The 57,076-nt window shown below is 39.4% G+C and overlaps 1 protein-coding gene across 2 annotated transcripts; it reads right to left on the reverse strand.

The window, feature by feature from the left end:
• Positions 1-9,123: 9,123 nt before the first annotated feature.
• Positions 9,124-48,568, reverse strand: LOC139081407 (uncharacterized). 2 transcript variants are annotated; one of them, XR_011536501.1, is made up of 5 exons: positions 48,026-48,568; positions 17,586-17,688; positions 15,984-16,131; positions 11,091-11,270; positions 9,124-9,798 (listed from the first exon to the last, which is right to left on the reverse strand). XR_011536501.1 is itself a non-coding variant. In XM_070606974.1 (4 exons), exons 1-3 carry the CDS (start codon positions 48,432-48,434, stop codon positions 16,008-16,010), a joined length of 636 nt encoding a protein of 211 aa, XP_070463075.1. In that variant the 5' UTR covers positions 48,435-48,568; the 3' UTR covers positions 9,124-11,270; positions 15,984-16,007. The 2 variants fall into 2 exon arrangements, 1 of the variants encoding a protein (XP_070463075.1); XM_070606974.1 differs by having other exon boundaries at positions 9,124-11,270.
• Positions 48,569-57,076: the final 8,508 nt, after the last annotated feature.

Consider the following 57,076-nt stretch of genomic DNA (forward strand, 5'->3'; position numbering starts at 1 on the left):
CAGTAGAAGTTTGTGCAGCCAAACCCTTGGCTTTTCCTCTACATCACATCTTGAGAAGCAACCTCTTAATGTTATCTATCTTCCTTCCTTTCTCTGTCTTGCTTTCTCAAAGAGAAGGAATGGACTCAATTTGACTCTTCCCAGAGGACTCTCCACAGGGATGTGACGCTGGAGAATTATGGAAACCTAATCTCACTTGGTATGTGAAATGTACCCTCTTTCCTGTGTTCTATTTTAATATTTTGGGATAGTCTTCCTTTTTCCGGGCTTTATCTCTTGCGCCGTATCTATCTTTTAGTATTAAATCACCCACTCAACATACATTGAGTGCCTACTGTATGCAAGGCACTGTGCTAGGTTTTGGAGATATGAATCACCTTACCTGAAATAGCATTCCCATAATTTTCTACCGTCTTGCCAGATCTACTTTTTCTTCACAGGGTACTGCTGGCTTACATTTCTTTGTTCCTTTGTTACTGTCTGTCTCCCATATTAAAATAAGTCCCATGAAGGCAGAGACTCTGTCTTTTGTGCTAACCAGTGCATCCTAGATACGTAGAATAAGCCCTGGCACACAGCAGATGCTCAAAAAAAATTGGTTGAATGAGTTCTGAGATACAAGGCATTACCCTTGCCATTGATGTCCTTTCCTCAAAAAGCTCACAGCTTTGTAAGGGAGACAACAGCGCTGAAATACTTGCACTTTCCTGAGTACACCAGGCTCTCGTAGCAGCTGTCTTGCTGCTTGCTACACATCCTTCAAGGTTCAGCATTTTATGTCTGCCTCCTTTCCATATATTCAACTAACATTTCCTGATGGCCCACACCATTCCGGGGACTGTCACATTTGCCAGGGAACTGGAGAGTGCTGACAAGAATAAAAGCATTCTAATCTGTGCCCCACGGGAGCTTAGTCTAGAGAGGCATACAGGCAAGGACGGTATTATGTGATAGATGCTGTGGTAGACGGAAGCACTGGGCCCGATGGAAGCCCAGAGGAGGGGCTTGAAACTTGTCCTAGGGAAGATCAGGGGAGACTTTCCGGAAAATGAAGTGTTTGAGCTAAATTCTAAGGGATGGACTCATGAATTCCACTTCATCCATCAAATATTTAGTGAGCGCTTACTCTGTACCAAGCCCTATTCTAAGGGCTGGCAATGCAGTCTTAACAAAACGGATACAAATAGCACCCTCGTAAAGCCTATTTTCTGGTGGAGGATGAAGTGGAATTAGCCAGATCAGGGAGGAAAATCAGTTCCAGCTGAAGGAGCCATGTGACTAAAGACCTGGGAGCTAACAAAAGCCAAGTTTGTTGGAGAAGCTCCAAGCATCAAGTAGTTCAGTATGGCTGGAGGGGAGAGGACAGAGCGGGAGTGGTGAGACTTAATGCTTTAGAGGGCACCAGGGACAGATCGTGCATGGCCACGTATGCTGTTCTCAAGAGGCTGTATCCCAAGGGCAGGGGAGGGCCAGCAGGTATTTTCAGTAGGAAATGACATTTTCATCTGGGAAGGCTTTCCTGACCATCTCGTCCCCTCCTGTCTACCATCTGAGTTAGATCTTCTCTTCTGTTCCCAGTACCTCCCTGTGATCACCTCATCGTAGCACCATAAGAGCTATGCGTAACTTTTCATTGGGAAATATAATGCATGGACAGAAAAATATATAAAAGATGATGTGTAGGATATAATGGATAATGATGAAATGAATGTCAAAATAACCACCACCTACTCAAGGACAGATTTTTTTCCATCTATATTAAAATTTGTCTATGTTTTTAAAATTGTGATAACTTTGCTTTTACTGTTAGGGAAATACTGCCCTCATATTATGAGTTAAGATGTGTTTCACACTCTCCTATATCATGGAAGAGTTTGTGAATAATTGCTTCTTTCTTCTTTATGTGTTTAGTATACTTGTCCAGTGAAGCCATCTGGACAGGGACTTCCCTTTGTGGGAAATTTTTTTTATTACTAAATTGATACATTTACTCGTTATAAGTGTATTTAAATTTTCTGTTTCTTCTTGAGTCAGTTTTGGTAGTTTGTGTCTTTCTAGCAATTTGTTCACTTCATTTAAGTTATGTAATTTGTTGGCGTATTATTTCCTTATAATTCTGTTTATTTCTGTAAGGTCAGGAGTAATATCTCCTCGTTTAATCTGATTTTAGTAATCTGTATCATCTTTCTCTTATTATTCGTCAGTCTGACTAAAGTTTGTCTGTTTTGTCTATCTTTGCAATGAAACTTATTTTGGTTTTATTTGTATTCTCCATTGTTTTTCTGTTCTCTATTTCATTAAGTTCCTCCATAACCCTTATTATGTCCTTTGTCTGCTTGCTTTAGGTTTGGTTTCCTCTTCTTCTTTTCATTATTTTAAGGTGGAAAGTTAGGTTTTTTATTTGACATCTTTCTTTCAATATAAGCTTTTAAAGCTATAAACTTCCCACTAAGCACTTATTTAACTGCATCCCATAACTTTTGGTATATAGTGTCTTCATTTTCACTCATCTCAAAGTATTTTCTATTTTCTGTTCTGAATTTTTCTTTGACTCATAAGCTACTTGTTAGGGGGTTGTTTAATTTCCATATATTTGCAGATTTCCAAAATTTCCTGCTGTTATTAATTTCCATTTTTCCTCCACCGTGATCAGATAACATACCTTGCATGATTTCAATCTTTTTAAAATTTACCAAAGCTCTAACTTATGGTGTATTCTGGAATTTTTCTATGTATGCTCAAGAAGTATGTGTATTCTAACGTTTTTGGTTAGAGTGATAGATATCTGTTAGATCTAATTTGCGTATAGTTTTGTTCAAACCTTCTATTTCCTCATTGATCTTATGCATGGCTGTTGCATCATTATTGCATGTATACTACTGAAGTCTCCAGTTTTTATTGTTGACTCTTCTATTTCTTCCCTCAATTCTGTACGCCTTTGCTTCACATATTCTGGAGCTTTGTTTTTAGGTGGATAAATGTTATAACTTCCTTATGATTGAACTTTTTTCATTATAAAACATTACCCTTTATTTCTAGTAATATTTTTAGCTTTTGAAAGCCTAACTTTCTGCCATTAGTATAGCCACCAGAGCTTTTTATGACTGCTGCTTGCATGATGCATGTTTTTCCATCCTTTTTCTTTTAAGCTATTTGTATCTTTGAATCAAAAGTATGTCTCTTGTAGATAGCACATGTTTGGATCACTTTTCTCCATGGAAATTATTATTTTTTCAGTTTTATTGAGATATAATTGACATACATCACTGTCTGAGTTTCAGGTGTAAAGCTTAAAGGTTTAACTTACATATATTGTGAGCTGGTTACCAAAATAAGTTTAGTTATTATCCATCATCTCTTAGAGATACAGTAAAAAGAAATGGAAAACTTTTTTTTTCTCTTGTAATGAGAACACTTAGGATTTACTCTCTTAACAACTTTCATATCTATCATACGCCAGTGGTAACTATAGTCATCATGTTGTACATAATACCTCTAGTACTTATTTATCTTACAACTGGAAGTTTGTACCTTTTGACCACCTTCCTCCAATTCCCACTCCCGCACCCTCTGCCTCTGCTCACCACACGCCTGATCTCTTTGTCTATGAGTTTTTGTTTCTTTAAGATTTCACATACAAGTGAGACATATAGTATTTTTCTTTCTCTATCTGACTTATTTCACTTAACATAATACCTTCAGGGTCCCTCCATGTTGTCACAAGTGGTAGAATTTCCTCATTTTTTTAATTGCTGAATAATATTCCATTGTGAGTGTGAATATATACATACATACATATATATATATATATATATAGGTTTTACAACTTCTTTATCCATTCGTTCATTGACGGACACCTAAGCTGTCTCCATGTCTTTCCTATCGTACATAATGCTGCTACGACCATGGGGGTGCAGTATCTTTTCGAGTTAGTGTTTTCGTTTCCTTTGGATATAGTCCCGGAAGTGGAATCATTGGATCACATGGTAGTTCTATTTTTAATTTTTTGAGGATCCTCCGAATTGTTTTCAATAGTGGCTGTGCCAATTTACATTCCCACCAAGAGTGCGCAAGGGTTCCCTTTTCTCACATCCAGACCAGCATTTGTTATCTCTTGTCTTTTGGATGATGGCCATTCTAGTAGGGGTGAGGTGATATCTCATTGTGGCCTCAATTTGCATTTCCCTAATGACTAGCGATGTTGAGCTTCCTTCATATACCTGTTGGCCTTTCATATATCTTCTTTGGAGAAATGTCTATTCAGGTCCTTTGCCATTTTGTAATTGGATTATTTGTTTTTTGCTGTTGAGTTGAATGAATTCTTAATCTATTTTGGATATTCACCCCTTACCAGACATATGGTTTACAAATAATTTTTCCCTTTCTGTAGGTTTTCTTTTCACTTTGTTTATGGTGTGTTTTGTCGTTCAGATGCTGTTTAGTTTGATGTAGTCCAATTTATTTTTGATTTTGTTGCTTGTGTTTTAGGTGACATATCCAAAAACTCAGTACCAAGCCCCATGTCAAGGAGCTTTATCCTTATATTTTCTTCTAGGAGTTTAATGTCTTTCATTTAAATCTTTAATCCATTTCGAGTTAATTTTTGCGAGTGGTTGAAGGTATGGGTCCAGTTTCACTCTTTCACATGTGGATATCCAATTATCCTAGCACTGTTTATTGAAGAGACTGTCTTTTCTCCACTGAGTATTTTGGCTCCACTGTCAAATATTCATTGAGTGTAATATACTTGGGTTTATTTCTGGGCTCTTGATTCCATTTCATTGGTGTATGTGTCCATTTTTATGCCCCTGCCATACTGCTTTGATGACTATAACTTTATAGTACAGATTGAAATTAGGAAGTGTGTGGCTTCCACTTTGTTCCTCTTTCTCAGGTTTTCTGTGCCTACTGGAGGTCTTTTGTGGTTCCATATAAATTTTAGGAATGTTTTTCCTACTTCCATAAAATATGCCTTTGGAATCTTGATAGGAAGTGACTGAACCTATAGATGGTTTTTGGTAGTATTGATGTTTTAACAATGTTAATTCTTCCAATGCAGGAACACAAGGTACTCTTTCATTTACTGTGTCCTCTTTGATTTTTTCATCAATGTCTTCTAGTTTTCAGAGTAGAGACCTTTTACCTCCTTAGTTAAATTTATTGCTAACTATTTTATTGCTTTTGATGCTATTGTAAATGGGATCAATTTCTTATTTCTTTTTCAGAAAATTCATTGTTAGTGTATAGAAACACGACAGAGTTTTTTTTTGAAGATTCACCCTGAGCTAACATCTGTTGCCAATCTTCCTCTTTTTTTTTCCCCTCCCCAAAGCCCCAGGACATGGTTGTATATCCTAGTTGTAAGTCTTTCCAGGTCTTCTATGTGAGCCACCACCACAACATGGCCACTAACAGATGAGTGGTGTGGTTCTATGACTGGGAAGTGAACCCAGGGCACCAAAACAGTGAGCGCCGAACCTTAACACACACCTAGGCCATCAGGCCTGGCTCACCCTTGTCTTATTTCTGATCTTAGGGGAAAAGCTTTCAACCTTTCATCATTGAGTATGACGTTAGGTGTAGGATTTGGTTCTTTTTGCCCCTCTTTTTCTGCCTTCTCTGGTTTTAATTGAGCTTTTCATATGACTCCATTATTCCCTCGCTTAGCATATCACTTTTAATTCTTTTTAAATTGTTCTTAGTGGTTGCCATGGAGTTTACAATATACACTTTTACTAATCTAAGGCCACCTTCAAATAACACTGTACGGCTTTGTGTGTAGTACGGGTACCTTATAAAAGAGCATTCCCAGTTCCTCCCTCCCGTTGCTTGGGACGCTTCTGTCCATCATTTCGCTTATCTACATGCTATAATCACCCACTATGTGGTCACTATTATCTTTTAGAAAACAGTTATGTTTTAGATGACACAAGAATAAGAAACATAGAAGATGTTATTTACATCCATTTAATACTTCGTTGACCCCCTTCCTTTCTTCAGGTAGACCCAAGTTCCTGACCTATATGATTTTCCTTCTGCCTGAAGAACGTCACTTATCATTTCTGGGAAGGCAGGTTTCCTGGAGATTACCTTGCTTAACTTTTACTTGTCTGAGAAAGTCTTTATTCCGTGTTCACTTTTGAATGACAACTTTCTGGAAATAGAATTACAGGTGGGTGGTTTTTCTTTTCAATCAACACTTGAAATATTTCACTCTTCTCTCTTCTTCTTTGCATGGGTCCTGATGAGAAGTCGGCTGTACTCCTTGTCCATATTCCTCAATAGGTAAAGTGTTTTCCTCCTCCAGCTTATTCTTTCAACATTTTTATTAGTTTTTAGTTTTATGCAGTTTGAATATAACATGTCTAGATGTGCATGCGTGTGTGTGTGTGTGTGTGTGTGTGTGTGTGTGTGTGTATTTAGTATATATACTGCTGGTATTTACTATGATTCCTGAATCTGTGATTTGCTATCTATAATTTCTTTTGGGAGTTCTTGACCCATATTCTTTCCAATATTCATTCTTCTCTGTTATTTCTACCTTCTGTCCTTTTTTGGTATTTGGATTAACGCATCAAACTTTTTCCAATTTCACATGGCGGGATGTTAAGTTACATGCTTTTCCTGATTTTATCCTCTTTGCACTTCTGTTAGAAAAGTTTTATTGACCTATGACCTAGCTTCAAGTTCACTGATTCTTTCCTGGGTCATGAAGAATCTACTAATGAGCCCCTCACTTCTGTTACTGTGCTTTTATTTTCTAGCATTTCCTTTTAATCCTTTCTCAGAATTTCCATGTCTCTGCTGTGGGGGATCAGAATTTGGCACCCCAAAATGTGTCTCTTTGGCTTATTTTAAGAACAAAAGACTCTGAAAGAAACTGTCACCTTCTCCCTCACTGCCTAAAAGAATTTAAGATAGAAGGCCTGTTCCAGGAAGGAGCTAATAACGTAAGAGAACTATAGTATACTATAAACTAGGTGTGACAGACAGGGAGGAACCTAACAAGGACCTTTCAATCTAAGTCCTCCCCATCTCTCATTGTCTTTGTGAGGCGTGGGCAACACTTGTTTATCAAACATTTGCTTTTCCGTCTCCATGTACGTTGCCTTCCTCCCCTTTGAAGTCCCAAACCACTACCCACAACGTCCTCCTTTGTCCTTCGTTGAAGATGGTATTGAAGGTAGTGGCTTCCACTATTTTGGGGAGTTACTCACTTTTCCTGGGTTTCTCCCACGTATACGTTATTAAATTTATTCGATTTTCTCCTCTTATTCTGTCTCATGTCAATTTAATTCTTAGACTAGCCAGAAGGACCTAGAGGGTAGAGGAATAGTTCGTCCTTCCCTAGACTGCTTACATTACCCATCTGCTTTTGTGTGCTGTCTATTTTTCCGTTAGAATCCTTAACATCTTAATCACAGTTATTTTAAATTTCCTGATTGACAATTCCAAAATGAGTGTTATATCAGAGATTGGTTCTAATGCTTGCCTTTTCTCTCCATTCTCTCAGTTTTTGGCCTGCTTTGTAATGTTTTTGTTGAAAGCCAGAAAATTTCTTTTGGGTAATTAGGACCTGATGTAACTAGGCATTTAGTGTGAATATTTATGTTAATCTGGCTAGGGGCTAGGCTGTGTTTTATGTTTGCTGCAGTATGACTGCCAGAGGTCTCCAGTGCTCTAGTGGCCTTATTTCGGTCCCCTCTTTTGAATTTGGGCTTCGCAAAGCACTCCTGCTCAGAGAGAATCTGTGTTTTTGAAGCGCTTTCAGTTATAACCCACTGGTATTTCTCTAGAAGCCCATTGATGTGGTGATAAGGCGTGGGGGAGGGGGAGAATTCCACAGCTTCATGACTAAATCTCAGTCTTTTAGAGGGACTGTGTCGCTGGGCTGCAACCTTCACAAGTGTTTCTCCAGGGGTATTACCTTCTCCCCGTGACCTCTATCCTTTCCCTGGCTGCAGTATTCCCACATTATTTCCTGGAAGCCTTGGCCCCTACTCACTTTTCTGTTTCCCTTAGGTGAGACAGGAGGGCTAGAGTGGGCTGGGGCGGGAGCAATAGCTTTCCTCCACCTAGGATAAGGGTCTAGCAAAGCCTTTTCCCTGGAGAGTACTCCTTTGTCATGGAAGACTCTGGCGGTATTTTGACAATGATTACTCTCTTTCTCTCTCCCAGACACAAAAACAAGGGCATCTTTCTCAGATCTCCACCAGGAAAATCTGTTTCCTGGAGTGAAAGTCCATGAAGTTGTGGATGCCCCCTAAGAGTGCAGTATGGGGCGGGGGGTGGGTAGGGGGAGCAGATTCTCACTTTCCTGCTAGTCCACACTCAGCCTCAAGAAATTCATCTTATTTACCATTTAAATGTTCTTACCAGATTATGACTACAGAGGATTCTGATTCAGGGAGGCAGATCTCGGTTTTGACACTCTGGATTCCACTCTTGCGCCAGAGTTTACGTGGTGGTTTGCCCTGCCAGCTCAGTTCTGTGAGGAGTCTAAAATATAGGTGGATTCAGTTTTTCCAGCGTTTTCTTGTTTTAAGGATGGGATTGGTGATCTCTGCCCTCTCTATATGTTGGGGCTGAAACCAGAAGCTTTATTTGTGACCATTTTTGAAATATGCCACAATCAGTATAAGCCTATGAGTTTCAAATATCATGGTAAGTACCAACAGAAGTAGAGAAACGTTGAAAGTAGTTGTCTCAGGGAGCCAGTAGGAGGAGGCTATGTGTGGTGGGATTGGGTGAGGTTTGGGAGGGGCGCAGGATTTAGAATCAGGTGATTTCTGTTTTTGTTCAACACTTGTGTTATTATTTAGCCTTTAAAATGATACACATATATGACTTAAGAAAATTTAATAATAGGTTGTGCATTTTATGTAGAAATAGTCTATAGAAATTTTATATCGGAGAATACATGGTAATTCTAAGCCTGATTTCAAGAAGATTAAATAAACACCCTCAATACATACAATTGCTAAAACAGCTATTCTCTCTCCTTTATTGATGTCAATTGTCACTATTTGTTAACTGATATGTATGTGTAGGTGAGGAAGAACTATTCCTCTACCCTCTAGGTCCTTCTGGTTGGGCTAAGAATTAAATTGACATGAGACAGAATAAGAGGAGAAAATCAAACAAATTTAATAACGTGTATACGTGGGAGAAACCCAGGAAAAATGAGTAACTTGCAAAAATGGTGGAAGCCACTACCTTCAATACCATCTTCAACGAAGGACAAAGGATGATGTTGGGGGTAGTGGTTTGGGACTTCAAAGGGGAGGAAGGCAACTTACATGGAGGTGGAAAAGCAAATGTTTGATAAACAAATGTTGACCACGCCTTGCCAAGACAATGATAGATGGGGAGGACTTTGATTGAAAGGCCCTTGTTAGGTTCCTCCCTGTCTGTCACACCTAGCTTATATTATACTATAGTTATCTCACAGTGTTTGCTCCTTTCTCAAACAGGCCTTCTATCTTTAATTCTTTTAGGCAGCTGAGGGAAGGTGAAACTTTCCTCCAGAGTCTTTTGTTCTCAAAATTAGTCAAGCCAAATAGATACATTTTGTGCTGGTAAATCCCATCCCCCACAGTCCCCACTTTGAAAGTTTAAGAAGTTTCACAGTCCAGAAGCTGAGTTGGTAGATTGTTCCATCTCATTGAACCAGTCTCTTAGTCCTGACGATAGGTCAGTCTAGTTAAATTCATTTTAGAAGGTGGTGATGTGGGTGGGCTCCCAAAGTTAGGCGTATATAGTGTAAGCAAGCAAGCAGGTATTTAATAAGAAGCATTTCTATGGAAACAAACAAAAAAAAAAAACAAAGTTAATGGTTGGAGCAAATTATAAACCAGTTTCTGAGCCCATGGGGCAGCCAGTCAAGATTTCTAGACGTCAGGGTCGAAGCATCTTTTGCAGTTTGAAATGTCTTTGATGATGCCATCGGAAGTTCAGGCATCTCTTGAGTGGCTTACACAGCAACAGGCATGCTATCGTGGTGATCTCTCTTAAGCTTACTATGTTGTCAAGCTTCAGTTTGCAAGGATTCAGGAAGAAGTGCGGTTTCAGTTCTCAAGGATTCCAAATGGAAATGATGAAAAACATTGAAAATGTTAGTTTGCAGATTTGGAGCTAGCTTTTTCAGGAGACTAGAAGAATTCAGGATCCAGTCCAGTTTACAAGATCCAGGTAGAAAACAATAAGCTCAAGGAAAATTAACAGAACTAGAATGTGTAATATAGGTTTCTATTGAAACATAATTTTTTCCCTTTAAAATCACCCTCATTTTTACCAAATATAGCCCAATTAAGACAAACCTGTTTGCAAAATAAGTCTAGTTTCAATAACATTGGTCCAATTATTTACATAAGCACAGCAAGAAAAGCAATTGATCACATAGGCTCTTTTAAACCTGCTTTGCTGGAACTTTTTATAAGGAATCCCAGATTGAATTTTAAAGGCCTCTCAAGGCCAGGAAAGCCAAGCCAAGGGCTTGTCATCAGACCCCGCCTGCAATACCTTAGATTTGGGTGGATTCCTCTCTTCTTGAGGTCCCCCAAATAACCTGAGTTTCTTTGCACCTGCCAGGGAAGTGAGCTTCCATGCTCACCTGGTAAGCTTGCTGGGAATCCTGTAAGCAAGGTACCAGGCCAATATTTCCAAGTGGCTTCATTTGTCTCATAAAGTAAATCCTTGTCCCTCAAAGCTGTTTGGTCACATCCAAGTCTATGCACGTTTCTCTCAAATATGACATTCCAATCAAAGCTTTGGTAATATAAGCAATGTTTCTAATTGTGTCCTGTTATAAGGAGAATGGATTCTTATTGAACTTGTGGAAATAACTACATAACCATGAAAATAAGAATACTCACTCTCTAAGAGTTTCCAAATTCTGGAGGGATCAGGTAGGGAGAAAAAGATCAACGTTTCAATTCTGCTGACAAAACTATAATTTACCAAATTGCTATAAGTCATACTTAGCTTAAGATAAAAGAGAAAACGGTTTTCTTAAATCTGAAAATAACAAGACATTAAAAAATCAGCAATATTTTAAGTGAAAATTCATAAAAAATTATAATCATCCTCACCAGTTCATTCAGTCCCACGTAATCAACTCTTGATCTTGATCTTCTGTTAGCAGTTTCATGAAGTCATCAGTTTCTCCATTGCAGTTCAGTTATTTCTTACCCAGTTCAGTTTTATGATCTGAAAGTTTATCAGAAACCTGCATTCTCTAGTCAGTGTCAGAGTCCTTTCCATGAATTTCTCTGAAGACGAAACATATTTGCAAAAGCAAAGTAAAACAAAGCAGTCTGTAAATGACAAAAAAACTTAAAAATGGCAATTGATAAAGAAACTTGGTTATTTTTATGACATATAACATTTTAAGATAATAACTAGAATTATGACTGATAACCAGGACAGATCAGAATTTTAGGAATATTACATAATTTTTAGGATGCTTATATCAATAACATTTACCCACATGATATCACAGGTCCCTATGAAACAATTCTTAGTTATCCATTTAACTAAAGTGACAAGAGAAGATGTTAAAGGCAAACATACAGAGTTAAACAGTTAAAAAAAAATAATTTAGTTCTCTTAATAGAGAGACATCAGCGTTTTTGAGCATGGGAAATTGTTTTGACAAATCATAGAATTTCTGTCTTTTAGGTAGACTTAATCAAAAAGAAGGGAACCTTTTGTAATTTCCTTACCCAGAGCAGACTAAAGGCTTGAGAAAATTATCCTTTAAACAGAGAGAAAACCAAATTCTAATTTTGCACCAGCTTATTTCTGATATTAAAACTCATTTATGTAATGAAATTCATTTCAGTCTGAGCCAGCTTGACCGTGTATAAAACTCTTTTCTCAGACTTTTTTCCCCCATAAACCTTCTATAACCTATTTAACAGGCAAAAATATCTTTATTTCTTATACCTTCTTTACTGAAAACATACATCTTACTTTCCTTGAATACAAAGATGTTTTCCGTATTAATTTTTAGTAGCTTTAATCACACATTAGAATTTTTTAACCCTTAGAAACCTTAACTTTTAAGTAAAGACTATGACATAAGCAATTATGGACTGTCTTTTACATTAGCATTTTGTGGCTTGGCAAGTTTATAAATACTTTTTATCATTTCTAGAAACATGCTACTTCATAGTAAAACCCTTTAATAAAATACAAGACGTGTTTACTAATTGACCTAAACATCTTTTAGTTTCTCTGTAATAAGAAGCCAAAAGTAGATAAACCCATATTTAGTAATTACTATCTAATATTTTATCTTATTTGTAAGTGATCTAGATATTCAATCAATTTTCTATCATTTAATTTATCTGAGCAAAAGTTCAATTTTAAGTTACCAAAGAGATTTTGGAAGTTGTTTTAAATACACATGTCATAAAATACAATTATCGTTAAAAGTTTATCTATAAGCTCTCATCTCACTTACATCTTAATCATTTGCCCCCAAGAATTATGTTTAGATCACTCACGAAAACTTTATGAGACATTCGACAAAATAACTTATTCTTTTTGCCGACAAATTTTGTAATTGAGAAAACATGAGTTTGTTTGACTAGAAAACGCAGGCTGCATCTCTGTATCTTACCCAATGCTGATAACTCTGAGAACATGTCCATTTTAGTCATCACACAAATCAACTTAAATACGTTTTAACTTATCAGAGGTTATTTTATATCATGTTAACTTGAAAATCATTTGGGTTAGTTTCTATTAAATTTAGAAATAATTTATATAAGTACTTACTTTAAGCCAATTAAATAGAGTTCTTTTAGAAATTATACCATCCGGAGGTAAAATATCACACATTTATAACATGGACACACACACATAGAGATTCCACAGCTATTGTTTTAAAATTACCATCATGAATCAGGTGCAGTAAAATGAGGTTCACTAGTTATGAAAGAACAGTTGTATCCAAAGGTTGTTTTAGAAATTGGTAAGAGTTAAGCTCACCTGCTAAATCTTTTTACTAGTATTTGTAGAGATGACATTTAAGAATTTTTTTTTAATTTTCAAGTATTTCCTCTTCCTTTTTGTAAGACAACGATAGTTGCTTTAAGTTTCTCAAATACTTGGGTTGTAGCCTGAATGATATCAAAAGACAGATCTGCTCATTGAATTATCTTTTCTTGGATTTGTTTCTTTATATCAGGGAGATTTTTAATGTAAGAGGCAAATGAAAAGATTTTTATGTTCTAAAACTTCAGGACAATGTATCGCACCGTTAGAACGTCTGCACAAAACGTTTAACAAAGCCCCTCTTTCTAAGTGCACAATTTAACCCTAGGCCAACTTTCCTTGGAGGGAGGGCTTTTATTATCTTTTTTACTAGCACCTGATATTAGCCTCTAGTTTTTATCTGATACTGTGTGGGCTCAGGGAACCCTATTGACTTCCCTTTAGTGTGTTTAATTAACACTGTCTGAAGGGCAGATTTATGTGCTGTCTTACAATATCAGGCAGGGAAACGTTCCCCAGTGAGACACAACGTCTATCTCTACAGTACAATCTATAATACAATCATGCAAAAGAGATGTAATCACTTCATATAGAGCCCATTTAAATATACCAATTTCCTACAAAATTTTATCTGAAGTCCATCAACTCTGATACCTCTAATCATAGCTTCTATTAGGACATCATCAACCAGTCTCGGTCTTATAATATTGGGTAAGGGAAGCATTCCCACACAAATATCCATTTTCAAAACACACGCAAGCCAAGTTGATAAAACCTCTTCACATAATATTAGCTCAAACATTCTAACCTTTATAATCCTATCAACCCTTACACTTTTACGTTTGTTTTCATTCTAGTTGCAGCCTGAGTCAGGGTCCCAACACTAGGTTTTGGTACCAACGCTTGTGGATTCCTGCATGAGGGAGACTTGGACATTTCCCTTCTCCATTTCCTGGTTATTCTTCCCATTTTACTCAGAAGGCTTTGAGTCCACAGCAAGAGGTCGAGCCAAGGGACCACGGCCCTTTTGTTAATCTTTAATTTGATTAACCATCCTAACTGTTGCACCAAGCGATTGTTGGTCAGGTTTCTCCTTTTGATTTCTGCCTTCTGGCTTTTTAAATAGAGCAGACTTGTTTGGGGCCCTTTAATCTTGGGGAGACTAGTAAGGGGTCCCTTCAGCCCACCCAACGTTAGGCAGTGATGTATTAAACCTTTGTCCTAACCCCATTAATGTCCATTTTATTTATCACATTTTTAAAAAATAACCATCTTAAGATTTCCGTCCTGCTGGGATGAGTCTCAAGACTCTTCCCTTTCTGATTCATCTTTGTCCCCCCCAACCTTTGTTTTGTAATTGGCACCTGAGCTAACATCTGTTGCCAATCTTTGTTTTGTTCTTCTTCTTCTCCCAAAAGCCCCTCAGTAATAGTTGTATATTCTAGTTGTAGGTCCTTCTGGTTGTGCTATGTGGGATGCCACAGCAGCATGGCTCGATGAGCAGTGCCATGTCCGTGCCCAGGATCCGAACCAGTGAAACCCTGGGCTGCCGAAGCACAGCACGCAAACTTAATCACTTGGCCACAGGGCCGGCCCCTGTTTCCCCTTTCGATATTTGCTTTATATACCTTATGTTCTAAAAAGTCCTTAATTTTTTTTTTTTACCCTGTAGAGAACAGTCCCTTGACTTTCCCTGGACTTCTTTTTCTTCTTTTGTTAATTAACTTAATGTTTTCATTAGCATCTGTAAGACCAGGAGAGGAAACTGAGACCCCAAATTTTATTAAGTTCTTGAGACTAGTCATTATTTCTTTGCATTGTCTTTTAAATTTGCTATTTTTATAGGTACCAATAAAGCATCTGTATTCGAGAGCTCTCTAAACATTTTTCCAATTTAGAAGTTTTTCCAATTTAAAAGATCCATTGTCTAGCCTTTGACGAGTAGGATCCTAATAGCAACTCAAACCAATCAGCCTTTTATGGCTTACCCATGGAGGCAAGAGGTGTCCCCAAATGAGAGTGCAAAGGAGGCAGCCCTCACAAGATCCAGAATGTTCACTCCCCAAAAAGTGTAAGAGAGCAAAGGCCTTCATTACACATGCAGAACGCACTAACCGACAATGAAGGTTGAGATGCCAGAGGCCCCTAATGGACTGAGATCCCTGATGACAAACTCCCCTGAGAGCTGATACAGCCAAAGAACATACACCTTGGAACCCTAGTCTCTGTGTGGCTGGCCGCCAAGATGCACACTGGTTTGTGCATCCTCCTGATGGTGAAGACCAGAAAGGTCACAAAGCCAAGCTCTCAAGACATAGAAGAAGACAAAAGAAAACAAACTTCATCTTCTATGCACATTAACAGCTTTAGGTAAGCCTTGAGTCTCTTGGAGCCAAACGAATACCTAGGAGGGAGGTTCTGCAGGGTTGGGGGTTGTATGTGTTTTAGAGTACTTCATTGCATGGAAATTTTCTTGACGTTGGCGGGGGTCCTCTGTCATCTACCCCATTCTGTGTCCAACTTATCCTATCATGGGAGTCTTCTTGAGATGGCAAGTGCCCTGATGGCTCTTAAGTGCCCAACCCATGCCCACCAATGTCATGGCCTCTTTGGCTTCCAAGATCCCCGTTAGCAACAGCTTTCACCTCATGCACATGTCAACTCACAGCAAAGTTTACTGTGGGACAAGCCCAGACAACAGGCTTATAGAGATGCCTGTGTCTTGCCCTATGGCTTCTCCTTTTTTGTGACAGTGACGCAAAGACAAGGAAAAATAGTGACCATCTCTGGGAGGAGAAGGGTCAACAAACCAAGAGTACTCCAACAAAATTTCCCAGAGTTGCTGAGTCCAAGAAGCTAGCTTTGCCAATATTTTACCCTGCTAATCTAAATTTAGAAAAGGAAAAACAAATTCACCACTCTCACTTCCACTGAAAACTGAAGGCAGAGATTCGGGAGACTGACGTGGTAAGAACTCTTACCTGCTCCCAGCTCTCATCAGAAGTCTAGGATCTCTCAGCTGCAGGAGTCCAGGAGTGAGCAGCGTCTAGCCAGTGATGTTTTATCCAATCCTCATCACCAAAGTGTAGGGGAAGAAGAATTATCCCTCTGCCCTCTAGGTCCTTCTGGCTGGTGTCAGAATTAAATTGTCATGAGACAGAATAATGGGAGAAAAATCAATGAAAGTTTAATAACATGTATGCATGGGAGAAGCCCAGGAAAACTGTGTAACTCCCCAAAATGGCGGAAGCCACTACCTTAAATACCATCTTCAGCTAAGGACAATGGAGGACATTGGCGGTACTAGTTTGAGATTTTGGAGGAAGGCAATTTACATGGAGGAAGGCAATTTACATGAAGATGGAAAAGCAAATGTTTGATGAGCAAATGTTGACCTCACCTTGCAAAGCCAATGAGAGATAGGGAGGACTGATTGAAAGGCCTTTGTTCTGTTCTTCCCTGTCTGTCATACCTAGTTTACATTATACTATAGTTATCTTATGGTATTATCTCCTTCCTGGAACAGGCTGTGTATGTTAAACTCTTTTAGGCAGTTGGGGGAAGGTCAGGGTTTCTTTCAGAGTCATTTGTTCTTAAAAATAATCAAGCCAAAGAGACACATTTTGGGGTGGCCAATTCTGATCCCTCACACATGTATTGCTCATGATCACAGCAGGTTTGCACACGAATTGAGTAGGGTAATAGGGTGAAAATTGCTCTCTGCTAAATCTTTGGGAAACAGTTAAAGAGAGAGGGCTATAGTCCCTGTTCACAAATGAAGAAATTAAGGCTAAAAGAGATTCAGTATCATGCTGAAAGTCATACACTGAGTAAGTGGTGGATCTGGGACAGTCTCCCAAGTCTCTCTGATACCAGCATTCATTTTCTTCCCCGTGTACTTCTCTGCCGTCCTAGAATGCACATTTTTGAAGAGTCACAGCTTTTTTAGAAAACGGTGTTATTTTTTTCAACTAGGTCTGGGAACCAAAATCCCTGAGGGAAGTACAAGAAGAGCTGAATACAATCATCTAATTCTTTTCGGAAATCACAAATTCCTAAGCCTTCTTAAATGGATTTAGAAGCTAGAAACAAAGATAGAAATATTCCAAATTTATTTACTGAAGACAGCCTAAACCCTGATTCCAAAACCTGTAAAAGCTAGTACATGCACACAAGCCCACAAGCACACAGACTTACACAAACATGCATGCATGCACTCGCATGCGTGCATGCACACACAGAAATAGGGATCTATCTCACTTAGGAGCATAGGTTTAATGTTTTTATCCACAAAGTTTGAGTATATAAGGTTCAACAGTATGTGGGAAATCTACTGCATCCTGGCAGGTTTTCTAGTCACGAGAGGCTGGTGTGATATTGAGAAATATTTTAGTAATTTAATAATCTATCATATCGATAGTCAAAGGAGAAATACCATGTCATTTGAAATGTTGAAAAAAGACTCAAGAAATTCAGCCCATCCCTGATAAACTCTGTGCAGTCTTCATTAGTTCTTGTCTACTTGATTTGCCTTCAGCTGAGAGAATTATGTTAATTATGTTAATTAGGTAACAATCCCTTACCTGAAACTCTTGGGACCGGATGTTTCAGAATTCATATACCACACTTCACTAAGAGCCATAGCAGGGTCTGGAGTAGCACCGTGAATCCAGTAAAACAATATTTCTGCAGGGAAACATAAACATTCATGCCAAGAAGGATAGATAAAGACAAAAGAGCCTCATGTCTGTTCAGGTCGTGTTTTACGGGCAAATGAGTCAGAGAATCAACTTTAGTTTTTATAGCCTTTGAGGCTTTAGGCTTACAATAAGGCACGTTCAGTCTGAAGTGTGTTTCTGTCAATTCTTCTCACATGGTATACATGTCTTCCCCCTCTATTTTTGTTAGATTTTCTTTAATTGAAGTACAGCACAGAAAGTGAAGAGTGCACAAACCATAAGAGACAACAACTTGATGACTTTTCACAAAGTGAACACATACCTGTAACCACCACCAAGACCAAGATCTGGAACATTACTGGAGCCTCAGAAACCCACGTTATGCCCCTGTCTAGGTGTTTCACGTGAAGGCTAACCACTATTCTGACCTACGTCAGCATAAGGGTTTCTTGTTTTTGTTTTTGTTGTTTTGCCTCTTCTTAAACTTTATATAAATAGAATTATCAGTCACGTATGTTTTTATGCCTGGCTTCTTTTGCTCAGTGTTCTGCTATTGATATCTGCCCATGTTGTTGCACGTAGGGGTATTTTCTTGTTTCATGTCTGTATCGTGTTCTATGATATGAATATATCACACTGTATTCATTCATTCAACTGTTGATAGATGTTCATATTGCTTGCAGTTGGTGACTACCATCAATAATGATGCTGTGAACGTTTTTATTTGTGTGTCTGGAGAACATGTTTGTATTGGTGTTGCGTATATAGTTGGATTGTGTCATCGCCAGAATTCTATGATGATGCCCAATGACCCATGTCCTTTTTTTTAATTGAGGAAACATTGTTTTAATAACATTATATAAATTTCAGATGTACGTTATTCTATTTTGACTTCTGTATAGACTACAACATGTTCACTACCGAAAGTCTAGATGCCATCCATCACCATACACGCGAGCCTTTTTACCCCTTTCCCCCTCTCCCCACCCCTCTTCCCCTCTGGTAACCACCAATCTGTTCTGTATATCTATGTGATTTTTTGATGGTTTGTGAATAAACATCCCGATTAAAAACTAGGAAGAAGATCTGAGTGGACATTTTGCCAAAGGAGATACACAGATGGCCAACAGACACATGAAAAGATGTTCAACATCATTTCAGAGAAGACTCAAATAAATAAAATTAGAAACGAAAGAGGAGACATTACAGCTGATACTACAGAAATACATAGGATCATAAGAGACTACTGTGAACAATTATATGCCAACAAATTAGATAACCTAGAAGAAATGGACAAATTCCTAGAAACACAAAACCTACCAAGACTTAATCCAAAAGAAATAGAAAATCAGAATAGATCGATAATGAGTAAAGAGATTGAATCCATAATCAAAAACCTCCCAACACAGAAAACCCCAGGATAAGACACCTTCACTAGGGAATTCTACCAAACACTTAAAGAAGAATTAACGCCAATCTTTCTCAAGCTCTTCCAAAAAATTGAAGAAGAGGGGACACTTCTAAACTCATTCTACAAAGCCAGCATTACCCTGATATCAAAGCCAGATAAGGACGGTACAAGGAAAGACATCCATCGACAAACATCCCTGATGAACATAGACGCAAAAATTCTCAACAAAATATTAGCAAACCAAAGTCTACAACACATTGAAAGGATTATACACATGGTTAAGTGGGATCTATTGCTTGGATGGAAGGGTAGTTCAACATACACAAATCGATAAATGTACTACACCTAATTAATAGAATGAAAGATAAAAATCACACAATCATCTCAATAAATGCAGAGAAAGCATTTCCCCAAACTCAACATCCTGTCGTGATAAAAAAAAAACCTCAACAGATTTCGTATATAAAGAACGTATCTCTACATAATAAAGGCCTTATATGACAAACCCAGAGCTAACATTATACTCAACGGTGAACAAGACAAAGATGCTCACTCTCACCACTCTTATTCAATATAGTCCTGGAAGTCCTAGCTAGAGCGATTAGGCAAGGTGAAGAACTAAAAGGCATTCAAATCAGAAATGAAGAAGTAAAATTCTCACTGTTTGCAAACGATACGATTTTGTATATAGAAAATCCCAAAGACACAACCAAAAATCTATTGGAACTAATCAGCAAATTAAGTAAACGTTCAGGATATAAAATCAACATACAGAAGTCAGTTGCATGTCTATATGCGAATAATGAAACATCTGAAAAAGAAATAAAGAAAACTATCCCTCTCACAGTATCATCAAAAACAATAAAATATTCAGGAATAAATTTAACCAAGGAAGTGTAAGATCTGTACATTGAAAAATACTAGACTTTGTTGAAAGAAATCAAAGAAGAAACAAACAAATGGGAAGACATCCAATGTCTATGGATAAAAAGCATTAATATCGTCAAAATGTCCATACTACCCAAAGCCATCTGTAGATTCAACACAGTCCCCAGCAAAATTCTAATGGCATTTCACAGATATAGAAAAAACAATCCTAAAATTTGTATGGAACCATGAAAGACCTGAATAGCCAAAGCAATCCTGAGAAAGAAGAACAAAGCTGAAGGCGTCACACTTCCTGATTTTAGACTATACACCAAAGCTATAGTAATTAAAACAGTATGGTCCTGGCATAAAAATAGACACACAGACCAATGGAACAGAACAGAGATACCAGAATTAAACCCCTGCATATACGGCCAACGAATATTCGACATGGGAGCTAAGAACATCCAATGGGGAAAGGATAGTCCCTTCAACAAATGGTGTTGGGAAAACTGGATAAACACATGCAGAAAAAAGGAAATTAGGCCCCTGTCGTATACCACTCACAAAAACTAAATCAGAATGGATCAAAGACTTAAGCATAAGACCTGATACCATAAGATTCCTAGAAGAAAACATAGGGAAGAAGCTCCTAGACCTTGGTCTTGGCAATGATTTCTTGGATAGGACACCCAATGCACAAGCAACAGAAGTGGAAATCAATAAGTGGGACTACATCAAACTAACAGGCTTCTGCACAGCAGAAGAAACAATCAACAAAATGAAAAGGCAACCAAAAGAACAGGAGAAAAATTTTTCAAACCATATATTGGAGAATATATATATATCCAAAATATATAAAGAACTCATACAGCTCAATAACGACAAGGAAAAAACAATCCAACTAACAAATGGGAAGGGGAACTGAATGCACATTTTTCCAAAGAAGACACCCAAATGGCCAACAGGTACATGAAAAGATGCTCAGCATCACTATTCATCAGGGAAATGCAAATCAAGGGATACCAAATAGCAAAAAAAAATCTTGAAAAAGACGAACAAAGTTGGAAGACTCACACACCCCGATTTCAAACATATTACAAAGCTACATTAATCAAAAGAATGTGATACCGGCATGAAGACAAACATACAGACAATGGAACACAATGGAGAACCCAGAAATAAACCCTTGCATTTGTGGTCAAATGAGTTTTGGCAAGGGTGCCAATAATTGTCAATGGGAAAGGACAGTCAATTCGACAAATGGTACTGGGACAACTGGGTATCCATGTGCAAAAGAAGGAAGTTGAACTCTTTACCTCGCAACATACACAAAAATTAAGTCAAAACAAATCAAAGAACTAACCGTAAAAGCAAAAAGTGCAAAACTCTTAGAAGAAAACAGGGGGAAAGCTTCATGACATTGGATTTGGCCATAATTTCTTGGATATGCTTCCACTTCCCTTGTCTCACAGGGTGACATCAAAACAAAATACGCCAGATGCCAGGCATCATCAGTGGTATGGAACTCTGTTGCTTAGGAGCCATTTCCATACTGCAGCTAGGTATTAGGCCATTCTACAGCTTGAAAAGCACAGGCAACAAAAGTGAAAATAAAAGTAAAATGGACTACATCAAAATTAAAAATTCCTGAGCGTTAAGGGACACAATCAACAGAGTGAAAAAAGCAACCTACAGAATGGGAGACAATATTTGCAAATCATATATCTGATAAGGGGTTAATATCCTGAATACATAAAGAACCTGTACAATTCAATAACAAAAAACCTCCAAATAGTCCAATTTAAAAAATGAACAAAGGACTTGAAAAGACAAGTCTTCATAGATGATATATGTATGGGTCGCAAGCATATGAAAAGATGCTCAATATCACTAATCATTAGGGAAATGCAAATCAAAACCACAATGATATCACTTCACACCCATTAGCAGGGCTACTATTAAAAAAACCCCAGAAAATAACAAGTGCTGACAAAGATGTGGACAAACTGTAAATTTTGTGCACCGCTGGTGGGAATGCAAAATGGTGCAACTACTGTGGAAAACCGTAACTTGGTTCATTAGAAAATTAAAAATAGAATTACTATATAATCTTGCAAGTCCACTTCTGGGTAAATATTTGAAAGAATTGGAAGCAGGTGAAGACATATTTGTACACCCATGTTCATAGCAGCATTATTCACAATAGCCAGTAAGTGGAAGCAACCCAAGTGTCCATCGATGAACGAATGTAGAAAGAAATTGTGGTATGTACATACAATGGAATATTATTCAGACTTAAAAACGACAGAAATTCTGACTCATGCTACAACATGGATGAACTTGAAGACGTTATGCTAAGTGAAAGAAGGCAGTCCAAAAGGCAAATGCTATATAATTCCACTTATATGAGATGTCTAGGGTAGTCAAATTCATAAACAGAAAGTAGAATGTTGTTCGACAGCGGCTGCGGGGGAGGGGAAAATGGAGTGGTGGTGTTTAATGGGGATGGCGTTTCCAGTTTGTAAGATGAAAGAGTTCTGGAGTTTTGTTGCACAACAGTGTGAACATGCTTAATACTACTGTCCTGTACACTTAAACATGTTTAAGATGATAAATTTTATGTTGTATGTATTTTACCGGAATTAAATTCTTTTTAAAAAGCAACTCTTTATTGAAAAGCCATCATATGTCAGCCACCATGCTCTGTTCTTTAATGACATATTTTTAAAACAACTTCCATATGTGGGAAGTCCTATATTTATTCCCATTTGATGGACATTGAAATTGAGGTGCTAAGCAATTTTGTGCTTTGCACGATCTCATAACTAGTTGAGCTTGGCTTCAGAGTCAGACATCCTGGGTCTTAATTCTAGTTTTCCCATTGACTTGCTGTGTTGTTCGGGACAACTTAGTGAACCTGGAAACCTATGTTTCCTCATCTCTCAATAGGGCACGATAAGAGTGCATGCCATCTAGATTTTTGTAAGGGTCAAAACAGACAGTGCCCGTTAAGTGCTTCCAACAGTATCTGGCACGCAGTGAGTGCCCAATGAAGATGGATTTTGTATGGTTAGGGTTATTATCATGTACCCAGATGTTTCTGACCCCAATGGCTATACTCTTAACACTCTTTCTCAGGGCTGGATAATCATATCCTCAGATAAAGATCAAATCTGTATGAAGAACACTAGAATTCCAGCTATTCTGTCTGCACTGAGGGCAATTACTATTTCACACAGTTCCTTAGGAATAGCAAAGTGTACCTAAATTACAATTCCTTCCATTTATTGGCAGATGCTGTATACCTGGACTGTGCTAATCCCTAATGCTCAAATGACGTATGGTAGAAGTAGCAGCTAACATTTACCGAAGGCTTGCTGTCAAACGAGCTGACATATTTGGCCAGTAAGTAACAACGATGTGCCCAGGTAGACTCAGTTCATTACCTACATAGACAGGAAAAGTAATATCAACATGGTGTTAGCTCCCACTTCCCTTGTTCCACAGGGTGACATCAAAACAAAATAAGCCAGATGATAGGCTTCATCACTGGTATGGGACTCTGTTGCTCACGAGCCATTTCCAAATTGCAGCTAGACATTAGGCCATTCTATAAGCTTCAGCTGTACCCTAAGGTGAGGGAAGGAAGAAAGATGAAAAGTTCTGGAACCAGAGAGGTGATAAGAAACTGCCTATGGTGGCCTCTCTCAAAATAGGGAGATGGTGAGAAATGGTCTTGCAGCAGCTTCTCAGAACTCAGCCTGTCTTTCCACATTCCTGGAGGATAACAGGGCATTCTACTCAGCTGCAGATCAAACTGCGGTTGAAACTTACTTACATGGCCCATACACGAGCTTGTCAGTGTGCTTGGCACAGAGCAGTTCCCCTACATATACTGTGTGCCAGAAATAACCTGATGCTCATGAGAGCCATTAGAGGCATATTTTATCATCCCTAAATTGCAGATGAACAAACAGGCTAAGAAGAATAGAGAGTCTTGCCTTGAGTCTCAGATTAATACAAGGTAGGTGAAGATATACCTGACTCAAGGGCCCATGCCTTTTACCCTACACCAAACTGCCTTCAGTTTTACCAGTGCACAAGGTGGACGTGCACTGTCATTCCAACTGGACTAGAGGATCTTTGAATATAGAGAGTAAGATTTAACCTACTCTTACACTGCTGATGCCTAATTCAGTGCAAAGCAAAGTAAGTACTCAAGGAACAAGTGTTGACTCATTCACTGGGGATTCATTTTGTACTTAACACGTGGCCTACTTGATAGAGTGTAATTACTTCTAATGACAATTTGTTACACAATCTCTGTAACATAGATTTCTTTTTTTCTTAAATGGGGCAACAGGAGAATAATTGCGTGACCTGATAATGTTAATGGTATTCCTTGTTCGAGAGAGAGAGAAACAAAGAGAGAAATTCTTCCATTGTAAGCAAAGTAACATAGTAGTAAAGGATTTGGCTGTGAATTCAGAATATTATATAGGTTTTATTCCAGGTTCTGTGTTGGGGGGCTTTCTTTTTGCTAAATAACCTTGGATAATTTGCTTAGACTTCTTTATATCTATGATTCCTCATCTCTGAAATGTGAATAAGACCATTACTTACCTCTTGGATGTACTGTTTTGAGGATTACATTTTATATATGTGTGTGTGTGTGTGTGTGTGTGTGTGTGTGTGTGTCTATATACATATACATATATACATATATATATATAATAGTATTCTTGGGCCCACAGGTTATTGTATCTCAAAATTGGTTTTCAAATCACCCAAAATTGCAGCAGCATCTTCAGAATTCCTGAGATGTGATTTCCAAATGTCTGTTTCCTCATGTCATCGTATTTGAGGCCTAAAGTCAACCTGAACTTAAGGGAAAGAGCTTATTTTTAAAACTCTGTGTTACGTCTGATACGGGCTGAATCTTGTCATCCCAAAATTTATATGTTGAAACCCTAGTACCTCAGAATGTGACTGCATTTGGAGATAGGGCCTTTAAAGGGATGATTAAGTTAAAATAAGGCCGTTAGCGTGGGCCCTAATCCAATCTGACTAGTGTCCTTATGAGAAGAAACAATTTGGACACACAGGGAGACACTAGGGGTGTGTGCGCGCACACGCACACACACACACACACACACACACAAACACACACAGAGGACAAACAACGTGAGAACACAGTGAGAAGGCAGCCACGTGCAAGCCAAGGAGAGATGCCTCAGAAGACAACAAACTTGCCAACACATTGATCTTGGACTTCTAGCCTCCAGAACTGTGAGAAAGAAATGTGTTGTTTAAGCCACCCCGTCTGTGGTGATTTTTCAGGGCAGCCGGAGCAGACAAATGTAATACAACATGTTTCTGTCTCTCTTCCTGGACCGAAGGCAGGAAATGTACCTGATTTGTCTCTCTTGCCCCAGGGTACACAGTCTGGCACAGGGTAGGTGGGTAATAAATATCTGCTCACTGTACAATGTCAATGAAGTAGACTAGCAGGAGGGGCTACCTGAATCTCCACCCCCAGATTCATAGCTGACGGGCCTGGCCAAGTCCTATGTCCTCCTCCATGTAGTGAACTGACTCATAGGCCACACACGTGGGTCAGGCTGCCTGGTTCATATCAGCTTCATTACTAACTTCCAGTGTGACCACGGGAAATTCTCTGAACATCTCTCTAACTCGTTCTCTTCATCCGTAAATGAGATAATAATAGTTGCCATATCTTGAGCTGCTGTGAGGATTAAACGAAATGATGATATATTTAAGTGCTTAGAGCTGTGCCTGGCTCAATATAGGCAGTCAATAAAATTTAGCTCTTAAAATGTACATGCCTCAGAATTACTATAAGCAATTACGTAAACTCAATAAATGTTGGTAATTAATATTAGTTAACGGCAATTGCTACTAACATCATTTCATTTGATTCTTCTAACAATTCTGCAATGTCGCTGGTAATATCTGCCACTGTAGAAACTGAGTTGCGGTAGTTAGGTATCCTTTGAGAGGAAGTATTGGTGAAACAGAAAAAGGTTACACATGTTTACAGATGGTGTTACCTAAAATGTCAATCTAGTTTTCATCTTAAAATTTTATCTCAGGCGGAGTGACTCCAATTGTGCTGAGTTTTCAGCTTCATTGAAAAGAAACAAACATGAAGGAGGACTGAATATCATGCATCATACATGAAGTGGAATTTACACTGGCTTTAGAATCTGATAGGATACGACTGGGTTTTAGACCTGGTCTTAAATACTCAGTTCCCTCATTTGTAAAATGAAGGTGACCATACCTATTTTGAAGGTGTGTTGGGAGGCTTAAATTGAAGACAATATCTAAACCTCCTAACTTACAGTATGTGGTATTTTATAAATGGTCACTTTGGGCTATCTTTGTACGCCCATCAAATGTCACAGGGCCCCTTACATGGCAAATGATGTTTTCAGGAATTTTTTTTTTTTTTTTTAATGAATGAACTAGAGCAATGATTCTTAAGCATTTTGGTCTCAGAAACCCTTTACACGCTTAAAATCTTTTTAAAATTTATTTTATTTTATTTTTTTAATTGCAGTAACATTGGATTATAACATTATATAGCTTTCAGATGTACATCGTAATATATTTCAAATTCTGTGTAGATTACATCATGTTCACCACCCAAAGACTATCCATCCCCTCACATGTGAGCCTAATCACCCTTTTTGCCCTTTTGCTCTCCCCCTCGCCCTTCCCCTATGGTAACCGCCAATCCAATCTTCATTGCTACGTGTTTGTTTGTCATTGTTTTTATCTTCTACTTATGAGTAAGATCAGGCGGTATTTGACTTGCTCCCTCTGACTAATTTCACTCAGCATAATACCCTCAAGGACCATCCATGTTGTCACAAATGGCCGGGTTTCATCATTTCTTATGGCTGAGTAGTATTCCATCAGGTATAAGTGCCACACCTTCTTTATCCATTCGTCCCCTGATGGGCACCTAGGTTGCTTCCAAGTCTTGGCTATTGTGAATAATGCTGCAATGAACATAGGGGTGCATGTATCTTTATGCCTTTGCGTTTTCAAGTTCTTTGGATGAATACCCAGCAGTGGGATAGCTGGATCATATGGTAGATCTATCCTTAATTTTCTGAGGATACTCCACACTGCTTTCCATAGTGGCTCCACCAGTTTGCACTCCCACCAGCAGTGTACTCTCCACATCCTCTCCAACATTTGTTGTTTCCTGTCTTGTTAATTATAGCCACTCTGACCGGCATGAGGTGATCCCTCATTGTGGTTTTGATTTGCATTTCCTTGATAGCTAATGATGCTGAGGATTTTTTCATATGCCTTTTGGCCATCCATACATCTTCTTTGGAGAAATCTCTGTTCAGATCTTTTGCCCGTTTTTGAATTGGGTTGTTGGTTTTTTTTCGTTGTTGAGCTGTATGAGTTCTTGGTATATTTTGGATATTAACCCCTTATCTGATATGTGGTTTGCAAATATCGTCTCCCAATTGTTGGGTTATCTTTTCGTTTTGTTGATGGTTTCCTTTGCTGTGCAGAAGCTTTTTAGTTTGATGTGGTCCCATTTGTTCATTTTTTTCTTTTGTTTCCCTTGCCCGGTCAGACGTGGTACTTGAAAATATGCTGCTCGGACCGATGTCAAAGAGCGTACTGCCTATGTTTTCTTCTAGAAGTTTCATGGTTTCGGGTCTTACGTTCAAGTCTTTAATCCATTTTGAGTTGATTTTTGAGCATGGTGTAAGGGAATGGTCCACTTTCATTCTTTTGCATGTGGCTGTCCAGTTTTCCCAACACCATTTATTGAAGAGACTCTCCTTCCTCCATTGTATGCTCTTGGCTCCCTTGTCGACTATTAGCTGTCCGTAAATGTGTGGGTTTATTTCTGGGCTCTTGATTCTGTTCCATTGACCTGTGTGTCCGTTTTTGTGCCAGTACCATGCTGTTTTGGTTACTATGGCTTTGTAGTATATTTTGAAATCAGGGAGTGTGATACCTGCAGCTTTGCTCTTTTTTTCTCAGGACTCTGTTGGCTATTCAGAGTCTTTTGCTGTTCCATATAAATTTCAGGATTCCTTGTTCTATTTCTGTGAAAAATGTTGGAACTTTGATAGGGATTGCGTGGAACCTGTAGATTGCTTTAGGAAGTATGGACGTTTTAACAATGTTAAGTCTTCCAATCCAAGAGCACGGGATATATTTCCATTTCTTTGTGTCTTATTCGATTTCTTTCAACAATGCTTTATAGCTTTTTAGTGTACAGATCTTTCACCTCTTTGGTTTAGTTTATTCCTAGGTATTTGATTCTTTTTGTTGCAGTTGTAAATGGGATTGTATTCTTAATATCTCTTTCTGCTACTTCGTTGTTAGTGTATCGAAATGCAACCGATTTTTGTATGTTGATTTTGTATCTCGTGACTTGACTGTATTCCTTTCTTGTTTCTAAAAGTTTTTCTGTGGATTCTTTAGGGTTTTCTAGATATAAAATCACGTCATTTGCAAAGAGTGACAGTTTCACTTCTTCTTTTCCAATATGGATCCCTTTTATTTCTTTTTCTTGCCTGATTGCTCTGGCGAGGACTTCCAATACTATGTTAAATAAGAGTGGTGACAGTGGGCATCCTTGTCTGGTTCCTGTTCTATGAGGGGTAGCTTTCAGTTTTTCTCCTCTGAGAATGATATTTGCTGAGGGTTTGTCATATATGGCCTTTATTACGTTGAGGTATTTTCCTTCTATCTCCATTTTATTGAGAGTTTTTATCACAAATGGATGCTGTATCTTGTCAAAAGCTTTCTCTGCATCTATTGAGATGATCATGTGATTTTTATTCTTCATTTTGTTAATGTGGTGTATCACGTTGATCGATTTGCGGATGTTGAACCATCCCTGCATCCCTGGAATGAAACCCACTTGATCATGTTGTACGAGCTTTTTAATGTATTGTTGTATTCGATTTGCTAGAATTTTGTTGAGGATTTTTGCATCGATGTTCATCAGTGCTATTGGCCTGTAACTTTCTTTTTTCGTGTTGTCCTTGTCTGGTTTTGGTATCAGGATCATGTTGGCTTCGTAGAATGAGTTAGGAAGCCCCCCCTCCCCTTCAATTTTTTGGAAGAGTTTGAGAAGGATAGGTATTAAGTCTTCCTTGCACATTTGGTAGAATTCGCCAGGGAAGCCGTCTGGTCCTGGATTTTTATTTTTTGGGAGGTTTTTGATTGCTGTTTTGATCTCCTTACTGGTGATTGTCCTATTCCCATTCTCTACTTCTTCTAGGTCCAGTTTTGGAAGGTTGTATGATTCTAAGAATTTATCCATTTCTTCTAGATTATCCAATTTGTTGGCGTATAGCTTTTCATAGTATTGTCTTATTATCTTTTGTATTTCTGAGGTGTCCGTTGTAATCTCTCCTCTTTCATTTCTGAATTTATTTATTTGAGCCTTCTCTCTTTTTTTCTTGGTGAGTCTAGCTGAGGGCTTGTCAATTTTGTTTATCTTTTCAAAGAACCAGCTCTTGGTTTCATTAACTTTTTCTATTGTTTTTTTTTAGTTTCTATTTCGTTTATTTCTGCTCTGATTTTTATTATTTCCTTCCTTCTGCTGACTTGGGGCTTTGTTTGTTCCTCTTTTTCCAGTACCTTTAGATGGGCTGTTAGATTTTTTTATTTGTGAGTTTTCTTGTTTGTTGAGGTAGGCCTGAATTGCTATAAACTTCCATCGTAGAACCGCTTTTGCTGTATCCCACAGATTTTGGCATGTCGTATTTTCATTTTCGTTTGTCTCCAGGAATTTTTTGATTTCTCCTTTGATTTCTTTCTTGACCCAATCGTTGTTCAGTAGCATTTTGTTTAATCTCCACATATTTGTGGCTCTTCTGGTTTTCTTCCTGTAGTTGATTTCTGGTTTCATACCTTTGTGGTCAGAAAAGATGCATGGTATTATTTCGACCTTCTTAAATGTATTGAGACTTGTTTGGTGGCCTAATGTGTGATCAATCCTGGAGGATGTTCCATGGGCATTTGAAAAGAATGTGTATTCTGTGGTTTTTGGATGGAATGCGCATAGAATATTTTGAGGACATGAAAGTGATTTTGTTTATGTGACTCATATCAATTGATGTTTATCATATTAGAAATTAAAACCAATAAATTTTTCAAACACAACAATATACAGACACGCATTCCATTAAATGTCAGAGTGATGAAGTCATCACAGGTCATGTCATCTCTGGAAGACTCTGCTGTGCACTAGAGAGTGAATAAGAGTGGAAAAGGCAGCTAACTTTTACTATTACTATAAAAATAACTTTGACCTCTCTAATCCCATGAAATGGCCTTGCGAACTCCTGACCTAGAGGTTAATGTTGCAAATTGTGGGGAACTATAAATTCAGGGGAATCCACCTGGCAAACTGAAGCTTTGACTTTTAACCTGCCATCTGGAATCACTGCTCTCCACTGAAGTCTTCACTCTGTCTTCAGCACCTGCATGAATTAATGAAGGAAACTTGAGGCTGTAGATCTGGCCTTCAACCAACTAGTGGAGGACTGGTAGCTGCGTTTGCCTCCCCAGTGTGGCTGCAAGTAATGTGTGTGGTCTGAGTATATCAGTGAACACCTAGATGAGGAAGCGTGTAATTTCCTAACGCGTGATTTGACCAAGCACTAGATAGACAGTGAACGTACAAAAATACCCTAGTTGTGATTCTGAGACTCCTAGGAACATACACACATCAGTTAGGGGATAACTGTGTAGAAATTGCGTTCAAGAGTTTTATATTTAATTGTTTTCTTGAGATGATGCCTCCTCCCAAAGGAAAATAATGTGCCTATTTATTTAGAAACACATATTTCCACTATTAAATTACAAATGATTCTTCTTTTGAAGAGAACATTAATATTTGCATTTGTCCAGGTTGCATGGAACATACGTGAGGCTTTTTTTTTCATATGTTCTTTGTTTGCTGCCTTGACATGTGTTGTAGCTACGAGGCTGTTAATAACAATTCACTAGCCCCGATGCAATATTAAGAAAACTGGTAGATGATTGCTTTCTATGTTTGCTAGATTATAGCTGCTGCTAACAACTGAACCAAATATCTACCTCCAATCGATAGAAAATTTGAAAGAACTGAAAGACTAAAATGAGTACCCAAAGACAAATGCTAACATTTTTCCGTTTTTGCACGCACATGCTCTATCTTGTCTATTTTTATATGTCTAGCTATCTATAAATTATCTATTTAAACTTTATGCTCTACCATTTGAAAGAAAAATTCAGATATTATGACACTTGACTCTTAAACATTTCAGCATTCAATTCTTAAAAATAAGGACATTTTCCTATATAACCTCATTACCGTTAGCAAACCAAAATATTAACGTTAATTCAATGATACTATGTAAGTAAGTATATTTTTAATTTTCTCAAATGTTCCCCAAATGTCTTTCATAGACCCTTCTCTTCCCCCAATACAATAGATTCAATTATTCAATCTGCTGGCTGTATGCCTCTCTTTTCTCCTTTATTAAAGATCTAGAACAAATCCCTCAACCTTCCTGTTTTGTTTTGTTTTCCATGACATTGAACTTTTGAACACTCTACCCAGTTTCCTTTCATAATGTTCCACAATCTATATTTGTCTGTTTCCTCATGATTGTATTCTGGTTAAACAATTTTGGCAAGAATACTACATGAGTGGGACTATATATTTAATATTTTACATCAAAAGGCATATAATGTCAGTTTACCCCAATCTTGACTAAAATGTTGACCACCTACTCTTTCCAGTTAAAGGAATATTTTCCCCTAGTAGTTAGTAAGTAATCTGTGGGTTAATAACTTCAATATCCTATTCTCTAATAATATTTCATGCAATGATTTTATCGTTCATTGATTATCCTGGCCTAAATCAATTTTTACATTGTGTGCTGCATTTATTAACTAGTATTCTTATTTAAAGAAGAATTGTTTCCCCAATTTTCCCTCTCATTCTTCACTCTTTTTAAAAATCTCTTGCGCTAACTAGACTATCAACTTTTTAAAGCAGACACTCCTTCAGTTCTTCCATATGCCTTTCCTAGAGTATTTTGTGTCATACCATATGTCCCAGATGCATGAGAAAATATTAACTAGATTGAAAGGGACAAACCAGAGAAATCATGATCCTCCTTCATGTCACCAATAAAATTTAATAATAATAACGAGTGTTCCCATTACTGAGAACTCACCATATGCCTGACATTAGGCTGAACACTTTAAATGCATTCTATTTTTAAATTACGACAACAATTCTACAAAGTAGGCATTATTCTTAATCCCAGTTTACACAGGATATAGCTGAGGCGGAGAGAACTTAGTCAACTCAGAGAAGGTTAGTCAATAGTTAATTGTTGCTGATCACATCAACTCCTGAAATCGGGGATTCTGTGATCTGACTCTGAGCTAATATCTAGGCAGAAAAGAATAATTATTCCTAGCAGAATAACATGTTTAGGGTTCTGTGAAATTGGATGTTATGAGGCCCTAACAAATCTATCTGAACAATGTTATATAGTTGAAGATGTATCAGTCTGCTCTTTTCTAATAGTATCCAGTAAATAAGTGTATGTCCCGTTGACCGACTGTCTAAATTTCTACCAGACATTTTACATACCATATCTCTTTTTAACTCCAGGTGACACTTTAAGGGTGTTTCAGTTTAACGTCAACAGAAATAAGGATGTGGATCGAAAATCAGTAGCTTTCAAAGAACTGCCAGACAATCTTTTCCAAAGTGGTCATATCATTTTGCATACTCAACAGCAATGAATGACAGTTCCCGATTCTCCACGTCCTTGTCAGTATCTGGTATCGTCAGTGTTTGGAATCTTAGCTATTCTAATAGATGTGCAGTAGTATCTCTCTCTTGTTTTAATTTGCAATTCTCTAATGACACTTGATGCTGAGCATTTTTTTCCATATGCTTACCTGCCATCTGTATTTCTTCTTTGGTGAGTTATCTGTTGCAGTCTCTTTCCCATTTTTTAACTGGGTTGCTTGTTTGTTTTATTTTTAGCTCTGTGTATACTTTGGATACTAATCCTTTATCAGATATTTGTTTTGTAAATATTTTCTCCCAGTCTGTGGCTTTTTAAAAAAAAAAAAAAAAATTCAGTTAGCAGTGTTTCTCACAGAGCCTAAGTTTTAATTTTAATGAATTCTAACTCATCATGTTTTTCTTTCATGAACTGTTTTTTTGATGTTTAATCTAAAAAGTTATCACCAAACCCCCAAGGTCACCTAGATTTTCTCCTATGTTATCTTCTAGAAGTCATATAGTTTTGCTCTTTACATTTAGGTTTATGATCCATTTTGAACTAAATTTTTGAAAGTTTTAAGGTCTGTGTCTAGATTCTTTTTTTTTTTTTTTTTTGGCAGGTGGATGTCCAGTTGTTCCAGCACCATTTGATGAAAAGGTTATCCTTTCTTCATTAAATTGTCTTTGCTTTTTGCTCAAACATCAGCTGACTATATTAGTGTCTATTCTAATCCACTGATCTATTTGTCAACTATTTTACCAATACCACACTGTCTTGATTATTGTAGCTTTATAGTAAGTGTTGAAGTTTGTTCTTCTTCAGTATTGTGTTGGCTATGCTAGGTCTTTGGTCTTTCCATATAAACTCTAGGATAAGTTTGGTGATATCAACAAAATAACTTGCTGGGATTTTGCTTGGGATTGCATTGAATCTATAGATCACGTTCTTGACAATATTGAGTCTTCCTTTCCATGAACATGGAATCTCTCTCCAACTATTTAGTTTTTTTCTGATATCTTTCATCAGAGTTTTGTAGTTTTCCACATACAGATTTTGTACATATTTTGTTAGACTTATACCTAAGCATTTCATTTGGGGGGGGGGGTGGTGCAAAGGTAAATGGTACTGTGTTTTTTATTTTGAATTCCAGTTGTTCATTGCTGGTACATAGACAAGTAGTTGGTTTCTTATTTTTAACCTTGTATCCTTCAACCGTACTGTAACCACTTATTACTTCCAGGAGATTTTTCTTTTTCTTTTTTGGTTGATTCTTTAGGACTTTCTGCATAGACGATCATGTCATCTGTGAAAAAAAGACACTTTAATGTCTTCCTTCACTAACTGTATACCTTTTCTTTTCTCGTACTATTGCATCAGCTAGGAATTTGAGCACAAGGCTGAATAGGAGTGGTAATAGGGGACATATTTGTCTTGCTCCTAATGTTAGAGGGAGAGCATCTAGTTTCTCATCCTAAGTGTGATGTTAGCTGTAGCTTTTTTTGTAGATGTTCTTTATCAAGTGGAAGAACTTCCGCTCTATACCTGTTTTTCTAGGAGGTCTTTTTTTCGTGAATGGGCGTTAGATTTTGTCTATTGATATGATCATGTGACTTTTTTCTTTAGCCTATCGATGTGATGGATTAATTATTTTTCAAATGTTGAACCACACTTGCGTACCAGGAATAAATCTCACTTGATCGTGGTGTAGAATTCTTTTTATACATTGTTGGACTTGATTTGCTAACAATTTTTGAGGATTTTCCCATCTATATATGTGGGAGATATTGGTCTGTAATTTTCCTTTTTCGTAATACTCTTGTCTGGTTTTGGTAATGAGGGTAATGCTGGCCTCATCGAATGAGTTAGGAAGTGTTCTGTCTGCTTCAATTTTCTAGAAGATATTGTAGCGATAACTGGCATTGCTGCTTCTTTGAATGTTTGGTAGAATCCACCAGTCAATGCATCTGAGCCTGGTGCTTCCTCTTTTGGAAGGTTATTAGTTATTAATTCAATTTTTTTTAATAGATAAAGGCCTGTTCAGATTACCTACTTCTCCTTGAATGATTTTTGGTAGATTGTGTCTTTCAAGGAATTAGTCCACTTCATCAAAGTTCTCAAATTTGTGGACATGGAGTTGTTCATAACATTTTTTATTATTCTTTTAATGGCCATGGGATCAGTAGTGATAGTCCCTCTTTCATTTCTGATATGAGTAATTTGTAATCTTTCTTTGTTTTGGTTAACCTAGACAGAGATTTATCAATTTTATTGATCTTTTCAATGAACCAGGTTTTGGTGTCATTGATTTTTCCCTGTCAACTTTCTGTTTTCAATTTTATTGATTTCCGCTCTAATTCTCATTATTTCTTTTCTTCTGCTTACAATAGATTCAATTTGTTCTTCTTTCTCTAGTTTCCTAAGGTGGAAGCTTAGATTATTGGCTGTAGATCTCTCTTCTTTTCTCATATATGCATTCCATACTATAAATTTCCATCCAAGCATTGCTTTGACTGCATCCTAAAATTTTGCTAAGTTGTAGTTTCATTCTTATTTAGTTCATAATACTTTTCAATTTCTCTAGAGACTTCTTCCTTGACTCATGTGTTATTTTGGAGTGAAGCTTTTTGTTTAACCTCAGGATAGTTTGGGATTTCCAGCTTTCTGCTACTGATTTCTAGTTTAATCCCATTGTGGTCTGAGAACATGCTTTGTACGAATTCTATTCCTTTAAATTTGTTAGAGTGTGTCTTATGGGCCAGAATGTGGTCTATCTTAGTGATGCTCCATGGGAGTTTCAGGAAAATGTGTTTTCTAATGTTCTCAGACGCAGTATGCTATAAACATCAATTTGATCCACTTGATTGATGGTGCTGTTCTGTTCACCTATACCTTTACTGATTTTTTTGCAGGCTGGCTGGATGTATCGTTTATTGATAGAGGGTTGTTGTGGTCTCCAGCTGTAATAGTGGATTTGTCTATTTCTCCTTGCCATTCTATCAGCTTTTGGCTCCATATTTTGATACTCTATTGTTAAACACATATACATTAAGGATTATTGTGTCTTCTTGGACTATGAACCCCTCTGTCATTATGTAATGCTCCTGTTTATCCTCAGTAATGTTCCTTGCTTTGAAGTCTCCTTTGTCTGAAATTAATATTACTACTCCAGCTTTCTTCTGATTAGAACTAGCAAGAATTTTTTCAGGTTGTTGCTAATACTTTTCTTCTGTACTTAATGTGGCATTATTTTGTTGTTAAATTTAGGAAATTAAAAAAATTAATTCACCAAGTTCAGCCATACTAGGCTGAAATTTTCGTATCAGACCTACCCTCCCACAGGTAACAATTATATATATTCACCCACACAGAGGCACGCGCTTACCTGAAGGCACAATGAGTGAACATAAGTAGTCAGAAATTAGAGGAGAGTGACATTTTTTTAAAAAAGAGACTCTCCTTTTAATCATTCTTCAGTCCATTTGTCCATTCGTTGATTGTATAAACCAATTTTTCCTTTTGTAATGCCTCATTTTATTTTTGCTTTTTGAGAGTGACGTTTTTAAGAAGAGTGAGTTTACCATTTTTGATGGATTTTAGTCTGAGAGCAGGTTCCAGTCTTTATCTCCAGGGTGACTAAAATCTCAAACGGAAAATACGTAGTTTTAATTGCTTGAAAAACTAGAATGCAATGTTGGGGGGAAACCATAGCAGATAGAAAGTGAGGCGGGTAAATGCTGCTATAGAAATAGCCAGAGAGGAGGAAGCCAAGTTCTTCACATAATATTTGCAAAATTCTTGGCTGACCTCTGAACTCCAAATACGAGGGCAGACTCCAAGCTGGCTAGCTAAGGCTTAAAAAAACGGAATTGAGTGACATCACCAAGATGCCAGAGTGGGTGACCCCAGCCTCCATCCTCCTGCAAAGAACAACAATTAGACAGCTATCCACAAATAAAAATAACTTTGGGAGAGCTCAGGGGTATACTTAAGAAGCTTCAGCAACACAGTGGAACAAAATACCTGAGAATAGCCACACAGAAAAGATAGGAAAAACAGTATCATTTTGCCATCCCCCATGCCAGCATTGCTCAGTGCCAAGACGGAACTCCCTGGCTCAAGAGAGTTGCCCTCACCAGGAAAAGGAAAGCAGGGTATGTGGCCAGCTTCCCCCGCCTTTCAGGGCACTGCATGAAGGACTCACATTTGGTTTCATCCCACACAGAGACCAGCAAAGCTCAGACGTCTAGAGATGGCTAGGAACAAGGAAGAAGGGCAGGGGCTATAAGGATCAGCGACGTAGTGGGAGCACCCATGGTTCTCAGGGGCCTGCTCTGCAGAGGACCCCAATAGCCTTTGCCTCTGAGGACCTCAACATCCCTGGAGGATACGGTGAGCAGGCCCCTGCAGCTTTCATCACTGAGGACCCTATTGCAGACTCCTCTGCAGAGGATCCCAGCAATTCTGTCGCTGAGGAAACCAATGGCCAGCAGAGCTACTGCAGACCCCCAGCAGATTTTGCCACTAAGGGCCCCACAGGTTTTCAGGTTCACAGGCACTAGCTGTCTGAGTTCGACCTCACCTGCTCCCCACCACACATCAGAGCCACCCCAGCCAATGCCATCACAGACGTCCCAGCCTGGGATCTCTGCCAACCCCAGCCTCTGCGGATACAAGTGTGCATGGCACCAGCTTAGGCCCCCACGGCCAACCCCCATCACTGCGTGCATGCCCATAGCTAGCCCCAGCAGCTGCATGAGTGCACGCCAAAAGCCCAGGCCTCTGCAGCTGCTCGGGTGCCCGGAGCCAGCCCTGACTCCTGTCACTGGCTTGCATCGCCATGCATGTGCCAGTGGCTAGCCTCTGCAGACACACGAGTGCATGCCAACAGCCCAGTCCCCTGAAGCTACACATGCACCTGGATCTGGCCCCAACTGCTGTCATTAGCCTTCACTGCCACACATGCCGACAGCTAGCCCCTGCATCTGTGCACCTGCATGCCACTGGCCCTGACTTCCATCATTGGCTTTCATGGCTGGGCACACACCAGTGGCTAGCTGCATAAATGCAAGCTGAAAGCCCATGGCCCCGCTGCTACTTGTGTGCCCAGACCTGACCCTGACTCCTGTCACTGACCTGCACTGCCTCACATGCCTGCAGCTAGCCCCTGCATGCCACCAGCCCAACTCCTGTCACTCGTCTCCACTGCTGTGCATGTGCCCACAGCTTGCCCATGCAGCCTCACGAGTATATACCAACAACCAAAGCCCCACAGATGCTTGTGGGCCCAAATCCGGCCCCAATTCCTGTCACTGGCCTGCACCACCATGCACACCCACAACCAGCTACTACAGCCGTCCACACGCAGGCTGCTGGTCCTGACTCCTGTCACCAGCTACCATTGCCATGCATGTGCCAGCAGTTACCGCTGCAGATGCATGATGGCATGCCGACAGCCCAGGCCCCGACGTGCGCTTGTGCACTGGGATTAGGCCCTGATCCCGTCATTCACCTGCATCGCCATTTGTACCCACTGCTAGCCTCTGCAGCAGTGTACCTGCATGCCCCTTCCCCCAACCCCTGTCACCGGCCCCCACTGCTGTATGTGTGCCCTCGCCTAGGCCCTGCAGCCAAAAAAGTGCATGCTGACAGTCCAGGCCTCTGCAGCTCCTCCTGTGCCCACAGTTGGCCACAGCCCTGGTCACTGGACACCAGCCCTCGCTGCTGAAACTGGAGGTGCTGCTAAGGACCTCAACAGCCCCTGCAGCCACCACAAGCCCCCTGCAGCCCCTGCCACCAAGAATCACGCAGGTGTTGAATTGAACACGAGCTGCCTGAGCTAACAAGACACCATGGCCCCTGGATGAGAACTGCCATATGGCCTTGTACTTGGTGTGCCACACCATACGACCTTGGATTACAACATACTCCAGCATGACCCCACCCAGAGATGGAGATATTTCCTTACAGAAGTCAGTCCATAAAGTCTGGAAGAGGTGAACGTGTCCTCAAATGCACAGACACCTAGGCGAGGCTACAGGGATCATGAAGAATCAGGGCAACATGATACCATCAAAGGAAAACAATAAACTTCTAGTAACTGACCCCAAAGAAATGGAGACCCGTGAACTGCCTGAAAAACAATTCAAAATAATTGTTCTAAAGAAGCCCAGAGAGCTACAAGAGAAGAGAGAGAACAATTTAACCAAACCAGGAAACCAATACAAGAACAAAATGAGACGTTCAAGAAAGAGATAGAAAACATAAAGAAGCAACAAACAGAAATCTTGGAGCTGAAAAATACAATGAATGAACTAAGAAATGCAATAAAGAGTTTCAACAGCAGACACCATCAAGCGAAAGAAAAAACTAGTAAGCACAAAGGCAAGTCATTTACAACTATCCAGTGAGAAGAACAAAAAGAAAAATGAGCAGAAATGAAGAAAGCTGTGGGGCTTATGTGACACCATCAAACAAAACAATATTCGCATGATCGGAATCCAAAAAAGGGAAGAGAGGGAGAAGGGAGCAGGAAGCCTTTTTAAAGAAATAATGGCTGAAAACTTCCAAAATCTGGGGAAAGAAATGGACATCCACGCACGTGAAGCTCAAAGGTCCCCAACCATGTTCAACGCAAGGAAGACTTCACCAAGACATGTTATAACAACACTGTCAAAAATCAAAGACAAAGAGAGAAACCTGAAAGCAGCAAGAGAAAAGAAGCTCATCATAAACAAGGGAATCTCCATCAGACTATCAGCAGATTTCTTAGCAGAAACCTTGCAGGCCTGGACAGAGTGGGATTATATATTAAAAGTGTTAAAAGAAAAAAGCTGCCAACCAAGAATACTTTACCCAGCAAAGCTAACCTTCAGAATTGAAGGAGAGAGAGAGAGACAAAAGTTCCCAGACAGACTAAAGCTGAAAGAGTTCATCAACGCTACCTACCTTACAAGAAATGATAAACGGAGTTGTCCAAGCTGAAAGAAAGGATGCTAACTAGTAACATGAAAACATATGAAAATATAGAGTAAGACTCAGAATACACTAATATTGTAATGGTGCTGTGTAAATCACATAACTCTAGCATAAAGGTTAAAATACAAAAGAATTAAAAATACCTCAGCGACATAATTTGTTAATGGATACGCAATACAAAAAGATGTAAATTGTGATAACAAAAACATTATATTTGGGGGGGCGGGTGGTAAAAGTGTTGAGCTTTTATATGTAAAGTTAAGTTGTTATCAGTTTAACATAGACTGTTATAACTATAAGATATTTTATGTGAGCTCCGTGGTCACCACAAAGAAAAAGTCTACAGTAGAGTCACAAAAGAGAAAGAGAAAGGGATCAAAGCATACCACTATAGAAAATCATCAAATCAAAATCACAAAAGAAGAGAACAAGTGAATAGGAGAGGAAGAAAGGATCTATAAAACATCCAGGAAACAATGAACAAAATAGCAATAGTAAGTCCCTATCTATCAATAATTACTTTAAAAGTAAATGGATTGAGTTTTCCAATCAAAAGACATAGAGTGGCTGATTGAATGAAAAAACAAGACCCAGCTACATGCTGCCTGCAAGAGACTCACTTCACCTTTAAGAACACACGTATCTGAAAGTGAAGGGATGGAAAAAGATATTCCACGCAAATGGAAACCTAAAGAGACCAGGGGTGCCTACAGTTATATCAGACAAAATACACTTTACATCAAAAACCGTATAACACATATGGTTATTATAAAATGATAAAGGGATCAATTCATAAGAGGAAATAACAGTAGCGAATATATATGCCCCAGCATCCAAGCTTCTAAATATACAAAGCAAATGTTAGCTGAAGGGAGAAATAGAAAGCAATACAATAATAGAAGGGGACCACATTATCCCACTTTCCACAGTGGATAGATCATCCAGAAAATCAATGGGGAATCACTGGACCTCAACTACTCTTTAGACCAAATGGACATGACAGACACCTACGGAACATTCCATTTAACAGCAGCAGAATACACATTCTTCTCAAGCATTCACAGAACACTTTCCAGGATAGATTATATGTTAGGCCACAAAAGAAGTCTTTTATTGTTGTCACCGTCAAGTCAATTCCAACCCCTAGCAGTCCTGTGTACAACAGAGTGGAAGCCTGACCAGTATTTTTGTGCCATCCTCTCACCTCCCGGCACTATATCAGACAATGTTCTGTTGCTAATTAACAGAGCTTTCCAAGCCAAGTTTTTCAAAAGTGGGTGGCCAGCTCCTTCTTCCTAGTTTGTCTTAGTCTGGAAGCTCTACTGAAAACTGTCCACCATGGGTGACCCTGCTAGTATTTGAAATTCTGGTGGCATAGCTTTCAGCATCACAGCAACACACAGCTGCCACAGTATGACAACCAACAGACGGGTGCTATGGTTCTCTGACTGGGAAACAAACCTGAGCCAGGGCAGTGAGAGCATTCACTCTGAACCACTAGACCACCAGGGCTGGCCAAAAAGTCTTAGAAAACTTAAAAGGATTGAAAGCATACCAAGTATCATTTCTGACCATAATGGTACAAAACTGGAAGTCAAAAACAAGAGGAAAGCAGGAAATTTCACAAATAGGTGAAAATTAAACAACATACTCCTGAACAACCAATGGGTCAAAGAAGAAATCAAAAAATATCTTGAAAAAGAAAAAAATGGAAACACAGCGTACCAACACTTACAGCATGCAGTAAAAGCAGTTCTAAGAGGGAAGTTTATAGCAATAGATGCCTACATTAAGGGAAAGTGAAAGACCTCAAATAAACTACCTGACTTTACCCCTCAAGGAACGTGGAAACAAAGAACAAACTAAGCCCAAAGTCAGTCAACAACATGAAAGAAATAACAAAGATCAGAGCAGAAATAAATGAAATAAAGACTAGGAAAACAATGGAAGAGATCAATGAAATTATGAGGTATTTGTTTGAAAGGTAAACAACGTTGACAAACCTTTGGGTAGACTCAAAAAACAAAAAAAGATAGAAGACTCAAATAAATAAAATCAGAAATAAAAAACGATACATTAAAACCGATACCACAAAAATATAAACGGTCATAAGAGACTACTGTGAACAACTTTATGCCAACACATGGGATGACCTAGAACAAATGGACAAGTTCCTAGAAACACACAAACTATCAACACCAAAATGAAGGAATAGAAAATTTGAGCAGACCAATAACCAGTAACGAGATTGAATCGGCAATCAACAATCGCCCAACAAAGAAGGACCCAGGACCAGATGGCTTCACTGGTGAATTCTAGTAAACATTTAAGGAAGAATTAATACCAATCCTTATAAAACTCTTCCAAAAACTTGAAGAGGAGGAGGGAAAATTTCCAAACTCATTTTACAAGGCTAGCATTACCCTGATAACAAAGCCAGACAAGGACACTACAAGAAAAGAAAATTATAAGACAATATCCCTGATGAGCCTAGATGCAAAAATATTCAATAAAATACTAGGAAACTAAATTCAACAGCACATTAAAAGCAATACATAACATGGTCAAGTTGACCTTACCCCTGGGATACAACGGTGCTTCCACATATGCAAATCAATAAATGTGATACACCACATCATCAGCATGAAGGGTAAAAATCACACGATCCTCTCAATAGATGCAGAAAAAGCATTTGACGCAATTCAACATCCTTTCATGATAAAAACTTTCAAGAAATTAGGTACAGAAGGAATGCATCTCAGCAAAATAAAAGCATATATGACAGCTAACATCACACTCAATGGGGAAAAGCTGAAAGCTTTTCCTGTAAGACTAGGAATAAGACAAGGGTGCCCACTCTCACCACTTCTGTTCAACATAGTACTAGAAGTCCTAGCCAGAGCAGTTAGGCAAGAAAAAGAAATAAAAGCCATCCAAACCATAAAGGAAGAAGTAAAACTGTCTCTGTTTGCAGGTGACGCAACCTTATATCTAGAAATCCCTGAAGATTCTCCCAAACAACTGTTGAGACTAATAAATGAATTCAGCAAAGTTGCGGGCTACAAAATCAATATACGAAACATCAGTTGCATTTCTATATACTACCAATGAGCTATACAAAAAGCCCTTAAGGAAACAATCCCGTTTACAGGAGCATCAAAAAGAATAAAATACTTAGGAATAAATGTAACCAGGAGGTTAAAGATCTGTACACTGAGAACTATAAAACATCCATGAGACAAACTGAAGAAGACACAAATAAATGGAAACATATTCCGTGCTCATGGATTGGAAGAATTAATGTTGCCACAGTGTCCATTCTACCCAAAGCAACCTACAGATCCAATGCAACCCCTTTCAAAATTCCAATGGCACATTTCACAGACATAGAAAAGAATAATCCTACAATTTGTGTGGAACCACAGAAGCCCCCAAGTAGCTAAGGCAATCTTGAGCAAGAATAACAAAGCCTGAGGCATCGAAACCATGTGGCACTGGCATAAAAACAGACACACAGACCAATGGGGCAGAATAAAGAGCCCCAAAGCAAATGCACGCATATAGGGTCAACGAATATTTGACAGGGGAACCAAAAATGCCCAATGGGGAAAGGATAGTCTCTTCAACAAATGGTGCTGAGAAAACTGGACATCCACAGACAAAAGAATGAAATTGGACCCTTACCTTACCCCATACACAAAAATCAACTCAAAATGGATTAAAGTCTTAGATGTAAGACCCGAAACCCTAAAATTCCTGGAAGAAAACATAGGGGGTAAGCTCCTTGACATTGGTCTTGGCAATGATTTTTGGATTTGGCACCAAAAGCACAGGCAACCAAAGCAAGAATAAGCAGGTTGGACTACATCGAACTAAAACGTTTCTGCACAGCAAAGGAAACAATCAAACCAAAAAAAAATAAAAATAAAAATGAAAAGGCAACTTACAGAATGGAAGAAAATATTTTCAAACCATATCTGATAAGGCATTAATATCCAAAATATATAAGGAACTCATATAACTCCATCGCCAAAAAAACAAATAAGCCAACTAAAAATGGGCAAAGGACCTGAATATACATTTTTCCAAAGAGGACATACAAATAGCCGACGGGTACATTAAAAGGTGCTCAGCATCACTAATCTTCAGAGAAATGCAAATCAAAACCACAATGAGATATCACTTCACACCTGTTAGGATGGCTATTATCAAAAACTCAAGCAATAACAAGTGTTGGCAAGGATGTGGAGAAAAGTGAACCCTTGTGGACGATTGGTGGGATTGTAAATTGGTTCAGCCACTATGAAAATCAGTATGGAGTTTCCTCAAAAAGTGAAAAATATAACTACTATGTGATCCAGCAATCCCACTTCTGGGTATAAATTCAAAGGAAATAAAATCACTATCTCGAAGAGATATCTGCACCCCGATGTCCACTGCAGCCTTATTCACAATAGCCAAGGTGTGGAAACAACCTAAGTGTCCATTGACAGGTGAATGGATAAAAAAATGTGAGACACACACACACACACACTGGAATATTATTCAGTCTTAAAAAAGAAAGAAATCCTGCCATTTGTGACAGCATAGATGAACCTGGAGGACATTACGCTAAGTGAAATAAGTCAGACACAGAAAGACAAATATCCTATGATTTCACTTACATGTGGAATCTAAAAAAAAAGTTGAATAGTCGTTACCAGAGGCTGGGTGGTAGGTGGGAAAGGGAAAGGGAATATATTGATCAAAGGGTGCATCCTTTCAGTTATAAGATGAATAAGTTCTGGTGATCTAATGTACAGTATGGAGATTATAGGTAATAATAATGTATTGTATACGTGAAACTTGCTAAGAGAGTAGAACTCAGGCGTTTTCAGCAGACACACGCAAAAAAAGGTAACTATGGGAGGTGACATATGTTAATTGGTTTGATTGTGGTAATCTTTTCACAACGTATACATATGTCTAAAGTTTACGTTGTACACATTAAATATACATAATTTGTATTTTTCAAAAATAAATAAATAAAAATGAAACAAAAAAGGGCCAAAAAGCCTGAACTGCTATTCGAGCAGTGACTACACCACATGGGAGATGGAAATTTCAGTTTGACTTCAGCCAAGTTAACCGCCTACCAAAAAGAACCAGATAACTCATAAATATATAGTTAAATAAGCATTCTGAAAATAAAACTATGTCATAATTTAAAATTACATTTAAAAATATAAGTAACAGATATTAGGAATATGACAGAGGAAACAGAGGGTACTATGAGAACAATAGGTGGGGCAGCAATCCAAGATTCAGGTGGGGAGCCATGGAAGTTTTCCTAGAGGAAATGACATCCTAGCTTAGACGTGAAAGGGGAATAAGAGGAAGAAAAGCAAAGGGGGCCCCCCAGGAAGGAGTTAGCAAGACTCCCCACACACAAGGGGTAGTCTGCCTTCAGTATTTCTCTTTTGTACTCTGCCTCTTGGTGGGGCAGGATTTGTAAGGATCTGGATCAGAATAGCCCACCTTCAGGTACGACCTAGACTGTCCGGCTTATTTATCTCACTGGGGTAAACTTCCCCTGTTCCGTAGGCCACATCTGTCCCCATGGGTCAGGGTTTGGCTGTGGGAAGGCTTGGCAGGGAGAGGTCTGATCTCAGTCTGGCTGAGACAATGAGAGAGAGAGCGGGAGAGCAAGAGAGCGAGAGATGAGAGAGAGAGAGAGAGAGAGAGAGAGAGAGAGAGAGAGAGAGAGGGAGAGAGAGGGAGAGAGGGAGAGAGGGAGAGAGGGAGGGAGGGAGGGAGGGAGAGAGAGAGAGAGAGAGAGAGAGAGAGAGAGAGAGAGAGAGAGAGAGAGAGAGAGAAAAGATGCTATGCTACTGGGCTTTGAAGATGGAGGAAGGGGTAGGCAGCCTTTAGAAGCTGCAAAAGGCAAGAAACAGATTCTCGCCTAGAGCCTCCAAAGGGGACGCAGCCCTGTGGACTCATTTAGACTTCTGACCTCTAGAACTCTCAAATAATAAATTTGTGTTGTTTCAAGACATTAAGATTGCGATAATTTGTTATCACAATAGGAACCTATTCTTATTGCACAACAGCTGCTGTAGGAAACTATTACAGAATCCCAATTTCTTTCTTGACCATGAGGCCTAACTCAGCCTTCAGTGAACGTTGTGAAGTCATCAAGCGTGTGAAAACCCAGACACTCATCTGGAGAGAAACTGATCTTAGAAAGGGGGGCAGGATTCAGCTGCTTCTCCTCTAAAGGCCTTGAGAGTAGTATAGCAGTTCTGCCTGCCCCACCTGTCTGGAGGACACCTGGTGGCTACTGACCTCAGTGATAGTAGTGTTTGTTGGAATAACAGTTGCTTCCGTGTTGCTCCCTCCCTCCCTCCCTCCCACTCCCCTCCCACTCCCTGTCTCTAATAATTCTCTCTAGCCCCATTGTACAGTAGGTGTTTAATAAACAACTTTGCGCTGTACAGTGTCAATGAAGTAGAGTGGGAAAAGCAGCTACCATTTAACTGAGCATAAGTGAGGCAGAAGAACAGGGGCGTTTAGAGTAGGGGGCTTTGAAGTCACACAGACTTGGGCTCGAATCTCCGCTGCCACCTTCATAGCTGAGGGGCCCAGCCAAGCTCCTGTGTCCTCCTCCACGCAGTGAAGTGACTCACTGGGCACACTCTGGGCTCAGGCTGCCTGGTTCGCATCAGCTTTATTACTAACTCCCAGTGTGACCATGGGAAGTTCTGACCCTCTCTGTGCCTCAGTTCCCTCATTTGAAAAATAAGCTGAGTAATACTTCCAAGTGGCCTTCATCCGTGTTCCTCGAGTCCCCTGCTCTTGCTGTTAACTTTCTAGGTGAATGGCATAGATGTCGTTCAGGGTTACACTGACAGAATCAAGGGTGTGAACCCACAGGCTAGCGGAATTGTCGAGTACAGATGAGCTCCTTCACACACACAAGGAGACGGCTCTCTCAGGTATCCTGTTTCTTCTTTGGCCACTCATCCCCCAGTCCATCCCAGTCTGCAGCTTCTTCCTTTGTGTCTCTCCTTTGCATTCTCATGATACCCCTAAAAGACTGCTCATTCTCCACGTTAAGCCCTTTCATGTAGTTTGTCCGTTTGTCTGTCTGCCTGCTACACTAGACTGTGAGATACCTGAGGGAAAGAATCAAGTTAAGTTGGCTTTTACCCGTCCAGCATGCAGAACACTTCCTGAGTCTTGGCATAGAGGAAAACGAAAAATAAATCCAATGAAAATTTTAGAAACTTAGGAAATTATTGGAAAATGAATTTAGCAATAATATAATAAACCCCATTCCTTTCTGCTGTATTAAATACTTCAAACATGTCTTTGAATTTACTCCCCACTACACTCGGAATATGGCATATTATTCTCCTTTTCTCATATGAGATTACTGGGACCGAGAGAACTCCAGGACCATTTCCATGGTCGCAGGGCAGGTATGTAACAGAATGAGCATGGATACAGGCAACGTCCAGGTGTCGACGGACGACGTAAAAAGATCTCTTAGGAGAAAGGGCTGCAGATACAGTTCGCCAATATTTTATGCCAGTACAGCTATTTTAGGATCGGGGATTGGGGGTGGGGGTGGGGTTGGGGGGGCGTCTCTTGGCCTCACTTTCAACAAGTGGCCAGTCTTGGTAGTGCAGACAAAAGGGTGGCCCGGTAAATTCTTAGAACCTGAGCAGCCACCCCCCCCCCCCGCCCCCACCCAATCTGCACTGCAGGGTGAAGATTTAGCCAGATTTGCGTTTATGGCCGAGGATGCCATACACTGAGGCAGTGTGAGGAAGAGAACTGCCGCCCAACCGCACAGTCGAGAGCGGCCCAGGGATCCCTGCTCCCCTTGCTCCCTGCCCCCCGACTCCCATCCCCACCCTCAGCCTCACCCTCACCCTCACCGCCCCCTCCAGCGCAGCCACTTGGGTCACAGCGCCAGGTGCGCACGGCCGCCCCCTTGTCCATGCCGGGGTCAGAAGCCTGGCGGCGGCAGAGAGCACTACTGAAAGAAAACCAGCAGGCCAAGGAAGACGACTCCAAAGAGCCACAGCTATAGGCACCGCCCTGTCCCCCAAGGAGATGGACCTGGGCGCGCAGCGGGAGCGCTGGGAGACGTTCAGGAAGCCGCGGAGCCTCAGCTGCGAGGGGAGCGCTACGTTCCTGCTGGACACCCTCGAGCACCCAGGCCCCGCGCGCTACACCGGGGGCTGCCACTGCGGCGCCGTTCAATTTGAGCCGGGGCCCCTGCACACCTGTGAGTTCCGGATCGCAGCTGCAGGCTGTGCAGGAAGCAGCAGCACCGACACTTCTCGTCCTGGCCTCGCGCTTCACGCTCCTCCTGGGCGCCGAGAGCATCGTCACGGATCCACCCCGCACGCACCCGCCCGGCGCTGCACAGCTTGTGCGGCAGGGGTGGGGTGCAGAGTTTCCACGCAGCTGCTTCTGACCCCGGGGCTTACGCCGTCGCTCCGCACTGCCTGGGCCAGGGAACATTTTCCCTGGAGGTAAAGCCCACGAACACGTGGAGGCCCCCTTACGCGCGTGTACCAGTCCACGCTCAGCTGTAAGCAATTTAGCAAATTTACCCTTTAGGTGTTCTGTGTTTATGGTTCGACAAGCATCTGTGCCAGGTAAGCAGATCTTGGTTGTGACTCGCTGCATCTGCCTTTCGGGTGGTGGTTTGCCCTGCAACCTCAGTTCTCCAACCAATGAGTTCAAAAACAAAGAAACCAACCCACGTTGATTCAGTTTTTCCGGCGTCTTCTTGTTACAAGACGGGGGTGACGATCTCTAACGTCTTTACACGAGAGCGCTGAAACTACAAGTTCTCACTTGTGGGCACTTTTTGCGATATGCTACAATCAGTATAAGGCTATGATTTAGGAATATCATGGTAAGTTCCAGAGAAACAGAAAAGATGAAAGTTGTCTCAGGGAGCCAGAGCAGAAGTGTACCGGTAGGGTGTGTGTGTGAGACAGAGACTTTGGAATGAAATGACTTCTGATTTCATTAAAGGCTAGTGTTACTATTTAACTTTTAAGATCATGTCTGTATGTTATTTTGAGAAAATTAAAGAATAAGTGATGAATTTTCTGTAGAAGTTCTATGTAGAAAAATACATAGAAATAATAAGCTTAATTTCACGAAGATGAAATAACTGCTCAAAGATACATACAGTTCCTAAAACAGTTATTGCCTCCCACTTGTTGATGTTACTTGTGACTATTTTGTAAATTAATACACGTTTTCCTCTTGATCCCAGCAGGTTTGCACATTAATTGACTTGAGTAATAATGTAAACATTGCGCTTTGCTGAATCTGGGGTAAACAGTGCAAGGGAGGGGACTAAATTCCCATTTCCCAGATGAGGAAACTCAGGCTCAAAAGATTCGGTGACTTGCCGAAGGTCATACACCAAGTAAGTGGTGGAGCTGGGGCAGTCACTCAAGTCCGTCTGATATCAGCATCCATGTTATTTACAGTATATTTCTCTCCCTTCCCTAGAATGCACATTTTTGAATAGCCACACGTTTGTCAGAAAATAGTGTTCTTCTTCCACTAGGTTTTGGAACCAAAATTCCTGTTGAATGCACCAGAAAAGTTGAACACAATCATCCCATTCTTTTAAGAAATTACAAATTCCTAAAAGAATAAAAAAGTGATTTTAGAAGCTAGAAGAAAAGATAGAAATCTTCCAAATTTATTTAATGAAGAAAGTTCAAACCCTGATTCCAACACCTAGAAGAGACAGCATCACACACACACACACACACACACACACAAATACAAATATGGATCTACTTCACTTATTAGCATGGATTAAGTTTTTTATCAATAAAGTTTGAATGGATAAAATTCAACAGTATATAAAAAATCTACCACATCCCGGCAGTCTCCTAGCCATGAGAGCATGGTGTAATATCAGGAAATATTTTAATAATCTATGATATCAATAACTCAAAGGAGAAAAATCATATGCTGATCTGAAGTGCTGAACAAGAATTCGATAAATTCAATCAATCTGATAGACTCTGCGGTTTTTCTCAGTTCTTGTTTAATTGGCCTGTCATCAGCTGACAGAATTATGTCCTCTACTACTACACATCCACGACCCCTTATCTCAAACTCTTGGGACCAGGGGCCGGCCCGCTGGCGTAGTGGGCAAATGAGTCAGGAAAAGTAAGTTCCGGTTTCAAAGCATTTTTTATGTTAAAATTGCCTATAAGGCATTGTGAGTCTGAAGAATATTTCTTTCAAATCTTTTTGCCTTTTATAAGGTTGTTTCTTTTAGTTTAGCTTTTTCTTTTCCATTGAAGTCGAACAAAGAGAAGAATGCATAAATCATAAGGGGCAACAACTTGAGGACATTTTACAAAGCGAACACATGCATGCAACCACCACCGAGACCGAGAGCTAGAACATCACTGGTGCCCCAGAAAGCCATATTATGCCCCTATCTAGTCAGTACACCTGAAAGTTAACCACTATTCTGACCTATGTCAGTATATGTTCATTTTGACTGTTCTTTTAAACTTTATGCAAACAGCATTATCAATCATGTACCTTTTTTATGCCTCATTTCCTTTGCTCAACATTCTGATTTGGGGATCTGTCCCGATTTGTTGCATGTGGGGATATTTGCTTGTTTCGTTGCGGCATAGTATTCCATTATATGGACATCACACTTGTATTTATTCGTTCAACTGTTGATAAACATTCAGATCGTTTCCAGTTTGTGACTATTTCTAAGAATACTACTATGACCATCCTTATTCATGTCTTTTGGAGAACATGTTCATGCATTTCTGTTTGATGTATACTTTGATTGTGTAGTAGGCAGAATTCTATGATGATGCCCAACGATCTTTGTCTTGGTATAATCTCCTCCCATTGGTTGTGGATGGAACCTGTGGGTATGATGAGCTATCACTCCCATGATTATGTTAAATTATATGGCAAAAAGGATTTTGCAGATGTAATCGAGGTCACAGATGGGCTCACCCTAAGGTAGGGAGATTATTCGGAGTGGGCCAGACCTAATCAGGTAAGCACTTAAGAGGGCCTAGGCCCTTGTTGAAAAAGAAATTCGAAGCATGGGAGAGCATTTGGAGAGGGCCACATGGCAAGGAACTCCAGGCAGCCTCTAGTGTTGCCCCTGGCTGACAGCCAGCAAGAGACTGGGGGCCTCAGTCCTCCAGCTGCAGGGAACTGAATTCGGCTAACAATATGGAGGAGTTTGGAAGGGACTCTTCCCCAGAGCCTCCAGAAAGGCAAAGAGCAAGTCCGCCACCACCTCACCGTGTCAGACCCTGAGCAGTGAAGCCAGTCACACTGGGCATAGACTTCTGACCTGCACAACGGTGAGCTAATAAATGGGTGCTATTTTAAGCTGCCAGGGGTGTGGCCATTTGTTCCACACCAATAGAACACGAATATAGATTTTGATACCTTGATATGGGGTGCTGCCATTGCAAACACCTAAAAATGTGGGGGTGACTTTGGAACTGGGTGGTGGGCGAAGGCTAGAAGAATTTTGAGCGCATGCAGGAGAAAGCCTAAGTCACCTTAGAAGAAAGCCTCACTTGCCGTGGACAGACTGTTAGTAGAAATCGGCTGAATTTCCAAACTGCTCTGAGGCTCAAACTCCTTTCGGCCTTCCATTTCCCCTCTGTATTAAACCAGAATGTTTATAGCTATTATTCTATGCCTGTCCCACCATTGTGTGCTGGGGGAAGACAGCTTGTCACTTTAGTGTCACCGGTCCCCAGCTGGAGAGGGATTGTGCCCGAGGAGTTGTGCTGCATGGCTTATACCCAGGAACCTCATCCATGCCTGATTTAGATGACTGAGATGGTGAGATTTAGATGAGCTTTGGGAATTGAGCTGATACTATAAAGGTACCATGAAAAATTTGGAAACTGTGGGATGGGGTGAGTGAATATTGTATGTGGGATGGACTGAATCACTGGGGGCCAGAGGACATATTGTGGTAGGAAGAATTCTAAGATGACTCCTAATGACACTTGACCTTGTATAGTCCCCTCCCGTTAAGTGTGAGAGGAGCCTGTGAATATGATGACATATCACTGCTGTGATTGTGGTGCATTATATGGGAAAAGAGATTTTGTAGATGTATTAAGGTCCCAAATCAGTGGACTTTCAAATAAGGAGGTGCCCTGGGTGAGCCAGACCTAATCAGGTGGCTGTGCATTTAAGCTGGCCTGTGTACTTCCTGAGGGACTCAAGTGTGAGAGGCTGTATGGAGGGATCGATGTGGCAAGGACCTGTGGAAAATCTCTAGGAGCTAAAAGTGGAACTAAATTCCGCCAATAATTTGAATGAGCTGGGAAATGTATTCTTCCGAAGAGCCCCCATAAAGAAACACAGCTTGTCTGTCTTATTCAGCTTAGGCTGCTATAACAAATTACCATAGACTGGGTGGCTTAGACAACTAACATTTATTTCTCACAGTTCTAGAGGCTGGGAAGTCCGAGATCAAGGTGCCAGCAGATTTGGTATCTGGTGAAGGCTTGCTTCCTGGTTTGCAGGTGGCCGCCTTCCTCCTGTATCCTCACATGGCAGAGAGAGCTCTGTTCATTTCATCCCCTTATAAGGGCACCAATCCCAGCATGGGGCTCTACCCCTATGACCTCATCCAAACCCAATTACTTCCCAAAGGCTCCACCTCCAAATACCATCGCATTGGGGATTGGGGTTTCAACTTGCGGATTTTAGGGGGGATACAAGCATCCAGCCCACAGCGCTGGCCGACTGATTTCCCCCTGTCAGACACTGAGCAGAGAACGCAGCCATGCCACGCAAGGACTTCTGAACCTATAGAACTGTGAGCTAATGCATGGACATTGCTTTAAGCCACTAAGTTTGTGGTAATTTGTTATGCAGGAATAGAAAACTACTACAGGTGGGGTTGCTGCGTTATAGAAAATGCATAAATTCAGCTTGAAAAGAGACTGCCAAAAACTTTTCCAAGTGGCAATACCAATCTACACTCTCACCAGCAGTTAGAGTTCCCGTTCCTCTCTATCTTCTCCAACTCTTGATATTAGTAGTGATTTTGGCTATTCTGGTAGATGTTTACTGATATCTCATTGTCATTTAAATTTGCATATCCCTGATGACTGAGTTTGGGCAATCTTTTATTTGTTTATCGGTCAGTTGGATGTCCCATTCCGTGAAGCACCTATTGAAATATTGTACCAATGTTTAATTGCACTTACTTTTTTTCCTTTGATTTTATTCTGTACATAAAATATTTGTTGGATGTGTGTGTGTGGAGATATATATACTTTTTTCAATGTTTTTCTTTATTATCCATGCTCTTTGTGTCCTGTTTCAAATATCATCATCTACCCCAAGGTCACGAAGATATGCTTATACACTATTTTCTAGAAGCTTTTATCATCTGGAATTAATTTGTGTGCCTGATGTAAATTAGGGGCCAAAGTTATTTTTTCCATATGGATGGATATCCAATTAGTCCAGCTCCACTTACTTAAATGACTATCCTTCCCCCAGAGCACTGCATTGATACCTTTGGTGTAAATCAGGTGGCCACATATATATCTATATATAGAGAGATATATATATATATATATCTATATATATATGTCTGTTTGTGGACTCTCTTCTTTGTTCCATTAGTCTATTTGTCTATTCTTGTACACAAATCACACTATCTTAATTATTATGGCCTTATAGCTGGCCTTGCAATCTGGCTGTGAATGTCCTTCAAATTTCTTCTTCTGGATGGCTTTGGCTGTTCTTAGATCTTTGATATTCATACATATTTTAGAATCAGTTGGCCAATTTCCATTTACAAAAAACCAGCTGGGATTTCAACTGGGATTAGGTTGAATCCATACATCATTTTGATGAGAAATCTCTCTTTAATTTTTATAATACTGTCTTCTAATCCATGAACATGATGTATCTCTGATTTATCTGGGCCTTCTCTAATTTTTCTAAGAAACGTTATGTAGATTTCTGGGCCGAGGACTTTTGAATCTTTTATTAGATTTGTTCCTAGGTGTTTGATGTTTTCTGATTCTATCGTGAATGGCATTTAAAAATCTTTCTTTATAATTTTTGATGCTGATACCTAGAAATACAACTGGATTTCGTAACTTTGAACTTATATCCAGCAATCGTGCTAAATTCATTTAGTAATTCTAATATTTGATATATACATTCTTTAAGTTGTTTTATGTAAACAATCTGTTGTGTCTCTTTTATTTTTTTAGGAAGCTGAGAAACCTTTCCCTAAAGACCTCAAAGGGACTTAACATTTATATCTCATTAGCTACAACTGGGAAATGTCCATTGGCAAACCAGTCACTGGAGTGGTAATGAGATTACTATGACCTGGTTAGTCAAACACATCGCCCTTTGTATATCGGATACATTGCATTATGATTACGATGCCACAGTTTTTCTTTATCTTAACCAAATATATAAATATTTAGAAATTAACGTTTTGATTAGATGGTTGAGAATCAGGACATAGAAGATGGTGGACTGGTATTTGTGGAATGCTCTTCCGTGTAAATGAGTTGAAATTACAATTCTTAAGTTATATAATTTCTTAAGCAATGACGAAAATGTTTCATATGTGATAAACATTTGTAGCGTGTTGAAGAAGAATGAACCTTTAGAATGAATTAGTTCATTTCAAAAAATATCCTTTTTGCTGTTTATAAAGCACAAAATTATCATAGAAAATTTAACACATACACATATCAAACTTTTAACAATAGTTATCGATCACTGGTAGGATTGATTGTGATTTGTTTTGTCTTAACCTTTTCTGAATTATCTAAATGCTCTACTGCAGGGTCTGTCAAACTCGCCCCTATCAGCATTTTGGGTCAGATAATTCTGTGTTGTCAGAATTGACAATGCTCTTCTGTGCACTGAAAAGACTGAGAGCATCCCTGGCCTCTGCATACTAGATGCCAGTAGCACCTCTCCCTCCCCAGTTGTGACAGTCTCCAGACATTTTCAAATTTCCCTCCCCGGAGTGGGGTGAGGGGCGCGGGGGCAGGCAAAATGCCCCTGGTTGAGAACAATTCCGCTATAGTAAATGTAATTCTAATATATGTAGAAAGCTAGGCAGATGTAAATATAGATCAGTAGATAAGAGTATATCATGTGTTTTTTAGGTAATATCATAGGCACTTTCCCACAGCTTTAAATTTTTTTCAAAAACATCCTCTAAAAGCTGCTTAACTTTATATTCTATGGACATTCAGTATCCTACTGGAAATTGAAGTTGTTTCAGATTATTTAAAATAAACGACAGTATAATAATCACCTTTGAGCATATAACATTGTGAGTCTATATGAGTATTTCTTTAGATTTAATGCCTAGAAGAAAAATTATAGCGTCAAATAAACATGTTTAAGACTTTTTATAAGTCTTATATCATCACCTTTCCATCTGGAAAGACACTATGAATTTATAACCCCATCTAGTAGTATAGAGGCTAGCCTGTTTTTTGTTTGTTTGTTTTACAACAGCTTAAAACCTAATTAAACATTAAAATTGTTTTAAAAATTCAAATACCTGTACTTTTTTCTGAATACAAGAATAATGTATGCTCATTGAAGACATTCAGAAGATAAAGTACGAGAGGACAAAACTCACCCTTTCCAGATTTTTTTCTCTATGAGCACATATATCCATGAACACTCTCTCTCAAACAGGAGCTCTGGGAAAGAAAAAGGGGAGGGCGCTGAAGACACGCCAATGGAGTTAAAGAGAAGGACTTCCTTAGCATAAAGTTTGAGATCTTAGAGAAGAGCAAATCAATAAGTGGAAGATTTTATACACACACACACACACACGTACATATCCTTTAAAGAGAGCAAAGATAGATGGGGGCATTTTAGCTATTACTAAGTCAAGGATCATGACTAAGGCCCAGAGATTCCAGAAAGGAGGAAAGGAAAAATCGGAGAGAGTAAACTGAAATGATTCCCAAGAGGAAAACTGGATCCATGAAACTGGTGACAGTTGACCTATAGAATTAAGAGAATGGCTGTAAGTTGGGGTCCATACCCCTAAATGACTAGGACAACTACAGAGGGTGTAGTGGCTAACATGGTCAGAACAGGATCACTGATTCCCTCTGTGTCTCTGATAGTCAAGCCTCCCCTGTTCCAGGAAGTGACACCACCATCCACCCAGATACTGTGGCCAAAATCTAGGAGCGGTCACTGATTACTGTCCTTCCCTCATGACCTCTCAGTCATTCAAGTTTTCCTAGCTGAGGCCCCGGACATCTGAGACAAGCCATGCCTGCTCGACCCTATCTGAATTCTAGCTCTACAAAGTCCATGAGCATAAACAAATGGATGTTGTTCTGACGACACTCTATTATGGAATGGTGGATGACCAGAATGCATTCTATTCATTTATTCTTCATTTAAGCCATCCTGTACTTCATCAGTATTTCATTTTCCATATTCTATTTTTATTCAATTCTTATTCAATCCTTCATGACCTTCTATTCTGTATTTCATTCCATTCTTTTGTGGTATTTTTAAATTTATAGTGCATATTTCATAGTCTCTTTATTTCAGGCCATTGCACATTCTATTCCATTCTATAGTCGTTTCTACTTCAATTTCAATTATCTTCAATGTTTTATTTCACACTATACTCCATTTCACTCCTTTTCTCATATAACATTATACTTTTCTTTTATTCCATATGCATTAGATATTTATTTCCATTTTGCACTCCATTCCATTTTCCCATTATATTCCATTCAATTTTCCATTCCATATCCTGTTCAAGTCCGTATTCCATTCTCCACTTTATTCCAGTTTCCACTACAATCAGTCTTGATTTCACTGCATTCTGCATTCCACTTCAAATCCATTTTCCACTCCATATTATTTAATGCCCCAAATACCATTCCAATCTTTTTTTTTTTTTTTTAAAGATTTTATTTTTTCCTTTTTCTCCCCAAAGCCCCCCGGTACATAGTTGTGTATTCTTCGTTGTGGGTTCTTCTAGTTGTGGCATGTGGGACGCTGCCTCAGCGTGGTCTGATGAGCAGTGCCATGTCCGCGCCCAGGATTCGAACTAACGAAACACTGCGCCGCCTGCAGCGGAGCGCGCGAACTTAACCACTCGGCCACGGGGCCAGCCCCATTCCATTCTATTTTTGAGTTGCATTTCAGTCCAGTTGTTCATCCATTCCACTAAATATCCCATTCCATTCTGCCAAAATTGCTTTAACAGCAACTTTCAGGAGAAGCACTTACCAATATTTTTA

The sequence above is a fragment of the Equus przewalskii genome, unplaced genomic scaffold (genome assembly GCF_037783145.1).
Source record: "Equus przewalskii isolate Varuska unplaced genomic scaffold, EquPr2 contig_R2023, whole genome shotgun sequence".
Lineage (NCBI taxonomy): Eukaryota > Metazoa > Chordata > Mammalia > Perissodactyla > Equidae > Equus > Equus przewalskii.

Excerpts from the sequence above, each read along its gene's own strand:
- LOC139081407 (XM_070606974.1), bottom strand. The coding sequence starts at position 48,434 with ATGCAGCGAGTCACAACCAAGATCTGCTTACCTGGCACAGATGCTTGT. Across the intron at positions 17,689-48,025 it reads CTGCGATCCGGAACTCACAG|AAATATTGTTTTACTGGATT; the intron begins GTGTGCAGGGGC and ends GTTTCCCTGCAG. Across the intron at positions 16,132-17,585 it reads TCCGGTCCCAAGAGTTTCAG|CCAGAAGGACCTAGAGGGCA; the intron begins GTAAGGGATTGT and ends TTCTGACACCAG.